This window comes from Salvelinus namaycush, chromosome 3 (assembly GCF_016432855.1).
Source record: "Salvelinus namaycush isolate Seneca chromosome 3, SaNama_1.0, whole genome shotgun sequence".
Taxonomy (NCBI): domain Eukaryota; kingdom Metazoa; phylum Chordata; class Actinopteri; order Salmoniformes; family Salmonidae; genus Salvelinus; species Salvelinus namaycush.
Window position 1 is genome coordinate 29,775,122 of NC_052309.1, and position 60,948 is coordinate 29,836,069.

The following is a 60,948-nucleotide window of genomic DNA, read 5'->3' on the forward strand; positions in this document are numbered from 1 at the left end:
CCCGAAGCCAGGCACAATATGACAACAGCCACTTCAAGTGCAGGGCGCGAAATTCAAAAGATAATTTTTAGAAATATTTAACTTTCACACATTAACAAGTCCAATACAGCAAATGAAAGATTAACATCTTGTGAATCCAGCCAACATGTCCGATTTTTAAAATGTTTTACAGCGAAAACACCACGTATATTTATGTTAGCTCACCACCAAATACAAAAAAGGACAGACATTTTTCACAGCACAGGTAGCATGCACAAAACCAACCTAACTAACCAAGAACCAACCAAACTAACCAAGAAACAACTTCATCAGATGACAGTCTTATAACATGTTATACAATAAATCTATGTTTTGTTCGAAAAATGTGCATATTTGAGGTATAAATCAGTTTTACATTGCAGCTACCATCACAGCTACCGTCACAAATAGCACCGAAGCAGCCAGAGTAATTACAGACACCAACGTGAAATACCTAAATACTCATCATAAAACATTTCTGAAAAATACATGGTGTACAGCAAATGAAAGACAAGCATCTTGTGAATCCAGCCAATATTTCCGATTTCTTAAGTGTTTTACAGCGAAAACACAATATAGCATTATATTAGCTTACCACAATAGCCAGAAACACAAGCCATTTACCAGCAGCAAAAGTTAGCGATCGTAACAAACCAGCAAAAGATATATAATTTTTGACTAACCTTGATAAGCTTCATCAGATGACAGTCCTATAACATCAGGTTATACATACACTTATGTTTTGTTCGAAAATAGGCATATTTAGAGCTGAAATCAGTGGTTATACATTGTGCTAACGTAGCATCTTTTTCCCAGAATGTCCGGATATTTTTATGACACTCAACTATTCTGACCAAATAACTATTCATAAACGTTACTAAAAAATACATGTTGTATAGGAAATGATAGATACACTAGTTCTTAATGCAATCGCCGTGTTAGAATTCTAAAAATAACTTCATTACGACATCCAGCTTAGTTATAGCGAGAGAGTGCCCAAAATCTGGGCGCAAACTAATAGTACACATGTTCGACAGATATATGAAATAGCATCATAAAATGGGTCCTACTTTTGATGATCTTCCATCAGAATGTTGTACAAGGGGTCCTTTGTCGGGAACAATCGTTGTTTGGTTTTAGAATGTCCTCTTCTCCAGTCAATTAGCACGGAAAGCTAGCAAAGTGGCGCGAAGCTCTCCTTCGTGAACAAACGCAGACAAAGCAACACGCCTAACGTCCCGAAAAAATTTCAATAATCTAATAAAACTATATTGAAAAAACATACTTTACGATGATATTGTCACATTTATCAAATAAAATCAAAGCCGGAGATATTAGTTGTCTATAACGACAGCTTTTCAGAAGGCAATACCAGGTCCCTTCTCGCGCGTTCCAGAAAACAGGAAATTGGTGTCACGTCATGCCAAGAGCTTTTATTCGACCTCAGATCATGTTATACACTCCATTTCTTCTCTCACTGCCTGTTGACATCTAGTGGAAGGCGTATGAAGTGCATGTATACTAATACATATCAAGCACATTTATAGGCAGGCCCTAGAACAGAGCATCGATTTCAGATTTTCCACTTCCTGTCAGGAAGTTTGCTGCAAAATGAGTTCTGTTTTACTCACAGATATAATTCAAACGGTTTTAGAAACTAGAGAGTGTTTTATATCCAATAGTAATAATAATATGCATATTGTACGAGCAAGAATTGAGTACGAGGCCGTTTGAAATGGGCACCTTTTATCCAGGCTACTCAATACTGCCCCTGCAGCCCAAACAGGTTAAGGCATATTGAGCAGGGCTAGAGGCTCTACAGTGAAATAAGACAATAATCACTAACCAGGACAGTAATGGACAAGGCATATTGATATTAGGGAGAGGCATGCATAGCCGAGTGATCATAGTGGTCCAGTGCGCGGTTGGGCTGGAGACACGGCGATTCAGACAGCTATCAAGCCGGGGCTAGCAAGCTAGCAGAAAGGCCTTAGAGGGATGTTGCGGCGGAGGAAAGTCTGTTTTAGCCTCTGCGTGCGGTGACGTCGATAGACCAGTCGTGATGGATTAGTAGGGTTCCGAGTAGCAGAGGGGTCCGAGTCCAATTGGCAAAATAGGTATAGTGGCCCAAGAAATTGGCTGATGGATCTATTCAGCTAACAGTCCAATATGCTCTAGACAGCTAGCGGGCCGCGGATAGCAGCAAGCGGGCCACGGTTAGCAGGCTAGCAGATGGGCATTCAGGGGACGTCGCGATGTAGGGGCCAGTTGAGTACCCCCTCGAGCAGGTGACGTCGGTAGTCCAGTCGTGAAGGATCGGCGGGGTTCCATGCCTCGTACCGGCAGTAGAAGGGATCCGGGTATTGTAGCCCAGGAGTGGCTGATGGGCCTCTTCAGCTAGCTGCGAGAATGGGCCTAGCATGGGCTAGCTCCAGGCTAATTAGTGCTTGCTTCGGGACAGACGCTAGCCAGGAGTAGTCACTCGGATTGCAGCTAGCTAGCTGCGATGATCCAGGTGAAAGGTTCAGAGCTTGCGGTAGGAATCCGGGGATATGGAGAGATAATAGGTCCGCTATGCTCTGGTTGAGTTGCGTTGTACAAACTGGCGAGAGCTTTCCCGAGCTAAAGGTTTAGCTGATGACCGCTGGCAGTGGTTAGCTGACTACTAGCTAGTAGCTAGTGAGCTGGCTAGCTTCTGTTGGGGGATTCCGGTTCCGAGGTAAAAAAAAAATACTTTCGAAAAAAAACTATCCACACCACATTAGGTGAGGCGGGTTGCAGGAGAGCATTTTGAAGTTGAGGTTTAGAGAAATATAAAAAGATATGCGAAGAAAAATATATAAAAATATATATACAAGGGACACGACAAGACGAAGGACAAAGACGTCTGACTGCTACGCCATCTTGGATAGAATTACCTACTCATTCAAGTTTTTTTTTAAATTGTCACTATTTTCTACATTGTAGAATAACAGTGAAGACATCAAAACTATGAAATAGTACATGGAATCATGTAGTAACCAAAAAAGTGTTAAACAAATCAAAATATATTATATTTTTGAGATTCTTCAAAGTAGCCACCCTTTGCCTTGATGACAGCTTTGCACACTCTTGGCATTCTCTCAACCAGCTTCAACTGGAATGCTTTTACAACAGTCTTAAAGTAGTTCCCACATATGCTGAGCACTTGTTGGCTGCTTTTCCTTCACTCCACGGTCCAACTCATACCCAAACCATCTCAATTGGGTTGAGGTCAGGTGATTGTGGAGGACAGGTCATCTGATGCAGCAGTCCATCACTCTCCTTCTTGGTCAAATAGCTCTTACACAGCCTGGAGATGTTGAAAAACAAATGATAGTCCCACTAAGTGCAAACCAGATAGGTTATCGCTGCAGAATGCTGTGGTCGCCATGCTGTTTAAGTGTTCCTTGAATTCTAAATAAATCACAGACAGTGTCACCATCAAAGCACCATCACAACTCCTCCTCCATGCTTCACGGTGGGAACTACACATGCGAAGATCATCCGTTCACCTACTCTAATTCTCACAAAGACACGGCGGTTGGAACCAAAATTCTCAAATCTGGACTCATCAGACCAAAGGACAAATTTCCACCGGTCTGATGTCCATTGCTCGTGTTTCTTGACCCAAGCAAGTCTCTTCTTATTATTGGTGTCCTTTAGAAGTGGTTTCTTTACAGCAATTCGACCATGAAGACCTGATTCATGCAGTCTCCTCTGAACAGTTGATGTTGAGATGTGTCTCTTTCTTGAACTCTGAAGCATTTATTTGGGCTGCAATTTCTGAGGCTGGTAACTCTAATGAACTTATCCTGTGCAGCAGCGGTAACTCTGGGTCTTCCTTTCCTGTGGCGGTTCTCATGAGAGCAAGGTTCATAACGCTTGATGGTTTTTGCGATTGCACTTGAAGTTCAAGAAATGTTCTGGATTGACTGACCTTCATGTCTTAAAGTAATGCTGGACTGTCATTTCACTTTGCTTATTTGAGCTGTTCTTGCCATAATATGGACTTGGCCTTTTACCAATTAGGGCTATCTTCTGTATACCACCCCTACCTTGTCACAACACAACTGATTGGCTCAAATGCATTAACTTCTCTGGGATATGTGGGACGGTAGCATCCCACTTGACCAAAAGCCAGAAAAAATGTAGCGCGCCAAATTCAAATATATTACTATAAAAATCAATCTTTCATGAAATCACACATGAAAGACACCAAATTAAAGCTACACATGTTGTGAATCCATCCAACATGTCTTATTTCAAAAAGGATTTACGGTAAAAGCACACCAAACGATTATGTTAGCTCAGTACATAGCCACAAAAAAACACAGCCATTTTCCCAGCAAAAGATAGTAGTCACAAAAAGCAGAAATAGAGATAAAATTAATCACTAACCTTTGATGATTTTCCTCAGGTGACACTCATAGGACATCATGTTACACAATACATTTATGTTTTGTTCGATAATGTGCATATTTATATCCACAAATCTCGGTTTACATTGGCGCCATGTTCAGAAATGCCTCCAAAATATCCGGAGAAATTGCAGAGAGCCACGTCAAATAACAGAAATATTCATCATAAACTTTGATGAAAGATACATGTTTTACATATAATTAAAGATACACTTGTTCTTAATGCAACCGCTGTGTCAGATTTTTTTTTTAAATTACGTAAAAAGCACACCATGCAATAATCTGAGACGGCGCTCAAACATAACAATTCTCCGCCATGTTGGAGTCAACAGAAATACGAAATTACATCATAAATATTCCCTTACCTTTGATCATATTCATCAGAATGCACTCCCAGGAATCCTAGTTCCACAATAAATTGTTGTTTTGTTCGATAATGTCCATTACTTATGTCTAAGTAGCTACTTTTGCTAGCATGTTTAGTGCACATGTCCAAACGCTCGCGCAAATGCAGGTGAACTCGGACGAAAACTTCAAAAAGTTATATAACTGGTCGAATAAACTGGTCAAACTAAGAAGAGAATCAATCTTCAGGATGTTGTTATCATATATATCCAATAACGTTCCAACCGGAGCATTCCTTCATGTCTGTAGAAGTTATGGAACGCAAGGCGATATCATGAGGAAAGCGCGTGACCAGGAACTGGCAATCTGACAGACCACTGACTCATTCCCCTCCCATCCGGCCCCACAACACAGCATAAGCTTCATTCCACGTTCTACAGACTGTTGACATCTAGTGGAAGGCGTAAGAAGTGCAAACAGATCCATATCTTACAGGGAATTGAATCGGCGATGAGTTGAACATTGACCAGTCTCAGAATTCTCACTTCCTGTTTGGATTTTTTCTCAGGTTTTTGCCTGCCATATGAGTTCTGTTATACTCACAGACATCATTCAAACAGTTTTAGAAACTTCAGAGTGTTTTATATCAAATAGTAATAATACTATGCATATATTAGCATCTGGGACAGAGTAGAAGGCAGTTCACTATGGGCACGCAATTCATCCAAAAGTGAAAATGCTGCCCCCTGTCATAAAGAAGTTAAGAAGGAAAGAAATTCCACAAACTAACTTTAAACAAGGCACACCTTTTCATTGAAATGCATTCCAGGTCTATACCTCATGAAGCTGGTTGAAAGAATGCCAAGAGTGTGCAAAGCTGTCATCAAGGCAAAGGGTGGCTACTTTGAAGAATCTAACATCTAAAATATATTTTGATTTGTTTAACACTTTTTTGGTTACTACATGATTCCATATGTGTTATTTCATAGTTTGGATGTCTTCACATTCTACAATGTAGAAAATAGTAAAAATAAAGAAAAACCCTTGAATGAGTAGGTGTGTCCAAACTTTTGACTGGTACTGTATATGTTTTTGCTGTTTGTTTTCTGTTATAGAGCCAAAAAGATTGGAGAAGTGGTATATCCATACATTTCCATACACAACTCTTTGTGTTGTTGTTAGTTTAGTGTGTTCCAATTTTCCCAGAAGTGGTTAGATTCTATGGATTCTTCAGTTACATTGATCTGATTTCTGATACGCTGTACCTTATATTTATGTCTGTATTGGTATTCTGGGTCTCTATGTTTTTGGTTCTATAGGTTTCTCAGTTTCTTTCTTTGATCTTTGCATTCTTCATCAAACACATTTGTCATAGTTGTTAATTTTCTTAGGTTGTCTGCTTGAAATGTTTTGATTTGATTGGAAAGCTGAGAGGTCAAATACAGTGCATTTGGAAAATAAGGTATTTCAGTTTTGTAAAAATGTCTAAAAACCTGTTTTCTGTTTATACTGTTTAGGTTTTCTACTGCCAAGTTTCCACCTTCACTATTAGTGAAACATTTTGTCCAGGAAGTTGTATAAAAAGGACAGAATTTGTTGTTTCCTAATAGTTTTTTCATAGGTTTCTACACTACTTTCCTTCCATCTATAGCATTTCTTAACATTATGCATTTCCTTTGGCTTTGGTGCCTCATGATTGAGTATTGCTCTGTTCAAGTAGACTGTGATTTTGCTGTGATCTGATTGGAGTGTCAGTGGGCTGACTGTGAACACTGAGAGACTCTGGGTTGAGGTCAGTGATAAAGTAATCTACAGTAGTGCTGCCAAAGGATGAGCTATAGGTGTACCTACTGTAAGTCCTCTCGAAGCCTACCATTGGCTATGTACAGACCCAGCATGTGACTGAGCTGCAGGAGTTGTGACCCGTTTTTGTTGGTTGTGTCTTGGGGGGCATATTTGGGACAGAATGCTGTCACCTCCAGGTAGGTGTTTGTCCCCCTGTTTGCTGAGAGCATCAGGTTTTTGTCCAGTTCTGGCATTTAGGTTGCCACAGACGAGTACATGTCCCTGGGCCTTGGATGGAGAAGCTGTCATCATTAAAGTATGTGGATTCTATTGGGGGGAGATATATGTAGCGCACATGAGGACATTTTTCTCTGATGTAAAATGTTCCTGTTTTGACTAATTTAATAGAGAGGGTTAGGTCTGCTCTATATCAAATTAGCATACGCCCAGAGTCTCTTCCCTTTTTTCACACCTGGTAGTATGGTGGATGGGACTACTAGCTCTCTGTAACCTAGAGGGCAACCAGTGGGTCTGTCTCCTCTGTACCATGTTTCTTGTAGGATGACAATGTCTGTATTTCCAATTTATGTGAGGAAGTCTGGGTTCCTGCTGTTTAGGCCAAAGACAGATGACCTCCGACCTTGTATATTCCAGGATGAGATAGTAAAAGCTTTGTGTTCAATCAACCATGTGGGTATATGCTTCTAAAAACCAATGAGGAGATGGGAGCGGCGGGACTTGCAGTGCATTAAGCTTCAAAAATAGTTATATTTTAGCGTCTGGCTATACAGCCTCGTTAACCCGCGCGAGCAGTTGGGATGAAATTATTGAATAACATGTATGTGTACATTTATTTTGCAACGCTCAGTCATGCAATGCAGCAGTGTGTTCAGAATGTAACTGTGCTTTTGGCAACAATTAAATAATGGTTGGGTTTTTTTACATTTACTGATGCAGGTCATATTCAACGGCTGTTACGCGTTTGCAAATTCCTCAGTTAATCTGCACTCTGGCACACAGACTAGAGTGCTCTGAAATCGTAGTAGAATTTACAAATGCACCCAATTAATAATATTGTAGCGACCTGCTTGGACAGTTATGTGCTTGTGTTCTGATGTTATTTTGTTGTGTGGTGATTAGAACACGTTTATCACTTTGCTCTGTATTTCGCAGAGAGCTTGATCCTATGTCCTGAACATTCGTTTAATCATGATCTAAATAGATCATTACAATATCATCTCTAATGGTAGCCTATTTGGTTTGTACAACAGATACATTCCTGAGGTGATTCCATCTGAAAGTGAATAAAACCCAACTGTATTTCATTAGAAACAAGACGTTATTGTCTGCCTTCTCTGTGTGGTAATCTGACTAGCCAGGCCTTTTTCTGTTGGGGTCTGTCTCAAAAGTAAAGAGATCCCCACCCTGGAATACACTGGTACAGGTTGTGCTCACCTGGATGCTACAACAGGGACTTTTTGTGACGAATGGAGTCACCTCAATGACAGGAGACTTATGCTGCGTTCAAAACAACTGGGAAGTCGGAAAAATACGAGGTCAAATCATGATGTCAGTGACCTTGCTGTCGGAAAATGTCGGAGCTCTAGAAAGAGGAATGAGTTCCCGAGTTAGAATTCCGAGTTGGATGACCATTCAAATCGTTTTTACCCAGTTGGAGATCATTTTTTCCCGACTTCCCAGTTGTTTTGAACGCACTGAAATCGTGAAGTCAGACATTTCCCAATTCCAAGTTCCCAGTTGTTTCAAACAAGGCAAGAAGACAAGAAATGAAATTACGCAAGCCTGTAGACTATTTGTCATCTTATCAGACACTCTAGTCAGTAGTCAGTCACACAACTGTAGCATTAGCCAAATAGACTGACCCGTTTAAAAAAATAAAATATACCAAATTGAAAGACTGATTAGAGAAGGGGATTATCTGAAACAGTGGTAACATAACAGTAGCCTAACATATATTACACCATAGAGCTAAAACGATTCACATGTTCACTGAAATCTGAGGACTGTTTTGCTTTCTTTTTTTGTAACCTGACAGAGCTCGTCTAACCAGATCTGAGCTGGTGTCGCTGAAGTTGTGAACAAGCAGCAACCTGTAGACAAGAGATCGCCCCGGGGTTAAGATGTTGGTGCACTGAGGCAGACATGATGATTTCATATAGATTAATGGCTGGATATGTAGACGCTAAAAGCACAGTGTTGAACTCATGGAAAGTTACTCATTGACTGAGTCGAGAGGCAGAGAGAGAAGGGGGCTGGTTAGTGGGTGTTTTCACAGGCATGACCAGGATCATGTCCAGTGAATTGGAAAGCAAACAGTTTAATGGATATTATTTCTGTTGTGTCTAGATAACTATGTTACTGTGTGTCTTATTATTGGTGTGCCTATTTTCAATCTGTACATTTTTTTCAACATTATTTACAGATTAAAATAGTACGTTTGCCTCTGTAGTTGTATGCCCACATACAGTGCATGCCTGCATAAGTCATTTGAGTTGTTCATCCTCTTCCAATCCAAGTGCTTCTTCAAAGTGAATGAGATCCATTTTGGGAGCTGGTTACATGATTAAATAAATATTTGTTCCTAACTTTTCACCCCTAAAATGCAGAGAACCAAAATGTTCACCCACCCCACCTGCTGGAGGTCATAAGAGACTTTGTTCAGGTTGTGTACCTGTAGCACTTTGTCTGGCCAGGAGGTGGCTCTGTTACCCTGTCTTAAGATGTGTTGCCCATCATGTTTACACGTGTGTTAATTGTGATGTTGATTTTTAGAGGACAAAGAAAATATTAGCATAGTGGTACATTTGTTATGGGTCACAAGCTCCTCAATTACACCCGTCTACTGAAGCTACAGCTGTTTGTTTGTTTTCGTCCCTATAATAAAGCTAAAGGTGATGGCTACTGAACAATCAATTCAACATAAATCAGATTTCTCTGATTTGAAATGGGGACGGCATGTTTCTGGTTTGATAAAGCAGAATCACTCAGACAAAAACAGCTCTTTATTCTGGTGCCAAATTGGAGGTGCTGTGTGTTGTGTCCATGATGCTGGCATGAGACGAAACACAAAAACAGGCTGGTACATGTCACGTATTAATGACCATTGTTAAATTGCACTGAAATAGATACAGAAGCAGGCTGCACTGAATCAACACACGTTGTTTTAGAGGACAAAGATGTTGGATTAAGGACATTTTATACTTGAAAAACACATATCTGTGGACCATCAGAGGGCCTAATTAGTCATTAAGCCTCTTTCAAGATATGTTGCTGCCATATAATCATTGAGTAACAGTGGATCTCTGCATATAGAAGTCCATGTGTTTTGGTATTAGACTTGAGCAAATTTGTAAAATGAGGACTGTTTAGGGAATACCCTCCTGAAGTAATTCCCTTTATATGGGCCAACTCATGGTGGCTGATGATAATGATACTGCAACTGCTGTGTGGCAATGGGGAAAACACTCAATGGTCAGTTTCCAATGGGGCCATAATAACCCTGATGGGGAGTAGTAGGTCATAAATATTGTCATGGCTTCATGGTCAGGATGAACAGAGATCACAAACGGCATGGTGTAGTAGGGAGGCCTAACAGAGGAGGCCAGAGAGACATAATCACTCATTGCTTGTCAAGGGATCATAAATTCACAGCACCACTCCATAATAGGACAAAGGCCTCATTTATATACTGCTTCTCAGTCCCGGTCCTAAGCGGGATTTGTCTCGTGGGAAAAAACATTTCAGTGGACCCCCTCTTAACAGTGGAGAGACACATTTTAAGTGTCAAAGCTAATTTCCTGCAATTCTACATATTTTTGCCATGACATGCCATTTTTGGTCTTAATTTAAGGTTCAGGTTAAGCTTAATGTTAGCAGTGTGGTTAAGGTTAGGGTTTAAGTTAGGGTTAGGTTTCAAAATTGAATAAGATAAATTGTAGAAATGGTTAGGTTTAGCCATAATTGTGACTTTGTGGCTGGATTCAAGTTGAATGTAAATGCATATCTTTGTAGGGTGGTTAATGGAGATATTTGGAGAGGTTCGGTGAGATTTTGTTTACATACAAAGCTTCTCTTTCTCACCCTTTCATAATCTGTAGCCTTGTCCCAGATGTGTGTGCTGTCTTGTCAACTCTTATGGACAGGTGTGACAATTTATCACATAATCAGAATTACTTTTATTCGCCAAGCACATTTATACATACTCAGAATTTTACTTGGTGATATGGTGCTGGTAGTGATAGACAAAGTTTAGAGACAGAACACAGACAGCAGAGTTTAAACAAAGTTTACATACATTATATACAACTTGGTAGAGTGAGCATAGAGCTATAGAGAATGGGCAGGGGATATACAAATATACAAACAGTAGGTATACAGTTGATCTACAATGGATGTACAAATGTACAGAATCAGTATGAATATATCTAAATGCAGAGAGATGAACAGAGTGCTAAATGTATAGTATAATGCAGTTATTTTGTGTACAGTTCAGAGATGGCTTAATTGTTGTGCAGCAGAGAGTGCATAGTCCTTTACTCTCTATCGGCCAGTTGGTGAGGGCCACAGCCCGGGGAAAGAAACTGTTCAAGTAGCGGGAGGTTTTGGTCCTGAACTGCCTGCCAGAGGATCATTTTTAGAAGAGGGGTTGACCGGGGATGGAGGGGTCAAATAGCCCTTACACAGCCTGTAGGTGTGTTTTGGGTCATTGTCTTGTTGAAAAACAAATGATAGTCCCACTAAGTGCAAACCAGATGGGATGGCGTATTGCTGCAGAATGCTGTGGTAGCCATGCTGATTAAGAGTGCCTTGAATTTTAAAAAAAAACATGGAAAGGAAAATAGTTGTCTATTTGTGGAAAAATTACCCTGATTAACTCTTTAGTCATATCGCAGTTTACATATTTGCTTTTGGTCTTGCCTAACCTAGCAAACAGTTATTTAAATTATATGAGAAAAAAGATTCAATTTTATTTGGAATGGCAAGACAGACAAAATTAAACAGGCCTATTTATATAATGAATATGAATTCGGAGGGCAGAAATTATTCAATATTTAAGCATTAGACCTCTCATTTTAGCCATACAAAAGTTATACTTAAATCCAAACTGGTTATTTTGCTAATTAATAAGAATGTCTCACCCCATGTTCAAGAATGACCTTTTCCCCTTTATTCAGATTACAACCTCGCACTTTCAGTTATTTGAAAAGGAAATAATCTCTCAAATATCGCTATTCTTAAAACAAGCCATAGAATGTTGGTTGCAATTTCAATTTAATCCACCAGTGTCACAGTTGTGTGGAGAGACGGACCAAGGCGCAGCGTGATTAAAGTTCCACATATTTATTTATGCGAAACTTCCAAACAAAAAAAGGAAACAAACAACGAACCGTGACATCAGAGGTGCCACATGCACTAACTGTAACGGCTGTCCTCCTCCTCTTCAGACGAAGAGGAGGAGTAGGGATTGGACCAAAGCGCAGCGTGATAATTTGACATAATGAAGTTTATTAAAGTAAAAACGAAAACCGAAAACACTTCAACAAACTACAAAATAACAAAACGACGTAGACAGACATGAACATGGAACTTACATAAATACACGAAGAACTCACGAACAGGAACAGACTACATCAAACGAACGAACAAACCGAAACAGTCCCGTGTGGTGCAACATACACAGACACAGAAGACAATCACCCACAAACAAACAGTGTGAACAGCCTACCTTTATATGGTTCTCAATCAGAGGAAACGTCAAACACCTGTCCCTGATTGAGAACCATATAAGGCTAATTACACCTGACCTAAACATAGAAACACAAAACATAGAATGCCCACCCCAACTCACGCCCTGACCAACTAAACACATACAAAATTAACAGAAAACAGGTCAGGAACGTGACAGAACCCCCCCTCAAGGTGCGAACTCCGGACGCACCACCAAAAGTCTAGGGGAGGGTCTGGGTGGGCATCTGTCCACGGTGGCGGCTCAGGCTCTGGGCGTGGTCCCCATCCCACCATAGTCAATCCCCGCTTTCGTATCCCCCTCTCAATGACCAGCCTCCAAATAACCCCACCTAAATTAAGGGGCATCACCGGGATAAGGAGCAGCACCGGGATAAGGGGCAGCTCCGGACTGAGGGACGGCAGCTCCGGACTGAGGGACGGCAGCTCCGGACTGAGGGACGGCAGCTCCGGACTGAGGGACGGCAGCTCCGGACTGAGGGACGGCAGCACCGGACTGGATGGCGGATCCTGGCTGGCTGGCTCTGGCGGATCCTGGCTGGATGACGGCTCTGGCGGATCCTGGCTGGATGATGGCTCTGGCGGATCCTGGCTGGATGACGGCTCTGGCGGATCCTGGCTGGATGACGGCTCTGGCGGATCCTGGCTGGATGACGGCTCTGGCTGGTCATGGCTGGATGACGGCTCTGGCTGGTCATGGCTCGCTGACGGCTCTGGCTGATCCTGTCTGACGGAAGGCTCTGGCTGATCCTGTCTGACGGAAGGCTCTGGCTGATCCTGTCTGGCGGAAGGCTCTGGCTGATCCTGTCTGGCGGAAGGCTCTGGCTGATCCTGTCTGGCAGAAGGCTTTGGCGGCTCCTGTCTGGCGGAAGGCTCTAGCGGCTCCTGTCTGGCGGAAGGCTCTAGCGGCTCCTGTCTGGCGGAAGGCTCTAGCGGCTCCTGTCTGGCGGACGGCTCTGTAGGCTCATGGCAGACGGGCGGCGTTGCAGGCTCATGGCAGACGGACAGTTCAGACGGCGTTGGGCAGACGGGCAGTTCAGACGGCGTTGGGCAGACGGGCAGTTCAGGCGCCGCTGGGCAGACGGGCAGTTCAGGCGCCGCTGGGCAGACGGCAGACTCTGGCCGGCTGAGACGCACTGTAGGCCTGGTGTGTGGTGCCGGAACTGGAGGTACCGGGCTAAGGACACGCACCTTCAGGCTAGTGCGGGGAACAACAGGGCACACTGGACTCTCAAGGCGTACTATAGGCCTGGTGCGTGGTACCGGCACTGGTGGTACCGGGCTGAGGGCACGCACATCAGGGCGAGTACGGGGAGAAGGAACAGTGCGTACAGGGCTCTGGAGACGCACAGGAGGCTTGATGCGTGGTGTAGGCACTGGTGGTACTGGGCTGGAGACACGCACCATAGGGCTAGTGCGTGGAGGAGGAACAGGGCTCTGGAGACGCACTGGAAGCCTGGTGCGTGGTGTAGGCACTGGTGGTACTGGGCTGGAGCGGGGAGGTGGCGCCGGAAATACCGGACCGTGCAGGCGTACTGGCTCCCTTGAGCACTGAGCCTGCCCAACCTTACCTGGTTGTATGCTCCCCGTCGCCCGACCAGTGCGGGGAGGTGGAATAACCCGCACCGGGCTATGTAGGCGAACCGGGGACACCATGCGTAAGGCTGGTGCCATGTAAGCCGGCCCGAGGAGACGTACTGGTGGCCAGATATGTAGGGCCGGCTTCATGACATCCGGCTCAATACTCAATCTAGCCCTGCCAGTGCGGGGAGGTGGAATAACCCGCACCGGGCTATGCACACGTACAGGAGACACCATGCGCTCTACTGCGTAACACGGTGTCTGCCCGTACTCTCGCTCTCCACGGTAAGTACAGGGAGTAGGCGCAGGTCTCCTACCTGACTTCGCCACTCTCCCTCTTAGCCCCCCCCCAAGAAATTTTTGGGGTTTACTCACAGGCTTCCTACCGCGTCGTCGTGCTGCCTCCATTCGCCGGTATCCCTCCTCGCACTGCGCCAGAGAATCCCAGGCGGGCTCCGGCACTCGCCCTGGGTTGATCGCCCACCTGTCGATCTCCTCCCACGTAGTGTAGCCCAGATCCTTCTCCTGCTTCCGAGCTAGCTCCTCGAAACGCCGCCTCTCTGCTTTCGCTGCCTCCAGCTCAGCTTTGGGGCGGCGATATTCTCCTGGTTGAGCCCAGGGTCCCTTTCCGTCCAATATTTCCTCCCAAGTCCACGAGTCCTGGTTCTTTGGCCGCTGCTGCTGGTTCCTCTCACGCTGCTTGCTCCATGGTTGGTGGGTGATTCTGTAACGGCTGTCCTCCTCCTCTTCAGACGAAGAGGAGGAGTAGGGATTTACCAAAGCGCAGCGTGATAATTTGACATAATGAAGTTTATTAAAGTAAAAACGAAAACCGAAAACACTTCAACAAACTACAAAATAACAAAACGACGTAGACAGACATGAACATGGAACTTACATAAATACACGAAGAACTCACGAACAGGAACAGACTACATCAAACGAACGAACAAACCGAAACAGTCCCGTGTGGTGCAACATACACAGACACAGAAGACAATCACCCACAAACAAACAGTGTGAACAGCCTACCTTTATATGGTTCTCAATCAGAGGAAACGTCAAACACCTGTCCCTGATTGAGAACCATATAAGGCTAATTACACCTGACCTAAACATAGAAACACAAAACATAGAATGCCCACCCCAACTCACGCCCTGACCAACTAAACACATACAAAATTAACAGAAAACAGGTCAGGAACGTGACACTAACTCAAAACAAGATCCCACAAAACACAGTGGGTAAATGGCTGCCTAAATATGATCCCCAATCAGAGACAACGATAAACAGCTTCCTCTGATTGGGAACCATACCAGGCCAACATAGAAATAAAACAACCTAGATCACCCACCCTAGTCACACCCCGACCCAACCAATATAGAGAATAAAAAGGCTCTCAATGGTCAGGGCGTGACAACCAGAAAAAAAAACATAACAAATAATACAACAAATATTGTGGTTAAACTCAAATATACTAATAGATTTTTAAAAACTATTTTTTGAAAAGAAAAAAAAAGTATAATCTTTGTAAATTATATCATAAATAGGACTGGTGGAGTTATGTCACGCATGCAGCTAACAGAAATATATGGAAATGTCTACCTAAAATTGCAACCAACTATTGCAGCATTACCGCAAAAATGGAAGAGGAAAGTGGAAGTGGGAAAAGGTAGGGAACATTAAAGACCATAATTGGTTAAAGAAAATTGTGATGAATAAAAAAGTATACCAGTTTCATTTAAGGACCAATAAATTGACAGCTGTGCCATTGACAGCTGTGCAATTGACAGCTGTGCAAAATAGTTGGGAAGAGATGTTTGACGTACCGATTCCATGGCACATGATTTATGAACTAATAGGAAAAACAAGCCAGATTAGAAACAATGCCAGATTTAAATTTTTCAATTTAAATTATTATACAAAATTCTTGCAACCAATATGTTATATATATGGGGGATACAACCTTCCCAGCTCTGCAGATTTTGCTGTGAAGAGACAGAATCATTACATCATTTGTTTTGGTACTCTCCATATGTTTATTTTTTATTATTTTATTTCACCTTTATTTAACCAGATAGGCCAGTTGAGCACAATTTCTCATTTACAACTGTGACCTGGCCAAGATAAAGCAAAGCAGTGCGAGACAAACAACAACACAGAGTTACACATGGAATAAACAAACGTATAGTCAATAACACAATAGAAAAGTATATATACAGTGTGTGCAAATTAGGTAAGATTACGGAGTTAAGGCAATAAATAGGCCATAGTGGCGAAATAATTTGAATTTAGCAATTAAACACTGGAGTGATAGATGTGCAGAAGATGAATGTGCAAGTAGAGATACTGGGGTGCAAAGGAGCAAAAAAAACAAAAAGCAATTTGAGGATGAGGTAGTTGGGTGGGCTATTTACAGATGGGCTATGTACAGGTGTAATGATCTGTAAGCTACTCTGACAGCTGATGCTTAAAGTTAGTGAGGGAGATATGAGTCTCCAGCTTCAGTGATTTTTGCAGTTTGTTCCAGTCATTGGCAGAAGAGAACTGGAAGGAAAGGCGGCCAAAGGAGTAATTGGCTTTGGGGGTGACCAGTGAAATACACCTGCTGGAGCGCGTGCTACGGGTGGGTGCTGCTATGGTGACCAGTGAGCTGAGATAAGGTGGGGCTTTACCTACCAAAGACTTATAGATGACTTGGACCCAGTAGGTTTGGCGACGAATATGAAGCGAGGGCCAGCCAACGAGAGCATACAGGTCGCAGTGGTGGGTAGTATATGGGGCTTTGGTGACAAACGGATGGCACTGTGATAGACTGCATCCAATTTGCTGAGTAGAGTGTTGGAGGCTATTTTGTAAATGACATCGCCAAAGTCAAGGATCGGTAGGATAGTCAGTTTTACGAGGGTATGTTTGGCAGCTTGTTTTTTGGTGGCTTGTTTTTGGTCACAGGTCCTGGAATGGCTGAAGAATTGCAACATTTACCTGGAGCTAACTCTGCAGATAGCAGTACTGGGTGATCTGAAAAGTCATAGTCAATCGATCAATAATATAATAATACTTTAAGCAAAAATGTTTATTTTTAATTTACAATCTGTAGAAATTATGAGAATAGAAAGGTTCAGAACTTTTGTGAAACATTCAGTATATGGCAAATAGAAATCCAATACGGATGGTGTTAAGAGATAGATGGGAGGGGTTGGATGGAGCTGAAGGTTAGGAATAATAACAACTAATAACAACAAGCTAACTAATGTACTGTGTCTGTAAAATGTATATAGATTAAAAACTTTTGTGAAAGAAATAGATGGGAAAGATTAAGGTTAGAGGAAGGACAGGACTAAAACAAACAAAATATAACTATTGTAAAATAAACTGTGCCCGTAAAACGTATATAGTATGTATAAGCTGGAAGTAGAAGCCTACGCTTTGTTGTTCACTAGTTTACTCCAATTAGGGGAGGGGTGGTAGGGTTAGAAAGTAATAAAGGGAAAATATATATATATATTGAAGGGGTTGTGCAGGCTGAAATTGGGGTTGAGAGTTACCCTTTAATGACCATTTTTTGGAACGAAAAACGATTTTATTTATAGGTGTAACGGCTTTCCTCCTCCTCTTCATCCGAAGAGGAGGAGCAGGGATTGAACCAAAATGCAGCGTTGGAATATGGCATACTGATTTATTGAACAAGACGAAAAAAACACGAAAACACTTTAACAAACTACAAAACAACAAACGACGTAGACGCACCTGAACATAAGAACTTACATATAACGAAGAACGCATGAAACAGAAACAGACTACATAAACCGAACAAACGAACAAACAAACCGAAAACAGTCCCGTGTGGCGCAACGTACACAGACACAGGAGACAACCACCCACAACAATCAATGTGAAAACACCTACCTTAATATGGCTCTCAATCAGAGGAAATGAAAACCACCTGCCTCTAATTGAGAGCCATATCAGGTCACCCTTTAACCAACATAGAAACACATAACATAGACTACCCACCCAAACTCACGCCCTGACCGTCAAACACATACAAAAACAACAGAAAACAGGTCAGGAACGTGACAGAACCCCCCCCTCAAGGTGCGAACTCCGGGCGCACCCCTAAAACTCAAGGGGAGGGTCTGGGTGGGCATCTGTCCGCGGTGGCGGCTCCGGCGGTGGACGAGGACACCACTCCACCACTGTCTTTGTCCCCCTCCTTAGCGTCCTTTGAGTGGCGACCCTCGCCCCCGACCATGGTCCAGGAACCTTCACTAAGGCCCCTCCTACATAGAGGAGGTAGCTCAGGCCAGAGAGGTAGCTCAGGCCAGAGAGGTAGCTCAGGCCAGAGAGGTAGCTCCGGACAGAGAGGTAGCTCCGGACAGAGAGGTAGCTCCGGACAGAGAGGTAGCTCCGGACAGAGGGACAACTCTGTACTAATGGCAGCTCATGACTGGGTGGCAGCTCATGACTGGGTGGCAGCTCATGACTGGAGGGCAGCTCATGACTGGAGGGCAGCTCATGACTGGAGGGCAGCTCATGACTGGAGGGCAGCTCTGGCAGCTCCTGACTGGCTGGCGGCTCTGGCGGCTCCTGACTGGCTGGCGGCTCTGGCGGCTCCTGACTGGCTGGCGGATCTGGCGGCTCCTGACTGGCTGGCGGATCTGGCGGCTCCTGACTGGCTGGCGGATCTGGCGGCTCCTGACTGGCTGGCGGATCTGGCGGCTCCTGACTGGCTGGCGGCTCTGGCGGCTCCTGACTGGCTGGCGGCTCTGGCGGCTCCTGACTGGCTGGCGGCTCTGGCGGCTCCTGACTGGCTGGCGGCTCTGGCGGCTCCTGACTGGCTGGCGGCTCTGGCGGCTCCTGACTGGCTGGCGGCTCTGGCGGCTCCTGACTGGCTGGCGGCTCTGGCGGCTCCTGACTGGCTGGCGGCTCTGGCGGCTCCTGACTGGCTGGCGGCTCTGGCGGCTCCTGACTGACGGACGGCTCTAGCGGCTCCTGACTGACGGACGGCTCTAATGGCTCGGGACAGACAGGCGGCTCTAATGGCGCTGGGCAGACGGATGGCTCAGAAGGCGCTGGGCAGACGGATGGCTCAGAAGGCGCTGGGCAGACGGATGGCTCAGAAGGCGCTGGGCAGACGGATGGCTCAGAAGGCGCTGGGCAGACGGATGGCTCAGAAGGCGCTGGGCAGACGGATGGCTCAGAAGGCGCTGGGCAGACGGATGGCTCAGAAGGCGCTGGGCAGACGGATGGCTCAGACGGCGCTGGGCAGACGGATGGCTCAGACGGCGTTGGGCAGACGGATGGCTCAGACGGCGCTGGACAGACAGATGGCTCAGACGGCGCTGGGCAGACAGATGGCTCAGACGGCGCTGGGCAGACAGATGGCTCAGACGGCGCTGGGCAGACAGATGGCTCAGACGGCGCTGGGCAGACAGATGGCTCAGACGGCGCTGGGCAGACAGATGGCTCAGACGGCGCTGGGCAGACAGATGGCTCAGACGGCGCTGGGCAGACGCGCAGTACAGGCGGCATTGGGCAGACGGCCGACTCTGACCCGCTGAGGCGCACAGTAGGCCTGGTGCGTGGTGCCGGAACTGGTGGTACCGGACTGGAGACACGCACCTCAAGGCTAGTGCGGGGAGCAGGAACAGGGCACACTGGACTCTCGATGCGCACTATAGGCCTGGTGCGTGGTACCGGCACTGGTGGTACCGGGCTGAGGTCACGCACCTCAGGGCGAGCGCGGGGAGAAGGAACAGTGCGTACAGGGCTCTGAGGACGCACATGAGGCTTGGTGCGTGGTGCCGGAACTGGAGGCACTGGGCTGGATACACACACCACAGGGAGAGTACGTGGAGGAGGAACAGGGCTCTGAAAACGCACTGGAAGCCTGGTGCGTGGTGTAGGGACTGGTGGTACTAGGCTGGGGCGGGAAGGTGGCGCCGGAAATACCGGACCGTGTAGGCGTACTGGCTCCCTTGAGCACTGAGCCTGCCCAACCTTACCTGGTTGTATGCTCCCCGTCGCCTGACCAGTGCGGGGAGGTGGAATAACCCGCACCGGGCTATGTAGGCGAACCGGGGACACCATGCGTAAGGCTGGTGCCATGTAAGCCGGCCCAAGGAGACGTACTGGTGGCCAGATATGTAGAGCCGGCTTCATGGCACTTGGCTCAATGCTCAATCTAGCCCTACCAGTGCGGGGAGGTGGAATAACCCGCACCGGGCTATGCACACGTACAGGAGACACCGTGCGCTCTACTGCGTAACACGGTGTCTGCCCGTACTCCCGCTCTCCACGGTTAGCCTGGGAAGTGGGCGCAGGTCTCCTACCTGCCCTAGACCCACTACCTCTTAGCCCCCCCCCCAAGAAATTTTTGGGGTTTCTTCTCGGGCTTCCTTGCTAGCCGCATACCTTCATATCTGCGGTTTTGAGCTTCATTCTCCGGTTTCCAGCCACGTCTCTTTGCTGCCTCCTCATACCACCGCTCCTGGGCTCTCGCTGCTTCCATCTCCTCACGAGCGCGGCGATATTCCCCAATGTGAGCCCAGTGTCCTTTTCCCTCCAATACTTCATCCCATGTCCAGGATTCCTGTGTAGCAGGCCACTGCTCGAATTCATGCTGCTTGGTTCTGGTGTGGTGGGTGGTTCTGTAACGGCTTTCCTCCTCCTCTTCATCCGAAGAGGAGGAGCAGGGATTGAACCAAAATGCAGCGTTGGAATATGACATACTGATTTATTGAACAAGACGAAAAAAACACGAAAACACTTTAACAAACTACAAAACAACAAACGACGTAGACGCACCTGAACATAAGAACTTACATATAACGAAGAACGCATGAAACAGGAACAGACTACATAAACCGAACAAACGAACAAACAAACCGAAAACAGTCCAGTGTGGCGCAATGTACACAGACACAGGAGACAACCACCCACAACAATCAATGTGAAAACACCTACCTTAATATGGCTCTCAATCAGAGGAAATGAAAACCACCTGCCTCTAATTGAGAGCCATATCAGGTCACCCTTTAACCAACATAGAAACACATAACATAGACTACCCACCCAAACTCACGCCCTGACCGTCAAACACATACAAAAACAACAGAAAACAGGTCAGGAACGTGACAATAGGTCATATTTCATAGAAATCTGGAAAAACTGGAATGTTACTTTAAAGGTTTACTTTGGGCCAAAATGCAAAAATAACAGCTTTAAACTGTATAACTGATCAATGCATCATCATACCAGGTCATTTAATGCATTAAAAAAACTGATGAATAAGATCAAATCAAATTTTATTTGTCACATACACATGGTTAGCAGATGTTAATGTGAGTGTAGCAAAATGCTTGTGCTTCTAGTTCCGACCATGCAGTAATATCTAACAAGTAATCTAAACGAACAATTTCACAACAATTACCTTATACACACAATATATATATATATATAAATGAGTGATGGCCGAACGGCATAGGCAAGATGCAGTAGATGGTATAGAGTACAGTATATACATATGAGATGAGTAATGTAGGGTATGTAAACATTATATAAAGTGGCATTGTTTAAAGTGGCTAGTGATACATTTCTTACATCAAGATGGCAAGATGCAGTAGATGGTATAGAGTACAGTATATACATATGAGATGAGTAATGTAGGGTATGTAAACATATAAACGTGGCATTGTTTAAAGTGGCTAGTGATACATTTATTACATCAACATGGCAAGATGCAGTAGATGGTATAGAGTACAGTATATACATATGAGATGAGTAATGTAGGGTGTGTAAACATTATATAAAGTGGCTTGTGATACATTTATTACATCAAGATGGCAAGATGCAGTAGATGGTATAGAGTACAGTATATACAGTACATATGAGATGAGTAATGTAGGGTATGTAAACATTAGTGGCATTGTTTAAAGTGGCTAGTGATACATTTATTACATTCATTTTTTCCATTATTTAAGTGGCTAGAGTTGAGTCAGTATGTTGGCAGCAGCCACTCAATGTTAGTGATGGCTGTTTAACAGTCTGATGGCCTTGAGATAGAAGCTGTTTTTCAGTCTCTCGGTCCCAGCTTTGATGCACCTGTACTGACCTCGCCTTCTGGATGATAGCGGGGTGAACAGGCAGTGGCTCGGGTGGTTGTTGTCCTTGATGATCTTTTGGCCTTCCTGTGACATTGTTTGGTGTAGGTGTCCTGGATGGCAGGTAGTTTGCCCCCAGTGATGCATTGTGCAGACCTCACTACCCTCTGGAGAGCCTTACGGTTATGGGCGGAGAAGTTGCCGTACCAGGCGGTGATACAGCCCGACAGGATGCTCTCGATTGTGCATCTGTAAAAGATACTTGGCAACAGAAGTTACATTTCTTACCGATCTCTACAGCTTCAGACCAAAAACAAATCCTTAGAAATTATATCAACACATACTGGACGAATTACTGGCTAGCTACAAGTGGATAGCTTTGCTAATGAACTAGCTACATCGGTCGCAGCGCGCATGACCAGAATGACACATCGATGAACCACCAAATGCACACACAAGAGGAGGAGCCAAAGTCGACCGTTAAAGCTAATTTCCTGCAATTCAACACATTTTGCCATTGCTTATTATAATAAAGGTTACATTTAAAAAAAAAAAATTATGACGTGTTAATTAATATGCTATCTGGGGAGCCCCGATGAATCAACCTGTTCTAAATATTGGGGAGGACTAGGGCTGTTGCAGTACCGCCACACCAGCAGTCATTAGTCATGACCACAGTCAAATTCCATGTGATCGTTTAGTCATGGTAACTATGCTTCTCCAAGCTCTGATGCTGCTGATGGTCATTAGTAGCCTACCAAACTTGCTAACTGCCTGGTACTCAGCACTCTATTGTCCCTCTAATCACTCTGACGTCAATGCAAAAGTAATCGAAAATCAAATCAAACACTTCATGAAAGCCCATGAGCTCATGTTGCGCAACATTTCTATAGGCTATACAATTGCGTGAGAAAACAGAGTTTTGATGGCCTCTATTAAAAAGAGGAGGGTCCCATCAGCTTTCTATAAGCTAGGGCTACTAAATTGATTTCTCAACTTTCCTAATATTAAGCACATTACTTCTCTTTACAACAGGAGTATAGCCTACCTGGCTGGCATGAAAATGAACCACGAGAAAAGCGTCCTCCGTTCACTATTTAAGTGCATAATTTACATATATTTTTTCCCCTGCCCATTTCGAGACAGGTGTATGATAATGGTCCATTCTAAATAAATAAAAAATTCACACATAGATTATTTAGTATATGTGAAGACAAGATTAAATCAATAGTCTGATGGGTGACATTATTAGCCTATCACTTGTGAATTATATATGATCACTTGTGAATGATGCCCAGCTTATGTACAGTAAGGCAAGAAACAGCACATGCCTTTTTTTGCTAGTTTTTCAAATCATAGTCGCACACCTAATGTAGCCTAGCCGAGGGTTTGTTTCACTAAACTAAAGTGGCCAAATAACTTCTTAAAATTCAGCACATTAGAGACTAACTGGCATACATAGGAGGTGCGTGAGTTTCAAATTTAGGGAAGAGAAATGTCACTATAAAAATGCACCTTTATAATAAAGCATTGCATGCATAATCACATTTGTGGTTACTTTTGAGAAAGGTGTTTTCCTGCGAATTGATTGCATTTTGGAACATTCGCGCTTACTGTTGTGTGCGCATCGCTGCACTTATAATGTGAAGAAATAGCCTAATAGTTTATCAACATTTTAAGCTAAACGTTCTGATCTTTTTACGTTTATCCTTTTATGCTAGTGGTTATATTAATTTGGGATCTATCGCATCCCACAACTGTCCCAAACTATGTTTGGAAAATGTGTTTCTCACACAGGACAAGTAGACCAATAGAATAGGTCAACTTTTGTAATTTGGGGGATAGTAGATTGACATAGGCTAGTGCTTTCGCTGTTCATTAGGCATACTCATCTTGTTCGCTGATGAAAAGTAAATGTGAACAGTTTTTCCAACATCTTCAATATTGTCACGCCCTGACCTTAGTTATCTATGTTTTCTTTATTATTTTGGTTAGGTCAGGGTGTGACTAGGGTGGGTATGCTAGTTTTGTCTTGTCTAGGGTTTTTGTATATCTAGGGGTTTTGTAGGTCTAGGTATATATATGTCTATGGTGGCCTGATATGGTTCCCAATCAGAGGCAGCTGTTTATCGTTGTCTCTGATTGAGAACCATATTTAGGTAGCCATTTTCCCTGGGGTATTTGTGGGTTCTTGTCTATGTGTAGTTGCCTGTTCAGCACTCATTTGTATAGCTTCACAGTTCGTTTTGTTATTTTTGTTCAGTGTTCATTCTTAGAATAAAGAAGAATGTACGCATACCACGCTGCGCCTTGGTCTCCTCCTTTTGACGGCCGTGACAGAAGAACCCACCATAAAAGGACCAAGCAGCGTGTTCAGGAGAAATGGACCTGGGAGGAGATTTTGGACGGAGCAGGACCCTGGACGCAGGCAGGCTGGGGAATATTGCCTTCCGAAGGAGGAAATAGAGGCAGCAAAAGCAGAACGGCGATAATATGAGGAGAAATACAAACGAGGCAAGCACAAGAGGCAGCCCCAATAAAAAACATTTGGGGGGCACACGAGGAGATTGGCTGAGTCAGGTTGGAGACATGAGCCAACTCCTCGTGCTTACTGTGGGGAGCGTGTGACTGGTCAGGCACCATGTTATGCAGAAATGCGCACAGTGTCTCCAGTTCGCATTCATAGCCCGGTGCACTCTATTCCAGCTCCTCGCATTTGCCGGGCTAGAATGGGCATCCAGCCAGGACGCATTGAGCCAGCTCTACGTTACAGATCTCCAATGTGTCTCCACGGCCCAGTGTATCCTGTGCCTCCTCCCCGCACTCGCCCTGAGGTGCGTGTCCCCAGCCCGGTACCACCAGTTCCGGCACCACGCACCAGGCCTCCAGTGCGCTTCCACAGTCCAGTACGGCCTGTGCCTCTTCCCCGCACTCGCCCTGAGGTGCGTGTCCTCAGCCCGGTACCACCAGTTCCGGCACCACGCATCAGGCTTCCAGTGCGTTTCCAGTCCAGTACGGCCTGTGCCTCTTCCCCGCACTTGCCCTGAGGTGCGTGTCCTCAGCCTGGTACCACCAGTTCCGGACCCACGCATCAGGCTTCCAGTGCGCTTCCATAGTCCAAAAATTATTAAAAGACAAAAAAGCGATTGCGATTGTGTTTGGAAATAAAGATAAACGTGGTTTTAAGAATGTAGTGGTCATATTTCATTCAGTACAGAAATGTGTACACGGCTTAATTTACCCTGTCCCGCGGCTCAATTTACCCCATATCCAGGGTAAGTTGTGCCAAGAGACCACTTTTTAGGACAAGCTATGTTTTCAAAACTGTAATGTTTCATTAATTCTGATTATTTCCAGGGATACACAACATCCTAAAATATATGTAGATACTGTATCTCCATTCAAAGTCTCAATCATGGACACTCTTACTGACAGTTGTGGCTGCTTTGCATTATGTATTGTTGTCTCTAGCTTCTGGCCCTTGTGCTGTTGTCTGTGCTCAATAATGTTTGTACCCTGTTTTGTGTTGCTGTTGTGTTGCTACCATGCTGTGTTGTCATGTGTTGCTGCCATGCTATGTGTTCTTTGGTCTCGTTTTATGTAGTGTTGTCTCTCTTGTCATTATGTGTAATTTGTCCCATATTTCTTTTAAATTTATTTTTAATCCCAGCCCCCGTCCCCGCAGGCCTTTTGGTAGGCCGTCATTGTAAATAAGAATGTGTTCTTAACTGACTTGCCTAGTTTAAAAAATCTTTGTTAGAAATAATACTATATTTCCCTCAATGGCGTGATGCTGAATGTAAAAAATTCTAAATTTACCACACTCTCCCTACAGTATAATTATAGCATGGAATAGGTGTCATTGTTCGAAAGGAGTTATTCTGTATCCTCGTTGACAATAATGGGAATCCACCATAGTTATTTTCATGAAAGGAATCCCCACGTGTGACTGAAAATGAAAGGGGTGTTGGATAGTCCGGTCGTTGATAGATCAGTTTCTCTTCTCATATTTCGCTCGCTTCGTTATTAAAATCTGAATACCAAATTATAGTGTAAACATTTCCCCTATGTAATCATATTAGGTCATACATGTAGCTATTATTCTATTGTTCGAACAATTTTTCTCTTCTGTTGACGATTCTTAAATATACCAAGTCTAAAGGGGTTAAATTATGAGGAATGCATTTGAAAAGGCTAATATAGAGCTCGAATAATGATGATCCTAGATAATACATCGACATAAAATTGTTCCTTTACTTCAAAAGTGTGTAATGTATTATATATGCAAAACGATTTGCATTTAATCTATATTGATATAATAACCCACCCGCTGATGTATAAGTAGTTCGTTCCGAAAAGGTGGGGGGTTTCCCCTCCGCTGAAAGTAATGTGCTGTTCTGCGAGCTACCATCAACAACACTTTACTGCCCTACAGGCGCTCAAGGACTGAGGTAAAGGGAAAACAAATACCCGCGAATTCCCCTGAAGATTTGACAAAGGATTACAAGGTAAATGGCCGTTAGACAGAATACATAGCTAGCTACATCGTATTACATTGCCACGTTTAATCGCTACTATCATTTTATTTGGCTCCTGTTGGACATTATTCATCTTGACGACCAGATAATGGGTCACGATTCAGTTAACGTTATCTATGTTGGCTAGTCAGTACTGGCAGCAGCAAGTGTCATAACAAGGTTTTGCTAGCAGCAAGCTAAGTCGTCTACAGTAGCTAACTGGTTAGCCATTCACTCAGCTAACTACCTAACTAGTTCAATGTGTTGGTATCTAGCTAGCACTATAACGGACGCCGCCCGTACTATATAGGGCTAGCTAGCTAGATGGTTAGTTTAGGAGCTAGCTAGCTCTTGATCAGGACTCAGTTCAATAACAGTACGTTACACATGTCATTGGATGAAGGAGTCTTTATAGGGTTAGTGTTCCAACACAGTCATATCTCCATGCAGGGCCGGTCCTTGCCTTTCTGCTGCCCTAGGCGATAATATAGTAGTAATAGTACAATCATTTCCCTACACCCGCAATAACATCCGCTAAACACGTATATGTGACCAATAAGATTTGATTTGATATAGGTAAAATACCTGTTTTCCAGATGTTAGGTTAAATGTAGGTTCTGAATGAAAGGTAAAAAAGGTTTGTTTAAAATGCACATTTTCCAGGACATTGAAGATGCATCTTTTCCAGATGTTAAAATCGGTTCATGTTAGGTTCTGGATGAGAGTTGAAAATACTTATTTTCAGGGGCACTAGAGAGTGTGCTATGGAATAGACGTGTTTTGTTAGAGCTCTGCAAAATTGAAACATTCATATTTATCTTAATCTCTCACGGCCTATGATTTCAAATCATTGTCTGACAATATGACTAAAGGAAAAGGCACAAAAAAGGGGGTGTAAAACAAGATAATTTGGACGAGACACAACGAACCGATGTCAACATCGCTGACACACGATGTACGCACACTCAAAAGGTTCTACAGCTGCAACGTCGAGAGCATCCTGACCGGTTGCGTCACTGCCTGGTACGGCAATTGCTCGGCCTCCGACCGCAAGGCACTTCAGAGGGTAGTGCGTACGGCCCAGTACATCACTGGGGCAAAGCTGCCTGCCATCCAGGACCTCTACATCAGGCGGTGTCAGAGGAAGGCCCTAAAAATTGTCAAAGACCCCAGCCACCCCAGTCATAGACTGTTCTCTCTACTACCGTATGGCAAGCGGTACCGGAGTGCCAAGTCTAGGACAATAAGGCTGCTCAACAGTTTTTACCCCCAAGCCATAAGACTCCTGAACAGGTAACCAGATGGTTACCCGGACTATTTGCATTTTGTGCCCCCCCCAACCCCTCTTTTACACTGCTGCTACTCTCTGTTTATCTTAAATGCATAATCACGTTAACTATACATTCATGTACATACTACCTCAATTGGCCCGACCAACCAGTGCTCCCACACATTGGCTAACCGGGCTATCTGCATTGTGTCCCTCCACCCGCCAACCCCTCTTTTTACACTACTGCTACTTTGTTCATCATATATGCATAGTCACTTTAACCATACCTACATGTACATACTACCTCAATAAGCCTGACTAACCGGTGTCTGTATATAGCCTTGCTACTCTTATTTTCAAATGTCTTTTTACTGTTGTTTTATTTCTTTACTTACCTACACACACACACACACACACACACCTTTTTTTCGCACTATTGGTTAGAGCCTGTAAGTAAGCATTTCACTGTAAGGTCTACACCTGTTGTATTTGGCGCACGTGACAAATAAACTTTGATTTGAGTTAGCTGAAGATACTTGCTCCCCACAGAACCCACTCCGATTGACCTACTAGCCGCTATAAACTCACTAAGCGAGAAGGTGGACACAAGGTTGGCTGATATCTCAAAGAGTCTTGGGACTTTGTCTGTCTTATCCATCAGAAGATCATAAATTGGGAGTTATAATACAATGGGTGAGATTGTATTGTTTTATATAGCATTGTTTAGCCTATCATGTTTTAGTCCCACCCACACACTGACGTGACAGTTAAGTGTTATTTAGTCTTTGTTTACATGCAGAAAATCTATAGATTTAGTTTAGGTTTTATGTCTAGTCACCCTAAGCTATGTTAGTTATTCAAGGAGTGCTTCGTTTGAGGAAGTCACTCAGTAATGGGATCGGGTCTGTGTTTTATGTTCACTTTTAGTACAGGTGGCATGACAAGATCCCACATGTTTTGGGTTTCAAATAACGGCAACAATTTGCTCTAAAATAAGTAATGCCACATAGTGACCGGGCACAGTCATGCCTCCTTGCCTGTCCAACATTTCCTCATCTCCCAGCCCTTCTAATGCGACTAGCCCCAGTGCTCCTCACTCTTTTCCCCTTGCCCCGCTACAGTTTCTCCCTGGAGGCAGTCACTGAGTCCGAGGTGCTAAAGGAGCACCTTAAACTTGACCCCAAATTAACATCTGGGTCAGATGGTTTAGATCCTTTAACTATCATTGCTGAGTCTATCTCTGACTGTTTTAACCTGTCTTTCCTCTCTGGGGAGGTTCCCATTGCTTGGAAGGCAGCCACAGTGCATCCTTTATTTAAAGGGGGAGATCAAGCTGATTCTAACTGTTATAGGCCAATTTCTATTTTTCCCTGTTAATCAAAAGTGTTTGAAAAACCAGCCTGTTGACTACTGACAAGTTTTCTTGATGCCTCTAGTTTCCGGTCAGGTTATGGATGTGTCACTGCATTCTTAATGGTCCTAAATAATGTCACCATTTCCCTTGATTCTAAGCAATGTTGTGCTGCTATTTTTATTGACTTGGCCAAAGCTTTTGATACGGTAGACTGTTCCATTCTTGTGGATCGGCTAACATGCTGACCAAACCGCGCACATACATCTGCATTTTGATTTTGTCCCCCCACACCAGACACGATCAGGACACGCAGGTTGAAATATCAAAACAAACTCTGAACCAATTATATTGATTTGGGGACCAGTCGATAAGCAACCATTTCTGGTAATTTAGCTAGCTAGCTTGCTGTTGCTGTTGCTGCTTGCTGTTGCTGCTAGCTAGCTTGCTGTTATTTTACCTGAAATGCACACGGTCCGCTACTCTGACAATTCATCCACAGATAAAAGGGTTGAAGTTTGTTTTCTAGTAATCTCTCCTCTTTCAGGCTTCTTCTTTGGACTTTATATGGTGGTTGGCAACCAACTAGATTCATTTTCTGATCCTTTGATTGGGTGGACAACATGTCAGTTCATGCTGCAAGAGCTCTGATAACTTCAGGAGGACGTCCTCCAACCTATCATAATTACTTTGAAAGTCTATGGGAGGGGGTGAGAACCATGAGCCTCCTAGGTTTTGTATTGAAGTTAAAGTACCCAGAGGAAGACAGAAGCTAGCTGTCCTCTGGCTACACCATGGTGCTAGTGTAACGGATGTGAAATGGCTAGCTAGTTAGCGGGTACGCGCTACTAGCATTTCAATCAGTTACGTCACTTGCTCTGAAACCTAGAAGTAGTGTTGCCCCTTGCTCTGCAAGGGCCGCGGCTTTTGTGGAGCGATGGGTAACGACGCTTCGTGGGTGTCAGTTGTTGATGTGTGCAGAGGGTCCCTGGTTCGCGCCCGAGGTCGGGGCGAGGGGACGTACTAAAGTTATACTGTTACATTGATGCTGTTGACCCGGATCACTGGTTGCTGCGGAAAAGGAGGAGGTTGAAAGGGGGGTGAGTGTAACGGATGTGAAATGGCTAGCTAGTTAGCGGGTACGCGCTACTAGCATTTCAATCAGTTACGTCACTTGCTCTGAAACCTAGAAGTAGTGTTGCCCCTTGCTCTGCAAGGGCTGCGGCTTTTGTGGAGCGATGGGTAACGATGCTTCGTGGGTGTCAGTTGTTGATGTGTGCAGAGGGTCCCTGGTTCGCGCCCGAGGTCGGGGCGAGGGGACGTACTAAAGTTATACTGTTACACTACCCAACAGATTGCTGCTGAGGCTACAGTTGACCTTCATTGCAAAACAGTGTTTTAATGAATTATTTGGTGACGTAAATTTATTAGTATAGTTTTTTTCTAAACAGGATAACTTAAATGGTTCATCATTTATATTTTTCTGAAATTCAGTGAGGAGGATGGTCCTCCTCTAGTCTACCCGCACAGCCTACTCTCACTGTATCTGCAAGCTGTTGGCTTAAGTGCTGGGGACAATAAAAGGCCACTCTAAAATGTGCAGTTTTGTCACACTACACAATGTCTCAAGTTGAGGTAGTGTGCAATTGGCATGCTGATTGCAGCAAGGTCCACCGGAGCTGTTGCCAGATCATTTTATGTTAATTTCTCTACCATAAGCCGTCTCCGTTGTTTTTGAGAGTTTGGCAGTACGTCCAACAGGCCTAACAACCGCAGACCACATGTAACCATGCCAACCCAGGACATCCACATTCTGTGTCTTCCTCACCAGCCACCCAAACAGCTGATAAAACTGTTTGTTTGCACAAACGGCAAATTTCTGCACAAACTGCCAGAAACCATCTTAGGGAAGCTCATCAGCGTGCTCGTCGTCCTTACCAGGGTCTTGACATGACTGCAGTTAGGCGTCGTAACCGACTTCAGTGGTCAAATGCTCACCTACGCTGGAGAAGTGTGCTCTTGAGGCCCATTGTCGTGCCATTCGTCCACCGCTATCACCTCATGTTTCAGTATAATGCACAGCCCCATGTCGCAAAGATCTGTACACAATTCCTTCAAGCTGAAAATGTCCTAGTTCTTCCATGGCCTGCATACTCACCAGACATGTCACCCATTGAGCATGTTTGGGATGCTCTGAATCAACGTGTACGTCAGCGTGTTCCAGTTCCCGCCAATATCCAGTAACTTCGCACAGCCATTGAGGAGTGGGACAACATTCCACAGGCCACAATCAACAGCCTGATCAACTCTGTGGCGATGTGTCGCACTACATGAGGAAAATAAATGGTGGTCACACCAGATACTGATTGGTTTTCTGATCCACGCCCCTATCTTTTCTTTAAGGTATCTATGACCAACAGACACATATTTGTATTCCAAGACGTGAAATCCATAGATTCATGAATTTATTTAAATTAACTGATTTCCTTATGAACTTTAACTCAGTCAAATCTTTGAAGTTGTTCCATGTTGTGTTTTTATTTTTGTTCCGTGTAGAATATTCAGATGAAAATCTGTCGCCAATTCGATGGAAACCTAGCTACTGATACTTGTTTTTTCATGGCTCTCTCTTGTCCCTCTGCAGGAGACATATAGTGAGCAATATGTTTGGAACATTGAATTGCAATAAAATCTGTCGAATCGCAGTTGCTTATAGAATCGTAAGGATTGCAATACATATCGTATTGGCAATTAAAGTATCGTGATAATATCGTTTCGTACGGTTCCTGGCAATTCTCAGTCCTATTACATACACATTTTCACTTTTTTACCAGGAGTCGTTTTCAAATGTCAAATGATGCTGATAATATTTAGGAACAGTGTGAAAGAAGAATGGAAACCTAAAATATGTGCCCCTGCTTATTCATTTTAATCTCATTTTGCAGTTTTGTTCTGTAATCCTTAGATAAACGCAGGGAAGACAAGTGTCCTAGAACAGAAATAATAACATTATATTCACATTGTAATGAATAACCCCCTTGGTTATCACATTCTGGAATGGTCACCTTATGTGAGCCAGGGTAAGCTAATTTACCATTTACATGGGTCACCGGACACACTATTTTCTTTCTCTGTGAGATCACTGTTGGGTCCTCGTTTACATGGCAGTACTCCTACGACTTTTCCATACGTGTTCTAAAAGTTGTTCCATCCTGTTGTCACCTGAAAATCAGCACAAATCTCTCCTCTCAAAAAATGTGATCCCTATCTTCTTCAATGCCTTGATATTTCATTAGGCATAATGCTTACAGGGCACTGCCTTGAGCAAACCATAACTCTCGCTACTATCAGCATAGTAATGACATTCTCGTGATGAGCCACTAACGTCGGTGTTATTTTTTCCATCTAACTAATACAAGCCAAGACGTTAGTTTGAAAGAGATTCTGTTCAAGAATGAAGGAGGACTCTTGACTTATAAATGTCAAAACAAATGTTGGATGTTGTGCAAGCCCTTCATGCCTCATGTCCTGCCATGTGCTCTTGTCTCTGTTTGTTTTTCCCTTTGAGGCAGTATGGACAAAGCGGAGCAGTTTGTCAACATCGACCTAAACGACGACAACATCTGCGGTGTCTGCAAGCTGGAGACCGACACGGGGACCATGTCCTTCTGCCATGTCTGCTTTGAGCTCAGCATCGAAGGTGAGAGAGGCGCCAGTCCCCAGGGCTTGTTTAGCAAGTGGGAATGAAGAGCAAACAAAGTGGTTAAAAAACAGTGGGGTCTGAAATTGACACCCTTGATAATGATGAGCAATATTGACTGTATAAAATAAGTAATTAAAATACTGCGCTATATTGTATGTGCAAATTATTATTATTATTATTTTATACTATTACAATAGTTTTAGTTTAACAAGTTATTTATTTATTTTTCTCAAAGGTACTGGTCAAAATTGACACCCCTAAATATTCTTATAAATAAAGTACTCAAAAGTTGAGTATTTGGACCCATATTCCTAGCACGCAATGCCTACATGAATCATGAATAAGGAACAGTGAGAAAGTTACTGAGGGGCAAAACTTGAAGTGGTTTTGTATTTTTTTTACTGGCTACTTCTGCATTCTTGCAGGGCAGTACTTCAACCACTAGAAACTGTGTGTAGGCCTACGCGTGGTCTCAAGTTTCCAGGAGGATAAGCACATTCTCAAGTTCAGTTTTTATAAATGCTAACTTTTGCGCCAACTGTCGCACGCATGTTTTGAGGCATATTTTGTGCGTACGTAGCATTTATAAATGAGGCCCCAGGTGTTTACATTTGAAAACAGAGCTCTTTGGCCACGCACACCAGTGGTGGGTTTTGCATCGAAAGAAGGATGCATAAGCAGGAAAGACCCCATAACTTCTGTAAAATATGGTTGTGGATCTTTGATTGTTATGTGACTATTTTGCTTCCACTGGTTGTTAAAGTCAACAGCATCATAAACTTTACCAAGTACCGAGACATTTTTGACAAAAACCTGGTTGGCTCTACCAGGAGGCTGAAACTTGGCAACAAGTGGATCTTCCGGCAAGACGATAACCCCAAGCACACATCAAAATCCAGATTAAAAAAATTTGATTGACCACAAAATCAACATTTTGCAATGGCCGTCTGTCTCCCGACTCAAATCCCGTTGAAAGAGAGAAAGAGAGAGAAAAGTATTACTTGTTAAACAAAATCTTTCTGAGCAATAATTTCCCACTTTTGTTGCGCATTCAATATACACTATATATAATAAAGTCTGTGGACACCCCTTCAAATTGGTGGATTTGGCTATTTCAGCTACACCCGTTGCTGACTGGTGTATAAAATCGAGTGCACTGCCATGCAATCTCCATAGACAAACATTGGCATTAGAATGGCCTTTCTGAAGAGCTCAGTGACTTTCAACATGGCACCGTCATAGGATTTGGAGGATGCCAGGAGAAGGCTACCTGCCCCAATGCGTAGTGCCAACTGTAAAGTTTGGTGGAGGAGGAATAACGTTCTGGGGATGTTTTTCATAGTTCCAGTGAGGGGAATCTTAACGGAACAGCATAAACTTTGTGGTAACAGTTTGGGGAAGGCCCTTTCCTGTTTCAGCATGACAATTCCTCCGTCCACAAAGCGAGGTCCATACAGAAATGGTTTATGGAGATGACCTCAACCCCATTGAACACCTTTAGGATGAATTGGAACATTTGACTGCGAGCCAGGCCTAATCGCCCAACATCAGTGCTCGACCTCACTAATGCTCTTGTTGATGAATGGAAGCAAGTGCCCACAGCAATGTTCCAATTAGAGGTCGACAGGTTATAATCGGTATCGGTTTTTAACACCGATACCGATTATTGGAGGACCAAAAAAACCCGATACCAATTAATCGGCCGTTATTTTTAAATATATTTGTAATATTGACAATTACAACAATACTGAATGAACAATGAACACTTATTTTAACTTAATATAATACAGAAATAAAATCAATTTAGTCTCAAATAATGAACATGCTCAATTTGGTTTAAATAATGCAAAAACACAGTGTTGGAGAAGAAAGTAAAAGTGCAATATGTGCCATGTAAAAAAGCTAACGTTTAAGTTCCTTGCTCAGAACATGAGAACATATGAAAGCTGGTGGTTCAATATTCCCAGTTCTTCAATATTCCCAGTTAAGAAGTTTTAGGTTGTAGTTATTATAGGAATTATGACACATCGACTATTTCTCTCTATACCATTTGTATTTCATATACCTTTGAGTATTGGATGTTCTAATAGGCACTTTAGTATTGCCAGCCTAATCTCAGGAGTTGATAGGCTTGAAGTCATAAACAGTGCTGTGACGCAAGCATTGCTAAGAGCTGCAGGCAAATATAGTAAAGTTTGAATGAATGCTTACGAGCCTGCTGCCGCCTACCAACGAGCCAGGCTGCCCAAACTGTTGCAAATACCCTGACTCTGCGTGCAATGAACGCAAGAGAAGTGACACAATTTGCCTAGTTAATATTGCCTGCTAACATGAATTTCTTTTAACTAAATATGCAGGTTTTAAAAAATATACTTCTGTGTATTGATTTTAAGAAGGGCATTGATGTTTATGGATAGGTACATTCGTGCAACGATTGTGCTTTTTTCCACGAATCCACTTTTGTTAAATTTGGCGAAGTTAGCTGTGATTCGATGATAAATGAACAGCCAGTGCATTGATTATATGCAACACAGGACAAGCTAGTTAACCTAGTAATATCATCAACCATGTGTAGTTAACTAGTGATTATGTGAAGATTGATTGTTTTTTTTATAAGATAAGTTTAATGCAAGCAAGCAACTTATCTTGGCTCCTTGCTGCACTTACGTAACAGGTCATCAGCCTGCCACGCAGTTTGTAGAGGCGTCCAAAAATGCCGATTACCGATTGTTATGAAAACTTTCAATCGGCCATGCCGATTAATCGGTCGACTTCTAGTTCCAACATCTAGTGGAAAGCCTTCCCAGAAGAGTGGAGGCTGTTATAGCAGAAAAGGAGAGACCAACTCCATATTAATGCCTATGATTTTAGAATGAGATGTTCGATGAGCTGGTGTCCATGTACTCTTGGTCATATAGTGTAGCTCAGTATGTGTATTTTATGTAGTATCTTTTTGCTCAACTTGATTAAGTGAGCCAATAATTTTGGACCTGACTGTATGTGCTTTGCATGCATTGAGCCTTTATCGAATCGTGGAATTTTGGGAATATATCCTGACTGAGAAAAGGGAATATATCCTGTTTGTTCCAGGCGGAGTTTTATTGATTATTGTACTGCAGCAGGGCTTTATTGTGAGTCCCAGAAAGAGCATGATTGTGGAGTTGAGCATCATGTGCAGGTGCCCCAGTCTGTCACAAAGTGTTACCATTGTTGCTCCACTGTGTGTCTATCTAGATAAGCCTGTATAGGCTATTGTTGCAGAGATTTTGATACAGCCTGTGCAGCCTCTGGCCATTTAGCAGTAGTTAAGAGGCAGCCAGGGATGGCACATGGGTGGGGGTGGGGGCAGCAGTAATAATAGTGATATATGGGAGGGATCTGTGACTAGGCCCTGCGTTCTGTTGAATCTCTCCCTGGCCACGCTAGGCTTTTAAGGGTGGGAGGTTGTGGTAGCGTGACTCTAGTCATGTTTGTGCCTGTGAGATTGAGTCTGACTTGTAGAAGTGTGGTCTTCTCTTCCATAGCAGTTGAAACTCAAACATAGAAAAACAACCTAGCTTGTGAACAAATTAATGTAAATAGCCAAGAAACACAAGGACAAAGTCTCACTTCAGTAGACTTTTGTTTCAAGTAAATTAGACTAACTTTTATGCCTGTGCGCAGCGCTTCTGAAAATTAATCTTCCACTCAGCTCTTCACGTGCGCACAGTCCCCAGGCAGTGTTTCAGCGCGAGGTGGAATAGGCTATATAGGATTTGTAGTTCTTTGACTTTGTGCAATTTAATTTACCAGCTATGAAACAAAACGGCAGAAAAACTTTGAAACCAGCTACTTTAGCATTTACTATAAATGGGATCATACTTTACTATTTTTATTCACAAATGCGAGTGAAATGCTCACACTGTGGAGCCCTGACCACCTGCCAATGTGGCTAGTGAAATAGACACCTTACCTGCCAATGCCAAAATCTACCCGCAGGTGTTGGGTGTTAATTTTAGGCCCTGGTTGGTAGTGATGTTAATCGGTTAGCTGCCAAAAATACATTCAAAAATGCAAAAATGATCATCCTTGTTGGTCTATTGTGAATTCAATTGGCACGTGTGTATTTCTGTTGTCGTCATGCATCTTATTTATCACGTGCACATCATACAGAGTCAAGTTTGAGGAGTGGAATAGCCTACCACCTGTCGGGCAGCGCGAGAGCTCCTCAAAAAGCCTGTAGGCTACTGGAGTGAAACCTGCTGAATGAATATATATACACTGCTCAAAAAAATAAAGGGAACACTTAAACAACACAATGTAACTGCAAGTCAATCACACTTCTGTGAAATCAAACTGTCCACTTAGGAAGCAACACTGATTGACAATACATTTCACATGCTGTTGTGCAAATGGAATAGACAACAGGTGGAAATTATAGGCAATTAGCAAGACACCCCCAATAAAGGAGTGGTTCTGCAGGTGGTGACCACAGACCACTTCTCAGTTCCTATGCTTCCTGGCTGATGTTTTGGTCACTTTTGAATGCTGGCGGTGCTTTCACTCTAGTGGTAGCATGAGACGGAGTCTACAACCCACACAAGTGGCTCAGGTAGTGCAGCTCATCCAGGATGGCACATCAATGCGAGCTGTGGCAAGAAGGTTTGCTGTGTCTGTCAGTGTAGTGTTCAGAGCATGGAGGCGCTACCAGGAGACAGGCAAGTACATCAGGAGACGTGGAGGAGGCCGTAGGAGGGCAACAACCCAGCATCAGGACCGCTACCTCCGCCTTTGTGCAAGGAGGATCAGGAGGAGCACTGCCAGAGCCCTGCAAAATGACCTCCAGCAGGCCACAAATGTGCATATGTCTGCTCAAACGGTCAGAAACAGACTCCATGAGGGTGGTATGAGGGCCCGACGTCCACAGGTGGGGGTTGTGCTTACAGCACAACACCGTGCAGGACGTTTGGCATTTGCCAGAGAACACCAAGATTGGCAAATTCGCCACTGGCGCCCTGTGCTCTTCACAGATGAAAGCAGGTTCACACTGAGCACGTGACAGACGTGACAGAGTCTGGAGACGCCATGGAGAACGTTCTGCTGCCTGCAACATCCTCCAGCATGACCGGTTTGGCGGTGGGTCAGTCATGGTGTGGGGTGGCATTTCTTTGGGGGGCCGCACAGCCCTCCATGTGCTCGCCAGAGGTAGCCTGACTGCCATTAGGTACCAAGATGAGATCCTCAGACCCCTTGTGAGACCATATGCTGGTGCGGTTGGCCCTGGGTTCCTCCTAATGCAAGACAATGCTAGACCTCATGTGGCTGGAGTGTGTCAGCAGTTCCTGCAAGAGGAAGGCATTGATGCTATGGACTGGCCCGCCCGTTCCCCAGACCTGAATCCAATTGAGCACATCTGGGACATCATGTCTCGCTCCATCCACCAAAGCCACGTTGCACCACAGACTGTCCAGGAGTTGGCGGATGCTTTAGTCCAGGTCTGGGAGGAGATCCCTCAGGAGACCATCCGCCACCTCATCAGGAGCATGCCCAGGCATTGTAGGGAGGTCATACAGGCACGTGGAGGCCACACACACTACTGAGCCTCATTTTGACTTGTTTTAAGGACCTTACATCAAAGTTGGATCAGCCTGTAGTGTGGTTTTCCACTTTAATTTTGAGTGTGACTCCAAATCCATACCTCCATGGGTTGATAAATTTGATTTCCATTGATAATTTTTGTGTGATTTTGTTGTCAGCACATTCAACTATGTAAAGAAAAAAGTTTTTAATAAGAATATTTCATTCATTCAGATCTGTGTTATTTTAGTGTTCCCTTTATTTTTTTGAGCAGTGTATTTTTTTCGTGTCAAATTGGCAACCCATCCCTTATGGGATTAATTGACAAATAAACAAACATTTCAATAATTCACTATGGTTTTGAAACTCAGTCATTGCGCAACAATGCAATCGCGTGTTAACTTTGGTGGCCATGATTTACAAGGAGCTATTTTATTTCTCAATCTCAATTCGTCATTAAAGCACGCATACCATTCATCTTTCGGGTACATAGGCTTTATACAGTGCATTCGGAAAGTATTCAGACTCCTTGACATTTTCGACAAAAAATTGTTTTTCCTCATCAATCTACATACAATACCCCATAATGACGAAACAAAAAGTTTTTTTTTTTTTGTTGAAATTGTTGCACATTTATAAAAAATGCCTAATTCACATAAGTATTCAGACCCTTTGCTATTAGACTTGACATTGAGCTCTGGTGCATCCTGTTTCCATTGATCATCCTTGATGTTTCTACAACTTGTTTGGAGTCCACCTCCTTTAAATTCAATTGATTGGACATGATTTGGAAAGGCACACACCTGTCTATATAAGGTCCCACAGTTGACGGTGCATGTCAGAGCAAATACCAAGCCATGGGGTTGAATGAATTGATCGTGGAGTTCCGAGACAGGATTGTGTTGAGGCACAGATCTGAGGAAGGGTACCAAAACATTTCTGCAGCATTGAAGGTCTCTAAGAACACAGTGGCCTCCATCATTCTTAAATGGAAGAAGTTTGGAACCACCAAGACTCTTACTAGAGCTGGCCACCTGGCCAAACTGAGCAATCGGGGGAGAAGGGCCTTGGTCAGGGAGGTGGCCAAGAACCCGATTGTCACTGACAGAGCTCCAGAGTTGCTCTGTGAAGATGGGAGAACCTTCCAGGACGACAATCATCTCTGCAGCACTCCACCAGTCAGGCATTTATAGTAGAGTGGCTCGATGGAAGCCACTCCTCTGTAAAAGGCACATGACAGCTCGCTTGGAGTTTTCCAAAAGTCACCTAAAGGACTCTCAGACCATGAGAAACAAGATTCTCTGGTCTGATGAAACTAAGATTGAACTTCTTGGCCTAAATGGCATCTGGAGGAAATGTGGCACCATCCCTACGGTGAAGTATAATTGTGGCAGATTCATGCTGTGGGGATGTTTTTCAGCGGCAGGTACTGGGAGACTAGTCAGGATCAAGGGAAAGGTGACTGGAGCAAAGCACAGAGATCCTTGATGAAAACCTGTTCCAGAGCGCTCGGGACCTCAGACTGGGTCGAAGGTTCAGCTTCCACCAGGACAACGACCCGAAGCACACTACCAAGACAACGCAGGAGTGGCTTCGGGACAAGTCTCAATGTCCTTGAGTGGCCCAGACAGAGCCTGGACTTGAACCCGATCGAACATCTCTGGAGAGACTTGAAAATAGCTGTGCAGCAAAGCTCCCCATCCAACCTGACCGAGATTGAGAGGATCTGCAGAGAAGAATGGGAGAAACTCCCCAAATACAGGTGTGCCGAGCTTGTAGTGTCATAGCCAAAAAGACTCAAGGCTGTAATCCCTGCCAAAGGTGCTTCAACAAAATACTGAGTAAAGGATCTGAATTCTTATGTAATTGTGATATTTCAGTTTTGTATTTTAAGAAATTTGCAAACATTTCTAAACCTGTTTTCGCTTTGTCATTATGGGGTATTGTGTGTGTAGATTGAGATTTTTATTTAATCAATTTTAGAATAAGGCTGTAATGTAACAAAATGTCAAAGTCGAGGGGTCTGAATACTTTCCAAATGCACTGTATAGCCTGCCTACCGTTGACTATCAGCGCGTCACCCACCACTTTGCAATGTGGGCTTGATGCAGTATAATGATGCAGTATAATTGTTTGAATCCTGGACATTTTACTTTACTTCAAATAATGAGGCATGTCTTACCTTGCTTCAAAAGTAGCCTTGTGGAAATCATCCATAGAAAACCAATTATTTTATAAAGAATTCCTCATGCCATTAACAAGCATTTCTCTCTTGTTCTATTGCTTTTCATATCAACATTCTTTCGTTGTCCAGAAGCCAAAGACACAATCTTAGTCATATTAGCAACCCATCATAGTTGTTGCGATTAGATTCCCCCTCTTTCGAAGTTTCTAACTGAGATTTTCATCTGTCACATATGGAACTGCTCGCATTAGGTGCTCTGTTTACAACACATTGAAAATGACATTTTATTAGCTGTTTCATTACAGGAGTTGCATCTTCAATAATAGGCTATATAGCCTTTTGACTAAGACGATCGGCTTGCTATTGTTGCATGTTTCCATTTAAGCTCTTAATTCGTACTTATGTTGACAAATGTCAAATAATAATTCCGCCATGAATTATGGTGCGGTCTCGCTTTAGCGCACGCTGTATTGCGCAGTAACGTTAATTTTAAAAATGTAACCCAGCGATTGCATTAAGAACTAATTTGTCTTTCAATTGCTGTCCAACCTGTATTTTTTTGTCAAGTTTTGGAATAGTTACTGATTAGAATAGGTGCCTCTTCAAAGATTTCTCCTGATATTTTCTGGGCAGCTTTGCTACTTTTCTCATTGTATAACCACGATTTGTGGCGCTAAATATGCACATTTTCGAACAAACTCTATATGCATTGTGTAATATGATGTTATAAGACTGTCATCTGAAGAATTCTGAGAAGGTTAGTGAAAAAATTAATATATTTTGGTGGTTTATACGTTATCGCTATTTTTGCCTTGAATCAATGCTGTTGTGATGTTTGCTATTGTGGTAAGCTAATATAACGCTATATTGTGTTTTCGCTGTAAAACACTTAGAAAATCTGAAATATTGGCTGGATTCACAAGATCTGTGTCTTTCATCTGCTGTACGCTGTGTATTTTTAAGAAATGTTTTATGATGAGTAATTAGGTAATACACGTTGCTCTCTGTAGTTATTCTAGTCGCTTTGGTGAGAGTTGTGATGGTGGCTGCAATGGTAAACTATGATTTATACCTGAAATATGCACATTTTTGTAACAAAACATATGCTATACAATAAATATGTTATCAGACTGTCATCTGATGAAGTTGTTTCTTGGTTAGTGGCTATTTATATCTTTATTTGGTCGAATTTGTGATAGCTACTGATGGAGTAAAAAACTGGTGGAGTAAAAAAAAGTGGTGTCTTTTGCTAACGTGGTTAGCTAATAGATTTACATATTGTGTCTTCCCTGTAAAACATTTTAAAAATCAGAAATGATGGCTGGATTCACAAGATGTGTATCTTTCATCTGGTGTCTTGGACTTGTGATTTAATGATATTTAGATGCTAGTATTTACTTGTGACGCTATGCTAGGCTATGCTAGTCAGCTTTTTTACTGATGGGGGTGCTCCCGGATCCGGGTTTGGGAGGAACTAGAAGTTAATGACACATTTCTGGTCCGTGTGTGTGTGTGCATAATATCAGAGCGTAAGAGGCGAAGCGAGAGGTTTCACTCTCGACAAAATCTGTACAAAATAAGCCCAATGCGTTTCTATGGGCTTATTTTGGGCCTAAGCTTGTTGCCTGCCTTCCCGCCTTGGGACAACTCCCATTGTTAGGTCGGAAACATATAATGACGAGACGCTTCTACAGATCTCTGATAGTATTTTCTGTTGGTCACGTTTGTTGACCGGTTAATGAGGGTCAGTTAGTCGGCAGCAAAATTGACAAAATTGCATCCCTGCTAGTTAACTTCTTATGGGCAGGTGGGATGGTAGCGTCCCACCTGGCCAACATCCAGTGAAATTACAGAGCGCGAAATTCAAACTACAGTATTATAAATATTTAACTTTTATAAAATCACAAGTGTAATACATCAAAATAAAGCTTAACTTCTTGTTAATCCAGCTGCGGTGTCAGATTTCAAAAAGGCTTTACGGCGAAAGCAAACCATGCGATTATCTGAGGACAGCGCCCCGCATACAAACACATGAAAAATATATTTCAACCAGGCAGGTGCGACACGAAAGTCAGAAATAGCGACATAAAAAATGTATTACCTTTGATGATCTTCTTCTGTTGGCACTCCAAAAGGTCCCAGTTACATCACAAATGGTCCTTTTGTTCGATAATGTCCTTCTTTATATCCATAAAAACTCAGTTTAGCTGGCGCGCTCCAGTCAATAATCCACCCAGTTTCCCTCCATCAAAATGCATACAAAATGAATCCCAAACGTTACTAAAACTTTTCCAAACAAGTCAAACAACGTTTATAATCAAACCTGATGTACCCTAATATGTAAATAAACAATAAAATTTAAGATGAAGAATCGTTATTGTCTTTACCGGAGAAAAATACCAAAGAACGCGCTCTCTTCCACACGCCTGGAAACACTACAGCCAAAATGGGAGCCACCTAGAAAAACTACAATTTCTGGCTAATTTTTTCAAAAACCAGCTTGAAACTCTTTCTAAAGATTGTTGACATCTAGTGGAAGCCCTATGAACTGCAATCTGGGAGGACTTGGCCTTGTAGTAAAAGTGATAGCCATTGAAAATAGAGGTAGGCTGAATTGGTTTGTCCTCAGGGTTTTGCCTGCCATATCAGTTCTGTTATACTCACAGACATAATGTTAACATTTTTAGAAACTTTAGAGTGTTTTCTATCAAAATCTACCAATTATATGCATATCCTAGCTTCTGTGCCTAAGTAACAGGCTGTTTACTTTGGGCACGCTTTTCATCCGGACGTCAAAATACTGCCGCCTATCCAAGAGGTTAAACAGTCAAAAATGACCTAAAACTAATGTTATGCAAGGTAGATTCTACTTAGGTAGCTAGCTAAAAATTATTTGTGGCTAGCCAGTTAGCCCTATTGACTTGCAATGGACTTACCATTCACTATACCTTCTTCCAGCCAGGACAATGGCAATAAATACAAACAAGATTATACATAAAGCAAACGTTTTACTTCATAATTATCAGCTAGATATATATGTGAATCGAGCTGACAAGATAGTTTAACAGGCGAATATGACCTACAACTAATGTTATGCAAGGTTAGATGTAAATTCTTTGTGGGTAGCTAGCTAAGTAACAGGAACGTTAGAAGCTAGCCAGTTTGCCCTATTGACTTACTATGTGCTTATGATTTACGTACACTACAGTCGGTATTGTAGGCAGGGAAACATGCCAACATTAACACAGTATGTATTTATTAACGTATCAAGATAAAATATTGTAGTCAGGCAACATATGAGATGTGAATGGGCAACATTTAATTCCGAAATCAGTTTATTTTCTCACGCTTCAGCTCAAATAATCGGCAGCATTAATTTCAAGAAAATTTGCATTGCTGTTACGTGGTTGCGTCATATTCCTGTGACTACTTTCCGTTGAAGCTTGCATCTATGCATGCTTCAAAATATGTACAAATGGAGTACACATCCCAGAAGTGCCCTCTGTGCGCCGTTTCGCATACTTAGATTTGGACTCATAATCCAACCCTCCCATGCTCCAGTTTGCGTGCTTGGAGCACGGTAGTATGCATTTTGAGAAACACCCACAGTGTCTCGCTCGCTCGGACTGTACCTCATGGGTGAATTAGCGCTGCTGAATATTCATCAACGCGACACCACATTCTCATCTACTAGGATACACTTGATAGTTCAAGACAGATGTTATCTAGGCCTAGATGCTCGACCAAAAAGACATATGTTGCCCTTACACAGTGTGTATACCGCAGCAGTGCACTGTTGTTGGAGGGTAGGCCTATAGGGCTGTTTGTGCGTGTCTAACCACTTTCAACTCCACACCCACAGCTTCCCCCTAACGTAGCACGAAGGATAGATGTTCAGGCTTGTCTGTTTTTAGCTGCTGACACGCACACTCATTACATGTAGCTAGAGTCAGACAACACACTGCACCGACATACAGCACTAACAAGCTCTAGTCCACACACACACACACACACACTGTAGCTAGCAGGAAGACTTGTCAGGGTCCAGTGACAACATATCAACTAAAAAAAAGAGGTTGACGTTGACACTTTTTTTTGTGGTCATTGAGTTATTGACTGTGGAAACCACGCAGACAACAGGGCAGGTCCAGTAGGAGCAGTAGCAGTCTGTTGTTTTGAATAGGTTGGAAGAGGGAACTGTGCAGCCTGTCTGGCCCCTTCAGTGTGAAGAAAGGATATGAAGAACAAGCTCTGTTCTGTCATGTCTGAGTGTGCTTGCTTATGTTTGGTCAGAGGTCTGCATGACATTTAATGCTCGTGACATTCAGGCCCTACCCTACCCAGTCTGATTGCTTCCTCCAAATTTACGGCCCTGCCCTGCTGAATCAGAAATAACTTCCTCCATATCCATTAGCTGCTTGTCACTGTCTGTCCCTTGCTCCCTGAGCTGCCGCTCTGCGTGTGTGCGTGTCCATAGCAACGGCTCTGCTTTGGGCTTCTCAATGGCAAGACGTGAGAGAGCTGTTAGCTAGCTACTTTTTGTCACTCTAAATTTTATTTTCTGTAGACAGTGTTCTGGTCACCATGTTATGATCTTAGTAAGATGTGACTGTACAGATACATTGCACAGCAGGGCAGAAGCAAATGTGGATCAATTTAGTAATTCTTGAAAATGATATCCGAGAGCGTTTGATGAAAGAACATGCCCTACCTAGCCCTAACCCAATGTCTAGTGTTGGGGGCCGTCCAGCTCAGGTCTGGTAGCAAAGCGCTAGTATGTTTGTGTCCATGTGCTTCTGTCAGTGGCTACAGCAGTAATGGTAGTGGCTATTTATACACTGCTACTTCAGTGCTAGCTAGGTGTTTTTCCTCTCCTCTGTTTCCTCCTGCACCAGCTGTGTGTGGCGATGCTTCATGGAGATTGGTTGCTGCACTGGGACCCAGAGTATTAACACAGTGCAGACAATGGAACATGACTATTACTGCAGTCCTTCCCTCACACCCCCAACAGTCTTCCAGGCCAGACAAGCTACAGTTTGATGTTCCTCTGTGGGAGAGATGAGGCTGTTTTTAAAGTAGTTGTGGTTGGCTATAGCCTAGCCTATGTTTTGTCTCTGTCTAAGCCTTTTTATATTTGAGTTTAGGGGACATTTGAGCTATATTTTTTTGTTTTTAAATGGTGTTTTTTGCACCTCTGAGTGCCATTCACCACAGCAGTGAGTGCTCATCCCTCTATGTAAATGGGATCCTGGGAGCTCTTTCAGAAGAGCACTAAACGCATTCAATATCCTTTGAAGATTTAACCAGCTATGAGTCAGAATACATAAGTTTCACAACTGGAGTTTGTTTTTCCCTGTAGCTGACAGGCCTCCGGCTGTTGAGTCAGAGTAGGCTAACCACCTGAGAGAGCAGCCACTCTAACCTGAGCCAACGACAGAGACGAGAGAGACTCAGTCGGACTTAATACAGTGGAATGAGGGAGCTGATGCTGCCGCTATGTGCTGCTGTTAGGGGTCATTGTGCTGCTCTCTGGTCTAAACAGCCTGCTCATTGTGGCTGAACGTCTCACCTTGAGGTGCAAACCGCTCTGTTTAGCCTATGTTAAAGGCTGATCCCTCCTGGTGACCTGGAAGGAGTTATGTGATCCTTCCTTAACCCATAGGAAGTCCCATCCAGTTGACCAGCTCTTCAAAATGATGAATGTCTAAAAATGGCGCTGCTAGGGATGTGCATCTTTCCCCTTCAAGATGATTCGATACATATCTAGGTACATTGGTTCCGATACGATACAGAAACTATACGTTTTAGTTTGAAGTGAGTCAGTGCGATTCAGTTCGATTAGAGGAACGAATTGATGTGATCCGATGCACTAAAATTTGTACCATAAACACATGTACATTTTTCATTCTAAATTAAAGTCTACTGCTGACAAAGCTCATGAGCTGGCCCTCTGAGCTGGATCTGTGTGTGTGTTTGTGTAAGTGTGTAAGTAAATTAGAACTATGGTCTATGTAGACACCTTAGCTGAGCCATAAGGGAAACTGGTCATCTACCACCCCACACTATCAGTTAGGAGGAGCAACTTTTGATTTCAAATCACCATCGCCCACTAACTAATTTGTCATTTTTAGAGATTAAAAGTGTTAGAGCTAGTAATGTATTAATATTTATCTTTAAAAATAAACTATGACATAGCCAATGAGAATATACACTGCTCAAAAAAATAAAGGGAACACTAAAATAACACATCCTAGATCTGAATGAAATATTCTTATTAAATACTTTTTTCTTTACATAGTTGAATGTGCTGACAACAAAATCACACAAAAAGTATCAATGGAAATCAAATTTATCAACCCATGGAGGTCTGGATTTGGAGTCACACTCAAAATTAAAGTGGAAAACCACACTACAGGCTGATCCAACTTTGATGTAATGTCCTTAAAACAAGTCAAAATGAGGCTCAGTAGTGTGTGTGGCCTCCACGTGCCTGTATGACCTCCCTACAACGCCTGGGCATGCTCCTGAGGTGGCGGATGGTCTCCTGAGGGATCTCCTCCCAGACCTGGACTAAAGCATCCACCAACTCCTGGACAGTCTGTGGTGCAACGTGGCGTTGGTGGATGGAGCGAGACATGATGTCCCAGATGTGCTCAATTGGATTCAGGTCTGGGGAACGGGCGGGCCAGTCCATAGCATCAATGCCTTCCTCTTGCAGGAACTGCTGACACACTCCAGCCACATGAGGTCTAGCATTGTCTTGCATTAGGAGGAACCCAGGGCCAACCGCACCAGCATATGGTCTCACAAGGGGTCTGAGGATCTCATCTCGGTACCTAATGGCAGTCAGGCTACCTCTGGCGAGCACATGGAGGGCTGTGCGTCCCCCCCAAGGAAATGCCACCCCACACCATGACTGACCCACCGCCAAACCGGTCATGCTGGAGGATGTTGCAGGCAGCAGAACGTTCTCCACGGCGTCTCCAGACTCTGTCACGTCTGTCACATGTGCTCATGTGCTCAGTGTGAACCTGCTTTCATCTGTGAAGAGCACAGGGCGCCAGTGGCGAATTTGCCAATCTTGGTGTTCTCTGGCAAATGCCAAACGTCCTGCACGGTGTTGTGCTGTAAGCACAACCCCCACCTGTGGACGTCGGGCCCTCATACCACCCTCATGGAGTCTGTTTCTGACCGTTTGAGCAGACATATGCACATTTGTGGCCTGCTGGAGGTCATTTTGCAGGGCTCTGGCAGTGCTCCACCTGCTCCTCCTTGCACAAAGGCGGAGGTAGCGGTCCTGCTGCTGGGTTGTTGGCCTCCTCCACGTCTCCTGATGTACTGGCCTGTCTCCTGGTAGCGCCTCCATGCTCTGGACACTACGCTGACAGACACAGCAAACCTTCTTGCCACAGCTCGCATTGATGTGCCATCCTGGATGAGCTGCACTACCTGAGCCACTTGTGTGGGTTGTAGACTCCGTCTCATGCTACCACTAGAGTGAAAGCACCGCCAGCATTCAAAAGTGACCAAAACATCAGCCAGGAAGCATAGGAACTGAGAAGTGGTCTGTGGTCACCACCTGCAGAACCACTCCTTTATTGGGGGTGTCTTGCTAATTGCCTATAATTTCCACCTTTTGTCTATTCCATTTACACAACAGCATGTGAAATTTAGTGTCAATCAGTGTTTCTTCCTAAGTGGACAGTTTGATTTCACAGAAGTGTGATTGACTTGGAGTTACATTGTGTTGTTTAAGTGTTCCCTTTATTTTTTTGAGCAGTGTATATATATCACACACCGTTCAAAAGTTGGGTGTCACTCAGAAATGTCGTTGTTTTTGAAAGAAAAGCAAAAATGTTGGTCCATTAAAATAACATAAAATTGATCAGAAATGCAGTGTAGACTTTGTTAATGTTGTAAATGACTATTGTAACTGGAAACGGCTGATTTGTTATGGAATATCTACATAAGTGTACAGAGGCCCATTATCAGCAACCATCACTCCGTGTTCCAATGGCACGTTGTGTTAGCTAATCCAAGTTTATCATTTTAAAAGGCTAATTGATCATTAGTAAACCCCTTTGCAATTATGCACAGCTGAAAACTGTTTTGATTTAAAGAAGCAATAAAACTGGCCTTCTTTAGACTAGTTGAGTATCTGGAGCATCAGCATTTGTGTGTTCGATTACAGGCTCAAAATGGCCAGAAACAAAGGACTTCCTTCTGAAATTCGTCAGTCTATTCTTGTTCTGAGAAATGAAAGAAACTAAAGATCTCGTACAACTCGGTGTACTATTCCCTTCACAGAACAGCGCAAACTGGCCCTAACCAGAATAGAAAGAGGAGTGGGAGGCCCCCGGTGCACAACTGAGCAAGAGGACAAGCACATTAGAGTGTCTAGTTTGAGAAACGAACGCCTCACAAGTCCTCAACTGGCAGCTCCATTAAATAGTACCGGCAAAACACCAGAGTCAAAGTTTAACCGTGAAGAGGCGACTCCGGGATGCTGGCCTTCTAGGCAGAGTTGCAAAGAAAAATCCATATCTCAGACTGGCCAGTAAAAATTAAAGATTAAGATGGGCAAAAGAACACAGACACTGGACAGAGGAAGATTGGAAAAAAGTGTTATGGACAGACGAATCTGAGGTGTTCGGATCACAAAGAAGAACATTCGTGAGACGCAGAAAAGATGCTGGAGGGGTGCTTGACGCCATCTGTCAGTGCATGGTGGAGGCAATGTGATGGTCTGGTTGGTGCTTTGGTGGTGGTTAAGTGGGATATTTGTACAGGGTAAAAGGGATCATGAAGAAGGAAGGCTATCACTCCATTCTGCAATGCCATGCCATACTCTGTGGACAGCGCTTAATTGGAGCCAGTTTCCTCCTACAACAGGACAATGACCCAAAGCACAGCTCCAAACTATGCAAGAACTATTTATGGAAGAAGCAGTCAGCTGGTATTCAGTCTATAATGGAGAGGCCAGCACAGTCACCAGATCTCAACCCTATTGAGCTGTTGTGGGAGCAGCTTGACTGTATGGTACCTAAGCAAAGCCCATCAAGCCAATCCAACTTGTGGGAGGTGCTTCAGGAAGCATGGGGTGAAATCTCTTCAGATTACCTCAACAAATTGACAACTAGAATGTCAAAGGTCTGCAAGGCTATAGTTGCTGCAAATAGAGAATTCTTTGATGATAGCAAAGTTTGAAGGACACAATTATGATTTCAATTAAGTCATTATAACCTTGTCAACATCTTGACTATTTCCTATTCATTTTGCAACTCACTTCATGTGTGCGTTCATGGAAAACAAGGACATTTCTAAGTGACCCCTAACCTTTGAACGGTAGTATGCATACAGATTGTTTCAAGCTAAACTATTCAGGTTCACCCTCAGCAATAATCTAAATAAAATGTCATGTAAGCCCTGATCAGCATGTAGCCTTCCTATAGACAGATGAGTTGTCTCCGGTGGTAGCTTAGGCTACTTTTATTCCGGTAAAAGACCATTTTCGACAGTGCATTTGATAACAATAACCTAGCAAATTACGTTGGTTGTCACTCAACAAATAATGCCTAATATTGCGCAAGCCATTTTACAAACATTTGAATGCTGAAGGTGATGCGCAGATGTGCCTGTACAGGAATATGCCTCCCTCTCTTTGGTCAAGGTGCGACTCTACGCATAGCGCACAGTTTGACTAGGCTACTGATATTGTCTGGGGTTGTTTGACATTCAAAATGACTTGCAGATCAATGACTGTCAACATAATTACATACTTAGCTCGACACGAGTGGACGCAGTTGTCACAAAAGATTAGGTATTTTCGGAAGGTAAAAAAAGTTGTGGACCAGTGAATTGTAACATAGATTTTCTGACCGATGCATGCAACATTTGGATCGTTTTGGGTCCCAGGGACCAATACACTCATATCTTAAACATTTGAACCCGGGGACCGATGCATATCGGTGAATCGTTACATCCTTAGGTGCTGTCCATGTTAAAGCTTTTGGGCACTAGACCTCTCTCTATAGTTGGAGATTGAGAAACATGCTGTCTTTGCCGTAGATGAGCCCAGAGCCACACTTCCACCACCCCACTGAGCATGAATGGCTTTCAGAGTATTTATTTTGGGGTGGTAAAGCGTAATCTGTGGCTTTCAGTACTAATTCCAGCTTTGGACCAAATGCCTTTTATAAATTGTGGTAATAGGCCTTTGTTTTGGGAATACAGTAGAATATTTAGGCTAATACATTAATAATTTGCACCATATGCTGTTCAGCTCTATCTGGATGGACCTGCCTAAATACACTATCACCCATATGAATGCAATGTAAAAAGGTAATAGATGTCTGCTTAACCCACTATATGAACCTTTTGGGTTAGTTTTGGTTCACCCCAACCAGTTAAAAGCCCCTCTTCTTCCCCGTCCACCACTCAGTAGAGCAGCGGCAGGACCAAAGTGTGACCAATTAACTCTCTGGTGTACTGTACAAATGTGAGCTCTGTCTGTTCTCCAGGGTTAGCTCTGCAGCTGTTGACATCTGCTACACTTTCAGCCATGTCAAGTGCTATTGCTATTTGGACATTATCACCATGACCCCTGCCCCATTTCTTACTCCCAACCTCCTACCCCGGCCTCAACGACTCCTAAACTGTGTCAAGAATCCAATGTAGGCCTACACACACACACACAAAGCAGTTACCTAAACCAACGTCACATCATGATAGAATTCAACTCATTTTGCCAAGAACACTATAAGGAACCGTGAGTTGTTTTCAGAAAACAGAATTTCCATCACCTTTTGTTCTAAATGGCCTGTTAGTGACATGTACAGTAAACAACTACACGTCTACAGTAGATTTACAATGGTGATATTCTATCGATCCTCTGAAACTAAGCCTGGCCATACCTCTAGAGACATAATCAGAGGTGTGGCCTACTATCTCCAGTCCAGGACAGCATTGATGACTAGTAGAGAAGGGAAAGAACAGGTTCTGATGGAGTGAGTGAGCCTGAGCCATGAAAATACAGGCTGTCTGGTCTTAGATTACATATGATAAGATTAGGCCTACGGTTTCCATGACAGCCCCCACATTCACTGACTCTCCCAGCCTCCAGTCTGGAGAGTTGTGGCAAAGTGTGTTTGCTAAATAGACAGAGCAGTATTAGATCAGATGGATAGAGCACGACTACCTTATCCCCGGGGATTAGCTGTAGCGTCTCCAATTGTAGTAAGTTACTACTAACCATGGCATGGTGACACATTCTTCATGTAATGTTTGCCTGCTCTGTATATGCTCCCTTAGCTTTTACACAGACCGATACCATTCAAACAGTGCTCTGACTCTGAGGGCATGGTGGATGGTTTACGCAGTGCTCAGATGAGGTTGTTCTGTGGCTGCTCTGTGGCTTTGTTTCTCTGAAGGCCAGGTGATGTGCTAAAGCCAACAAAAGGATGATTCACAGGCCTGTGTTCTGGAGCCTATTTCTCATCAGCGTCGTGCTGCTGCTTTATGCTGCTTATGCCTCTGACGAGTTGACTGCCACTGCCGAAGACATTGACTCACCTCTGAATTGTGTGTGTGATAGAGAGTAGTGCTAGCTAGCTGCTAAGCTGCTTAGCGCATGGCTGGGAGCTTAGCTCCACTCTGTTTGGCTGGTGGTACACTGCTCTGGTTGTGGGCCTGTGATTTGACTGTTGGGCCTGTGTTATTTTGTGACGGGACGAACCAGTCGGTGGTCGAAGCCTGATTATCTGATCGGTTTAATACATTGCTTTTGGCTTGGTGGTTTATGAAGCCCCTGGTAACTGGTGTGCAGGTTGGACTTAGGGAAAGTTCAGTAGCCAGGGACACACACACACACACACACACACACACACACTGTCCCATACCAGCTCTCCAAGCCACACACACACACCTATTGTATAGGCATAATTTGGCTTGTTCTTAGTATAAACACAGTGTGCTTGTGTGACGGGTTGGTTAGCACAAGCAAGTCAGCTGATGATCATATCTTAAAGCCTACAGCGTTGAACAACTCGATGCTTTTCTGTTTTCTGTGACAGGCAGCCAAACTGCTCACAGTGTGTTCGTTTTAGCGTTGGCCGATATATCGTGAATGGGTATGGATCCACGTACTGGTATGGATTTTTACAATACCGTTTTATAACAATATTTTGATAGTGCTAAATTATACTGAACAAAATATAAACGCAACATTCAACAATTTTACTGAGTTGCCATTCATATAAGGAAATCGGTCAATTGAAATAAATAAATTGGGCCCTAATCTAATGGATTTCACATGACTGGGCAGGGGTGCTGCCATCCACTGGAGAGCTAGGTCCAGCCAATCAGAATGAGTTTTTCCGGGCTTTAGTACAGACAGAAATACTCCTCATATCCATCAGCTGTCGAGGTGGCTGACCTCAGACAATGCCGCAGGTGAAGAAGCTGGAAGTGGAGGTCATCGGCTGGTGTGGTTACACGTGGTCTACGGTTGTGAGGCTGGTTGGACGTACTGCCAAATTCTCTAAAACTATGTTGGAGGCGGCTTATGGTAGAGAAATGAACATTAAATTCTCTGGCAACAGCTCTGGTGGGCATTCCTGCAGTCAGCATGCCAATTGCTGGGGCGGCAGGTAGCCTAGTGGTTAGAGCATTGGGCCAGTAACTGAAAGGTTGCTGGATTGAATCCCTGAGCTGACAAGGTAATAATCTGTCGTTCTGCCCCTGAACAAGGCAGTTAACCCACTGTTACCCGTAGGCCGTCATTGTAAATAAGAATTTGTTCTTAACTGACTTGCCTAGGTTAAAGGTTCACATTTTCTTTTAAATCTCATTTTAGTGGCCTTTTATTGTCCCCAGCGCAAGGTGCACCTGTGTAATAATGATCATGCTTCTTGATATGCCACACCTGTCAGGTGCATGGATTCTCTTGGCAAAGGAGAAATGCTCACTAATAGGGATGTGAACAAATTTGTGCATAAAATTAGAGAAACTATCTTTTTGTGCGTATGGAAAATGTATGGGATCTTTTTATTTCAGCTTATGAAACATGGGACCAACACTTTACATTTTGAATTCATATTTTTATTCGGTATAAATGAAAAGTTCTACAAATTGGACAACTTCACTGTCAGTTTTGTCCAAGTTTGGTTCAGTATAAAACTATCAGAATGGAGAAAAACCATTAATATCACTAATACATTTTTTAACATATTTCAAACTTTTATTATTCAGAAACATAAAATACTGCCACACTGCCATAAATGACAAAAATATTGTGATGATATTTTGGCCATATCACCCAGCCCTAGTGTTTGTGTGAGAGGTGGGCTGGCTAAAGTTCTTGGCCTCCACTTCCTCTTTTTTCTGGGAAATGGCTTCAGTTAAGTGTCTTCCTGTTGGCCCTGACATGAACAAAAAAGAGCAGGAAATAGCCTTATCACGTTGACATGATTTAGTTTGAGCTTTCATTTTTTTCATCCCTTATCTTAAAGCTGAGGCGAATGCTTTCTGATGACTGATATTGACTGAACTTTTTGGGGGTAGTTTATAAGCCTAGCACAGTAGACTCGTCATTTGGTGGCCGTATGCCATCTTTACCTCTTCTCTCTTTCCTGGAGAAGTGTTTGAGGTGAACCTACCTAACAAGAGCATCCGTCTTACTGCCTTGTACTCAGTCTTGACCTCGACTAATCCCCTAGCTGCAGGCTCCAGCACGTCTGTCTGCGTGATATGTAGGCTGAAGACAAAGCTTGTACAAACATGCTCGCTTGTTTGCTCACTTTCTCTCTCAAAACACATGCACAAATGAACACACACACCGCGCACGCACGCACACACTGTGTGCGCTCAATTCAGTGTTTACATGATTGCCAATGTCCCCGGTTTACTTCAAGGTTAGTTTGACTTTGGATGTGGTGTCTGAGGTAAATTCCCCTGCATTTTCTCTGTGTGTTAAATGCGTTAGAGAGAGTGGCCTCTTGCAGTCCGAATTGAGGAGTGTTGTTAATCCCAGGTGATCCTCTCGCTCTGAGGAAGCTGGAGGTTCTAATATGACTCAACCCAACGCTCACAGTCTCTGAAGTGCTCACACCACAGCAGAGCAACTTCTCTCTTAGTAGTTACTCAATGAGATTCTTCAGAAGGATTTCAGAAATATCCTTAAAAAGGAAGGTCTGCCTAAAACATATATCTTTGAAAATAATGGTACTTAACGCTGTTCTTTTACAAATTCGGTTAACCTGAAATGCAGTAATGGCCTAGTTTCTTTGAAAAGCTGTTTTAGATATTGAGAAGATGATAGCTAGTCATTTAGGTTAGTCTGTGCTGGCAGGTCACTGCAATCTTTAGATAGGAGAGTGGTCTCTATTAAAATTGTAAATTCAGCTCAGCATATATCTGTGCATTTTAAGATTGGTCAATCTCCCAGCCCTGCTCTCTCAATGGTTCAGAAGGTAAGCCCACTATAAGCAGCTTTCCCCTGGACATCAAAATACTTAAATCTGCCTATTTTAGGCTGCTTTCAATGGGTTTATTCCCAAAAGGAAATGTTTGTCAAATGCGGTAAGTCAGTACTGTAAGACTGTTATAGTTTTATGTCCTTCTAGAACAGCATCTAGAGCAGGAAATCATTGAAATCTGCAGTGGCTTGACTTTGAAAAAAGAGCAAAGAGCCTTTTTTTTACTGTATCATTTTAGTTCGTAGTCCTCTGTTTCCTAGAAATATGTCCCTCAGTTCAATACCTTGAAATACATATAGTATTTATTGCTAAACAGAACATGTAGCTAATTGTCTTCTCTAACTGATTGCTATGTGTCTCGCTTTGCTTGCTGCAGGTGTGTCCCATGCCACCCTCCTGCACTCCAAATCCCTACGGGGTCACCGGGAGTGTTTTGAGAAGTACCACCTCATCGCCAACCAGAAGCTGTCCCGCTCCAAGGTCTCCCGCAGTCCCTACGAGGGAATGAAGCTGGCCCTTAGCCAGAAGATCAGCCGTATTGTTCAGTACGCCCAGAACAAAGACTCTGTCAGCTTAGAGGGAGGTCCGGGCCGCCGGGGGGGCAAGCACCAGCTCCTTTGCTACAGCCAGAATGGAGAACGTAAACTTCTTCCCCAGTCAGACGCCCAGGTGCCTCGTTACACCCCATGCTGGAACCAGGGGACGGGGACAGGAGGGCTGCCGGACTACGCCACAGGCATGCTGGAGTGCCACTCGGCCGAGGGGCTGGGGCTACTGGAGGACGGGCAGGGCCTGGGGGGCATGTGGGGGTCCACAGGGAGGAGGGGTCTTCATCGCCACAGCCAGTGTTCTGGAGGAGACCACCAGCTGCTGCACTCAAACAATGGCCACAGCAGAGACGAGTGTGAGTTCTTTATACTAACTCTAATGAACACTAACTGGCTTCCTCTATTCCCAACACACCACACTGGCTGTGGTCAGATGTTCTACCCCTCTGTTCTCCAGAAGTGAGCTCTCTGCATACAGAAAAAACATTGTATTGATGTAGCCTAAGCATGGGGCCAGAGGAAGCCTTTGGGAACGAGTGCACCATTTTAGGAGGGTAGAGAAGTCCGACTATAGCCAGTGTTATTTAGCCCAGTCATCACTGGAGAGGCTTCAGGGGATCTGCCTTTCCTGCATACATTCCCTTCATCAGAGACATCTCAAGGCAGGATCAGAAGGTGTCTGCCTCTGTGATGAATGGCATTGAGTGGGAGGAGGCGTGTTGAAAAGGGAGGAAACGTGGGAGGGAGACAGATGGGATGCGCCGCATCCATTTCTCTCCTCCCTCTGATCTTTGTTATATGGACTCCTATCTCTTCCATCTCCCCTACTACTCATTAATGGCACACAAGACAATGTAGTGATGCAGGCAAGGGCTCAGTTTTTAGAGCATCCTCCTCACACATTCCTCCTCGAACACCACTTTCCCTCCTTTCCCCACACCATCACACTCCAGAGAAAAGCTTTCTCTCTCCTGCCTCAGTGTCCATGTCCCGTCCCTGAAACAGCACCAATGTTTTTTGTGCCTGCTGCACGTCCTCTGGGAGAGAGGGATATCTCCCAAGGACGGTAGCTCTTTCATGCCGTTCTTAGAATTCCATTCCTTTGTAAATGACGACAGTGTAGCTATATGACTCTTCGCTCTGCGTAGTTCGTTGTTGCTATGTGTCAAGTCCCTGAGGTCGCGTTAGTTGTTTAGTTAGAGGACTGTTCTGAACAAGTTTGCTTTACTTTATCACACATGCTGTGTCGCTCTTGTTTTGTGACCCAATCTGTGTTTTATCTTCCAGTGATTAAAATGAGTGTGGATGAACTCCACCAGCTGAATGGCCAGCTCCTGCTACAGATTCAAAGTAAGAACTTCAATAGATGGCTATTAAAGTGTAACTGTGACCAGATGCCTGAATTATATATTGGAGTGCATGGGTTTGAAATGTCTCTTGTTTTAAATGACCATAAATGGAAGGAACTGAATATGTTGCATTATTGTTTTGTAGCGTCTCTTCTGTGCTGGTGTCTTTGTGAGGTGGTATTATGTTTTGCTGGTAATGTGTTGTCATTGCTGTCTGCCCCCTCTGCTTAATCTGTTTAATTGATTTCCTTGTTTGTCACAAATTGTTGTCTTTGTGTGTGGTCCCTGGCTTGCAATATACTGCTTTGCTCTATGATCTCTGTCATGCCATCCAGTGTGTGTGTGTGTGTTAACCCTGTGCTATACTGATCTCTGCCTCCCCCTCTACAGAGGTGTTTGAGGAGCTGACGGTGGCTGTACAGGAGAAAGACTCGCTGGCATCGGAGCTGCACGTTCGTCATATCGCTATCGAGCAGCTCTTCAAGAACTGTGCCAAGCTTCCCTGGCTGCAGATCAGCCGAGCCGGGTCCGGGGTCAAGGCCAGCAGCAATGCCCCCGTGGAGTGAGGGGAGTCTGGGGGTACCTACCTGGCTTGGCTGCCTCTCTCAGGGGGCTGGCTGTCTCACTCCCAGGGCTACAGACACAGTCTGGCCTCTAGCCAGTGCCCTTTGTATTGTGAAAGACTTGCTGCGTGGTGTGGTTTGTCGCAGATGAGTGAGGAATGGACTTGGCCTCCTCTCATCATGCTTAAGGCTTTCTGACTGCAGTACTTGAATAAAGGGCTTGAGGAAAGGCAATACAATTGAAGGACCTTGGGATCCATTGACTTCCAAATGGGAACTGTGGGTTGTTGATCCCCTCTGTTGGTGGACCTGTTGCCTATGCAGATAAAGTATTTTTTAAAGAATATCTATTCAAATGTATTTGATTCAGTGACGTGAGCAAGATCTTGTTTGCATATCTAGCTAAAGTTGTTTTCTTTTCACCAACATTTCATTTTTTGGTTTTCATCTTTTATGTTTAGCCTTCATTTGTTATTTTAATCACACCATTTCCTCGCTCCTCGGCAAATATCTGGTTGACTTATTCTGCAGCTGTGGTAACTGTTTCTAAATGACGAGTGAGATTTTATTTTGTAATCTGTGCAGTGAAACCTACTCCTGAGGCTTGAAGATTATGTTACATCACCCACAATCTAGTTCTAAGTGGAGGTGGGATTTTAGCCAGTTTTGGATTAGGGTTGAATTGATGTTTTTTTTGGTTTTGTATTTTCATTTTTTGTTAGTGGCATGCTGCAAATGCTATTCTCTGATAGTCTTAACTTAAGTTCTCTTGATTTCAACTGGTAAGGTATTTTATGGCTGTCGAGCACAAGTCATGCCTGTAGTTGAACAAGGGAGTGACATGAAATACATGCTGATAGCAGAGAAGGCCTGACTGAGCGTTACATGGTCCAATCGCCAAACCAAAGTATTTTATTTGCTTCAAGGCAGCAAATGTCAGTATTTATTATTTTACTTGTGGCCTACAAGTATAGGCCTCGCTAGACCAACTAGAATTGATAGTGAAATGCAATAGAATACACTGATACCAAATTCACCTGAAATGTGGCTCAATGACAAACGTGTGATTCTATAACATAGGTTTAGCTGTAAAGTCCTCTGTTATGAACCGTTCAACACTTCTCCCCTGGTTTCATGGTCTGTCAAGTTTTGTTGTGTTATGAATGTATGTAATCAATTATTTGAATATTGTTTTACTCTTGTGGTTTTGGGTTTCAAATGTGCTTTGGTTTTTACTTATTTTATTTATAATTTTAGCCAATTATTTTCTGGGGGTAGGCCTATGCCTTGTGGAGTTCAAATTTATGGATATGTGAACTCAAAACAGATTCGGCAGTCTAGTTTATCTGAACAGGATGTGTCCAACAATTACCCTTGCCTCCTGCTTTAAGGGCACTGATTGGAAGGAACCAATATAGCTGAAAGAACCCAAGTAATGATTTGTTTGACCTATCCAGCCTGGTCAGATCAGTGATTTGAGAGAGAAAAAAAGTGACAAACAAATGAACTATTCATGAACATTTGGGAAACAGCTGTAGTAAGAACATGATTTTTTATGTTTAGGCACCCTCAGGTGGTGGTTTAAAATTACTGCAGAGGTTCTTACCACTGAAGTGGAGCCTCTTGGGATAGTTCTATAATTGGCCCAACATGAATTTGTATATTTTGGGAAGAAAGAAACACTTATAATCAGGTTGTGATGTATTTGAATCTCCCAATGTCAGTCTCCCTCTTTATAAGAGATCAGATTTGACCCCTTTGGGGTTTACACAAAAGGTTGTAGCTCTGCTTTGTCTCATCCTGGTTTTGTTTGGATTAATACGTGTGTTCTGAGCAGGAGTTACTGATTTTTTTTTTTTTTAGATACACTTAAAATAAGGGCTGTGTTTCTTGTAGACTTACCCTGGTGTGACGTTTTGATAACCATGTAAATCTCTCTCGGACAAGGTGACTTATCAATATATTCGGCTCTATTTACTCTGATTTGAAAATGCTAATTTGCATCAAAGTAGACATGCAAAACTACAAATCCCTGCAAGCTCCTGCAAGTCATCTCTAGCTGACACGTTTGCTAACATGTATTGTCAGTTTAAAACTTGCTCAAGACAGTTCACAGGATTGTCGATTTTTAAAGAAATGTAGCCAATTTATTAATTACTACATTTAGTTAACATTAGATACTTAATCCAGAGATTCTTGCCTCGATTCTGCAGTCTCACCAAGATCATCATGCCATTTGTAGTTCTTCATGATAGCCGCATTAGCAGCTAATTTAGCGTTTCATTTTTGGGGGGTAAATAAAGGCGAATATATTGTTAAGTTGCCTTGTCCTAGAGAGATTTACATGGTTATAAAAACATCACACCAAGGTAAGCCTGCATGAAACAACCCTTATTTTTTGTGTTTCTAAAAATCCACTATGGGGAAAAATTAATGGTGGAAGAACGATTTGAAACATTTCCCTGTTTGACTGCTTGTCTTCATGGGTATTATGACTCATACTGTGGTACTCTATAGTGTACTTATACCAGGGGATGGGGTGCCATTTCAGATTTTTCCACTGAGTGGTTTGTAGGTTTGGTAAAATGATATGTCTGAACGGTTGCTTCCCTGGTTGGAAAGACCTGTGAGCCACCTGTGTCTGTCTGGGGTAAATGTCCATTAGCTGTGTGTGTATCTGGATATGTGTACATACATACCCGTTACATTGCTTTCCCCTTTCTGCTAAATTTGACTTGACTCATTATTTACTTGGTCTGATATACATTAAAGGGATAGTTATACCAAATTACAAAATGACATTGCTTTCCTTACCCAGTAAAGTATGACAGCAATCCATGTTTTGTTTTTATTTCCCTGTCACTGTTTCCCGCATTTGGCATATTAGCTTTTTTTGTGAATCATGTCCAACTATTTCGATAGTATCTCAAATGTATTGTGAAACTCAGTAACTTATAGATGATTTGATCATGATGTGCAAAAAATGCTAAAGTCGGTACCAGGACTTGAATGGGATTTGTGCCACAAATGCTCCAACGTTAGCATTTGTAAGTGGTGCCAGGGAAACTTAACCGAAGCATGGATTGCTGTCATACATTGTCCAATATGTCATTTGGGTGAACTATCCTACATTTTGTAATGTGTGAACTATGCCTGTGCTGTGTGGATTTCTTTGTAGAAAATGTTTATTTGTGGAGCTGACTGCCTATATGAAATGTCTAAATAATTGTTTTGTATTCTTTCCAAAATATTTCAATAAAATATTTTTCATACATTTTCTGTTTGGTGTCATATTGTCTGAGTAGATGTAGGCATGGTATGACAACAATTAGATGTCTACAGAACAACTTATGAGACCATGTTATGGAATCTAGTCAATTACCTAATCTCTA

At 43.4% G+C, this 60,948-nt stretch overlaps 1 protein-coding gene across 1 annotated transcript; it reads left to right on the forward strand.

The window, feature by feature from the left end:
• Positions 1 to 26,440: 26,440 nt before the first annotated feature.
• Positions 26,441 to 58,592, forward strand: LOC120045194 (protein EURL homolog). The gene is made up of 5 exons (XM_038990161.1): positions 26,441 to 26,548; positions 32,751 to 32,878; positions 55,473 to 56,000; positions 56,932 to 56,994; positions 57,384 to 58,592. Exons 2-5 carry the CDS (start codon positions 32,752 to 32,754, stop codon positions 57,557 to 57,559), a joined length of 894 nt encoding a protein of 297 aa, XP_038846089.1. The 5' UTR covers positions 26,441 to 26,548; position 32,751; the 3' UTR covers positions 57,560 to 58,592.
• Positions 58,593 to 60,948: the final 2,356 nt, after the last annotated feature.

Excerpts from the sequence above, each read along its gene's own strand:
- LOC120045194 (XM_038990161.1), top strand. The coding sequence starts at position 32,752 with ATGGACAAAGCGGAGCAGTTTGTCAACATCGACCTAAACGACGACAAC. Across the intron at positions 32,879-55,472 it reads CTTTGAGCTCAGCATCGAAG|GTGTGTCCCATGCCACCCTC; the intron begins GTGAGAGAGGCG and ends TGCTTGCTGCAG. Across the intron at positions 56,995-57,383 it reads GCTCCTGCTACAGATTCAAA|AGGTGTTTGAGGAGCTGACG; the intron begins GTAAGAACTTCA and ends CCCCCTCTACAG.